Source organism: Solanum dulcamara, chromosome 12 (genome assembly GCF_947179165.1).
Source record: "Solanum dulcamara chromosome 12, daSolDulc1.2, whole genome shotgun sequence".
In the NCBI taxonomy this organism is placed as follows: domain Eukaryota; kingdom Viridiplantae; phylum Streptophyta; class Magnoliopsida; order Solanales; family Solanaceae; genus Solanum; species Solanum dulcamara.
This window is the reverse complement of record NC_077248.1, coordinates 16,183,741-16,255,829: the sequence shown is the minus strand read 5'-3', so window position 1 is coordinate 16,255,829 and position 72,089 is coordinate 16,183,741. Positions and strand designations below refer to the sequence as shown.

General features: G+C 35.6%; 4 protein-coding genes and 1 non-coding gene across 5 annotated transcripts in view; 2 read left to right on the top strand and 3 right to left on the bottom strand.

Annotated features, from left to right (window-relative positions):
* Positions 1 to 2,888: 2,888 nt before the first annotated feature.
* On the top strand, positions 2,889 to 4,055 carry LOC129877868 (uncharacterized). The gene has a single exon (XM_055953401.1). The coding sequence runs from the start codon at positions 3,454 to 3,456 to the stop codon at positions 3,901 to 3,903; it is 450 nt and encodes a 149-aa protein (XP_055809376.1). The 5' UTR covers positions 2,889 to 3,453; the 3' UTR covers positions 3,904 to 4,055.
* A 22,251-nt stretch (positions 4,056 to 26,306) lies between these two features.
* Positions 26,307 to 27,098, bottom strand: LOC129876841 (protein SMALL AUXIN UP-REGULATED RNA 51-like). The gene has a single exon (XM_055952324.1). The coding sequence runs from the start codon at positions 26,952 to 26,954 to the stop codon at positions 26,628 to 26,630; it is 327 nt and encodes a 108-aa protein (XP_055808299.1). The 5' UTR covers positions 26,955 to 27,098; the 3' UTR covers positions 26,307 to 26,627.
* A 31,632-nt stretch (positions 27,099 to 58,730) lies between these two features.
* On the bottom strand, positions 58,731 to 58,837 carry LOC129877984 (small nucleolar RNA R71). Its single transcript, XR_008763689.1, has one exon. It is a non-coding gene; the product is annotated as a small nucleolar RNA R71 (small nucleolar RNA).
* Positions 58,838 to 65,302: 6,465 nt separating this feature from the next.
* LOC129875639 (uncharacterized) lies at positions 65,303 to 65,755 on the top strand. Its single transcript, XM_055950926.1, has one exon. It carries the CDS (start codon positions 65,303 to 65,305, stop codon positions 65,753 to 65,755), a length of 453 nt encoding a protein of 150 aa, XP_055806901.1.
* Positions 65,756 to 71,061: 5,306 nt separating this feature from the next.
* Positions 71,062 to 72,089, bottom strand: part of LOC129876571 (putative pentatricopeptide repeat-containing protein At3g23330) — a 2,435-nt gene continuing 1,407 nt past the window's right edge. Inside the window, exon 1 of the mRNA XM_055952036.1 lies at positions 71,062 to 72,089. This exon is cut by the window's right edge and continues 1,407 nt beyond it. Coding sequence (XP_055808011.1) covers positions 72,056 to 72,089 — 34 coding nt within the window. The 3' untranslated portion in view covers positions 71,062 to 72,055.

Genomic DNA, 72,089 nt, shown 5'->3' with positions numbered 1-72,089 from the left:
TCTAAAAGCCCTAGAAACCTATCTCTCTCTCTCTCTTTTTCTTCTTCTTCTTCTTCTTCTCCATTTCCAACAAGAAGAGTTCCAAGAGCTTCAAGGTTTGAGTTCTCCATTGAAGACCCAACTACAAGGTTCTCTTCAAGTCTTCACTAAGGTATGTAAGGCTATCTAAAACATGGGTTGAGTCCACCCATGTGCCCTACTCTTGCTTTGAGGTTAGATGTTCATGAAAATAGAGTTTCTTGGTATGGTTTATGCTTGTATGAACTTTGTCCCCTATGTATTTGATTCTATATGTGTTGATGTTGTTGAGACAAGGAGTTCCTAAATTGAGCCTTTATGTGAGTATGAGTCGATGAAGATGAAGTTGTTAAATATGTTTTTTTATTAATCTCCTTGACTATGTGGATTATGATAAAAGAGGTTATTTTCCTAAGAAATGTTGCTTATTATAAAAATGTAAATTTAAAGTCTTGAAATTGTAATGAGTATCAAAGATTTCTCATATGGATGGAGGAAATGATTGATTATATCTAGATGTTGCTATATATGTGCATTTAAATTTCTTTTGAAGATATGATTGAGATTGATCGGATAGTATGGCTAGAAGAGGTTTGATTGTAATAGAGTTGATGAGTTGACAAGATTGTAATGAGACTTGTCGATGTGATTTGATTGAGTTGATTGGATGGAGTTTTATGAGCATTGAGTCTTGGGAGGAGTATTGAGCACCGAATTGGGCAAGATTATAGTCCATACTCGAACCCAATAACTGCGTCGCCAAACGTAGGGGGTTGGAACCATTAAAGTCGGATGCTTCCCTGAGAGATTTGTCCTGACATTATAGGACCTGGTTGGATTGGATCCATGATTTGTTGATTCGTTCATACCCTGGCAAAGTATGAACGGACGCGGCAACAACATCAGTTTGTTGTACTTTCACTGGCTCATAAGTGATGGTTGTCGGTTAAGAGAAACTCCCAAATAGGTCTTGATAGTACTCTAAGTCAGATTGAGTTGAATTGTATGTGAGTGGTCCCGTCTAAATCATATTCTTGTTTAGACTTAGGACATTTGATTGAGTTGTTATCCCTCTTGAGTTGAGCTTCCGAGATGATTAATTCTTCCTTGATATTCATTGTATTCGGCCATTTTACATACTCGTACATTCCATGTACTGACGCCATTTGGTCTGCATCGTTTCATGATGCAGAGGAAGGTACTAGAGATCATCAACCGGACTCCGTTGAAGATCCACATACACTTCCAGATAGTTGGTGAGTCCTCTTAGTTCCCGGAGGATATTGAGTCTTCTTGTACAGTTTTGTTGTTATTTCTTTTATTTTGATTGTTGGTAGCCATGAACTTGTCATTGGCACCTTTTAGACTTGGATAAAGGCTTCATAGACTGGAGTGTGGGGAGGTTGAACGGTTATTTTTTAGGAGTCTTATTTTATGTGTTTGTCGAGTTTATAAATGTTTGGCCTTCGACCCTCATATTGCGAATAGTATTTTATTAATTAAGTTTCCGCTAAGAGAATGTGATTGAATGAATGTGTGACTGGACCAGGTGGTTCGCTCGGAGGTCAGAAATGGCCTTCGGGTGCCGGTTACGTCTAGGGTACCCTCCCGGAGCGTGACATTGATGAACTGGGATAATGTTAAGTACTAGTTAGGATGTCATATTGGTTAAGGTTGTTTTGTATATCTATGTTTATGGTATTGTATTTACTTGTTCATGTCTCACTTATTGGCTAGCTGCATGATTCTACCAGTACATTGCTGACTTTATATACTGATAATACACTTGCTCTGTCTTTGTTGAGTACATGACATATTCAGATGGCTTCTGAGAGATTTAGAATAGAGGACCGCAACTGCTTGAGTTCAAGGGGTGAGACATTTCTTTCGGGCTGCCGTGGACTCTCCTTATTCTAGTCCTTCTTCTAGAGCTTAGATTCTTAAACACTGTTTTTACTTTATGACTTTTTGGGGTTGCACCCCCTTTTTTCTAGACTTGATATTTTGATAGAGTTTTGGTACATTCGACTTTCAGTTCTTTGGAGTTAATTTCCGTATATATTGGGGTTTATAACTAGACATTTCTGAGTTTCTAGGAACTCAACTATTGCTTTATGATCAAACTTGCTTCCGCATCTTTAAACGTCTTATATCTTACGATAATTGTTAATTTGGGCTGTAATAATGGTTCTTCCACGGGAGGGTTAGTGTGGGTGTCAATCACGGCGAATCAGGGTCGTGACATGTTGCCATACGAAAATCTCTTTTGTCATCATTAGATAAAATGACAAATAAAAATATTTCATTAATGTAACATTATTTGTCATCTTATATAACTTGCCAAGTTTGTCCACATGTAATTAACAAGCAGGCTGAAAAAATATAGTTTTAAAATTGTGATAAATGAAGATATCAAGCGAAAAGAGTTTTTTTAATAGAATGTTTTCAAGAAGGTGAAGTTTAAATTGGCCGTTGGCAATTGGCCATAATTTTCACAAGGAAAAGTAAGTAAAAATGAAAAAAGTGACTAATAAACGGAGATAAAAACTGAAAAGAAAAAAGAAAATGCATTTTTCATCAAGGATAGTACTATTGAATTTTAAAGAAATTCGTGTCTGGGTTGATATATTACTTACTTTTCTTTTGGCTGAAAATATTACTTACTGCAAAAGTGCAATCACTGATTCAGATGAATTCACAAAGTATTATTATTTCCTTGACCTGTTAGACCATAATTTTCTAGGATATGTAAAAGGGCTATTCTGTCTTTTCTGTGGTGTCATTGTTCATAAAATTTTCAATCATACAAATCTAATACTTATCCTAAAGATGAATTCTCCAATACATTTTATTGCAATTTACAGGCACATTTATTTATACAAGTTTGCAGGTAAACACTGCCTAAAATAATGCAAAAAAGGTAGCAGTGGTTTTGCTACTGATATCAATAAATGCATTGTCAAGAACATTAGATATATAATTTTGTGAACTTAGTTGATATATCTGCTAATTTGGATGACAGAGAGGATGCGATGGATTTTTGCATCAACAAACCGTGTCAGAGTACTAGAAGTGTAATTCCACCTAAAAGGTTGAACAGTTACTTTTGTGATGGAAGAAAGTCATGTGATCAAGGAAAATGTTAGTTATGAAATTGGTATAGAAGTGTGAGAACGTGGGTAGGAAAGGATAAGGAAGTTATTTGCGATTTTGAATAATCCATCTCTTTCTTCTGTCTTCTCAACCCCTTCGAGACTTCTAGATTCAGATTCTAAGTCTATTTCATGTATCGTAGTTTGCTGCAATTTCCTTTGTTGTGTCTTATCATATTATAATAGTATTTAGTAGAACATCTCTCTCTTTATATATCTAAATCATTGTTTGTATTATGAAATTGTGAGTTGTTTCATTGGTACTTTCATCTAGAGTTCTCTAATGGAAGAAGACCCAAAGCTCAAGTTCATCGCAAACTCCATACAGGTGGTGAAAGAGTCATTCTCGAGTGACATCTCTGAGATGCGATATATGTTAAAAGAAGTTGTAGGTCACGTGATGGCACTAGGTTCTCAGAATGGTACTCCTGTAGCGGCAACACCTCAACCACATCAAACTACTGAAGTTTATGGAGGTCATGCCATGGAACCTCCTACTTTATGCCACAAACCTGCTTCGGTTGAATTAGGACGATTCCATGGAGTGAATCCTGAATCATGGGTTTTTCAAGCAGATTACTTTGAATTATATGGAATCACAGAAGATCACAAGTTAATACTAGCCTCGTTCTACTTGGATGGCGATGCTTTGGAATGGTATCGATGGCTTTTTCGCAACAAACAGTTATTTAATTGGGAGCATTTTACTGAGAAACTGTTGGTTAGATTTTAAAAACGAGATCTTAGCAGACCACTACGGTGGCTGAATACCAAAGTCATTTCGAAGCAGTGTATAATGAGACGATGCATTTTCCAGATTAAGTATTAACCCACTTTTTTACTTCTAGACTGAGGCCTGATATTAAAACAGATGTTTTAATTGGTGAACCCACGAAATTAAACAGAGTTATACGTTTAGCCCATTTATATGAGCAAAAGATTCAAATTGAGCGGGGCTCTTTTAAATCTGCTTTCAGTAAAACTCTACCACTTTTGCCAACTATCACTCATTCATATGCAGTCTCAAAACACTCAACTATGAACCAGATAACTCCAGTTGTCCAAACTGCATCAAATCGCCCCCTTAATAAAACGCCTTAGCCCTGCATAGTTACAAAGTCGTAGGGAACATGGTCTCTGCTATTCTTGTGATGAAAAATACTCTCCAGGTCACAAGTGTAAATCTTTTCCCCAACTTTTACTATTATCTGAAGAATCAGAGGCAGAGGTGACTTTATCAGATCAAGTTGTATTAGATGAAGTCTTAGCCGAGGAATTACAATGCTTAGAGGTTCAAGAACATTGAGCTATTTCATATCATGCTCTATCTGGAGGAAATTCTTCCACTACTCTCTGATTTACTGGTCATGTTAATGGGTCTCCAATAGAGGTGCTTGTGGACAATGCTAGTACACATATTTTTATTCAGGCGAGGATGGCTAAGTTTTTCTTCAGTTGAAAACTGAGCCAAAACCAAGATTTTCGGTGGTGGTAAGAAGTGGACAACGACTACAATGCGAAGGTGTGGCTAGAAAAATTCCAATAACCATTCAAGGCAGCAATATAGTGGAAGATCTATATATTTTATCCCTTCATGGTTCTGATATAGTACCCGGGTTTCGTGGCTCACAACTTTGGACCTGTCCTTACTGATTATGCAAAGAGGATATTAGAATTCACTCCGAATGGTGCCAAGGTCTCGTGGCAAGGGGATGTACCAACTGATGTGCAATCGGTGCAATAATAGTCTGAGAAAAATGGGCTGCTACTGATGTAATTTCCTCTTACTTTTATCTAGAATTGGTATCTGCTATGGAACCATCATGTACTACTTCCTCTGAGTTAGAAGTGATACTCAAAACATATGAAGATGTATCTCAGAAACCTCTAGGTTTGCATCCTCCACGAAGTCAGGACCATGCAATTCATCTAGTTTCAGGGGGAGGATCAGTTAATGTGAAGTCGTATCGATGCCCTTTTTTCTAAAATCATGTTATGGCGCAAATAGTGGCTGAAATGCTTAAAGAAGGGATAATCAGAGCTAGTACTAGTCTATTTTCCTCACCAGTATTGCTAGTTCAAAAAAAAAGATGGCACCTAGCAATTTTGTATCGACTATCATGCATTAAATGCAATCACAATTCGTGATAGATTTCCAATTCCTAGCATTGATGAGCTTTTTGATAAATTGAATGGTGCCTGCTATTTCTCAAAGTTGGATTTATTATCAGATTATCATCAAATTAGGGTCCGTCCAGAGGATGTTCCTAAAACAACATTCCGCACTCATGATGGACATTATGAATTTCTCATCATGCCATTTAGCCTTCCTTACTAACACACCCTCTACATTTCAATAAATATGAATGAGATATTCAGACCTTACTTGCATCGATATATCTTGGTTCTCTTTAATGACATTTTGATATGTAGTCCTACTTGGATTGATCACTTGGAACATTTGGTCTAGGTTCTTCAATTATTGCATCAATATCAATTGGTGGCCAAGCAATCCAAATGCTTATTTAGACAGGAATCAGTTGACTACCAAGGACATATTATCTCGTCCCAAGGCCTATCTGTTGACCCGAGAAAAGTAGAATCTATTCAGCGAAAGGCACCACCTCGTACATTGAAGGAAATGTGAAATTTTATCGGCCTTGCAGGCTACTACCGACAGTTTATCCACCATTAGACTTTCATAGAAACTTCACTCACTGATTTTCTAAAGAAGGAGGTTTTTTGATGGACGCTAGAAGCTCAAATAACTTTTGGAACTTTAAAGGCTAAATTGGGTTCCACCCCTATTTTGGCCTTGCCAGATTTCAATAAGGAATTTTAAGTGGGAATCGACGCTTCTGAGAAAGGAAGTGGTGCCATTTTTGTCTCAAAAAAGGCACCCCATTGCTTATTTTAGTAAGAAATTGAGTTAAAGGATGCAGCGGACTTTGACATATCATCGTGAGATGTTTTCTATTACACAAGCTATGAGTAAATAGATGCAATACCTTCTTGGTAGAGGATTTACTATACCAACAGATCAGCAGTCCTTGAAGATACTCACTAATCAAACCATCCAAACTCTTGAGCAATAAAATTGGCTTACTAAACTAGTAGGTTGCGATTTTCATATCATATACAGACCTGGGAAATAAAATTCAGCTGATGACCCCTCTCTCGCAATTCAAATGCCTCTCTTATGGCCATTTCTGTCAGGACCTTTAAACTCGAACAAGAGTTAAAGTCCATTAATCAATCCCATCCAAAACTATTGGCTATTCAGCAAGCTTTAAGAACAGGTGTCGAGACTCACATGGATTTCCAATTCAAGGATGGGTTGTTATTTTTTAAAGGTTGGTTGGTGATTCCATCATATGCACAATTCTGACAAAAGTTATTGTTTGAGTTCCACACCACAAATATCGGAGGGCATGCTGGTGTGGCACGAACATATCATAGAATGGACTCTAATTTTTATTAGTGCTAAATTCGCAAGGATGTGAAACCATTTGTTACGACCTGTCAGATATGTCAATAGATGAAAGACACAAACTTGCATCCAACAGGTTTATTGCAGCCTCTCCCAATACCAAATCAAATCTTTGAAGATATTGCAATGGATTTTATCACTTGCCTTCCCAGTTTTAAAGGGAAGACTACTATCCTTACCGTTATGGATCGTTTAACCAAATATGATCACTTTATTCTCTTACCTTCCACTTTCTCTACCCATCTGATAGCAGAATCATTCATAGTGGGTATATTTCACCTTCACTGCCATCTTCGTACTTTTTTCACCGATCGTGATCCACGATTCCTTCATTCTTTTTGGTAGAAAATTAATTTTGTTGGGTTCGACATTAGCTATGAGTACTACAAATCATCACCAAACCAATGGACAATCTGAGATCCTAAATTAGTGTCTTGATTAATCTATTTATTGCTATGTTGTGGATGCTCCAAGCCAGTGGGTCAACATGCTACCTTGGGCTGAATTTGGTATAATACTTCGTACCAAACATCTGCTGGAATGACAACATTTCAAGCACTGTATGGAAGAGAACCCCTCATTGCAGCTCGATATATATTACGCAGCACTACTAGTGCTTTGATGGAGGCTTACTTAATTAAGTGTGATGCGGTTCTGGAGTTTTTAAAGGGAATTTGATCAAGACACAAAAAGGATGAAGAAGTTTGCAGATAAACATCGTACTGAGCTCGTGTTTGTAGTGGGTGACTGGTTTTTTGTGAAGTTGAAACCATATCGATAACTTTTTGTGCGGCTGCAAAAGGGTCATAAGCTTGGACAAAGATATTTTGGTCCTTTCAAGGTCATCGAGCGCATTGGAGAGGTGGCATATAAATTGGAGTTGACAGTCGATGTAAAGATACATCATGTATTTCACGTTTTAGTTCCTAAGCATTGCTTGGGCGAGCCTATCCAACAAGTAACACTATTGCAGCTCCAAGATTGTCCTGACCAGACCGAGATAGATGGCTTCAACCTTGAGGACAAGGTTAATTTTCAAGAGGGGGGGTAATTCTGTGAAATTAGTTGATACATCTGCTAATTTGGATAATAGAGAGGATTCGACGGATTTCCATATCAACAAACCACGTCGGAGTACTAAAAGTGTAATTCCACCTAAAAAGTTGGACAATGAGCCCGTTTGGATGGACTTTAAGTTGGTCAAAACCAACTTAAAATCCCTTTTTAGCTTTTGGACGTGTTTGCCTAATGCTAACTTTAAGCCATAAAGTTCTTAAAGTCAGTCAAAAATAAAAAGTTAGGATTTCTAACTTTTTTTTCTAAGTGCTTATAGTCATTTTCTTTGACCATGAAAATTACTTTTATATCCCTTATATTTTAACTAAATTCTCAAACTACCCTTTTTATTCTTTTAACCTTAAAATTCACATCATTTCCCTCATTTAAGCACTTTTATCCAAACACTCAACTGCTTATTTATAAAAATAACTTTCAGCACTTCAAAGTTCTAAAAACACTTCATACATAAAAGTTACTTTTTTTAAGTCCATCCAAACGGGGCTCAATTACTTTTGGGCTGAAAGATAGTCACATGAGCAAGGCAAAAGTTAGTTATGAAATGGTATAAAAGTGTGAGAACGTGGGTAGGAAGGGATAAGGAAGTTATTTGTGATTTTGAATAATCCCATCTCCTTCTTCTGTCTTCTCAACCCCTTCTAGACTTCTAGATTCAGATTTCAAGTTTATTTCCTATATTGTAGTTTCCTACAATTTCCTTTGTTGTGTCTTGTCATATTGTAATAGTATTTAGTAGAACATTTCTCTCTCGATATTATATATATATATCAGTGTTTGTATTGTGAAATTGTGAGTTGTTTAATGTAAAGTAAGATAAAAGGCGAGTGATGTTATTTCAAGAATAAGTTAAATCAATCTATTAAATGCAGTGGATTTACTTGGTAAGGTAACGACATTCTTAATATTTAATCCCTATATAGTTAGATAACGTATGGACTCTCTGCAAGATAGAAGCACTTTTTAGTTTTTTGATAGAGTAAGGGTCTCAATGAAATAGAGTAATGTAAATGAAATTAGGGATGGCTTTTACTTTAATCAAGTAAAATAAAGATGAAAATTTACCTTATGAACGCTGATAATATAAAATTTATATTATTAAGGTAATTCAAATCATTGTACTGGTGTCACACCCTGGATGTGTCCGACACTTGAAAACCATTTCTGGTCCCAAGAGAATCACTTAGCCTGGCTAACTCACTAAGAAGAAGACTTTAACTCATAAATAAACTCTATTTTTTTATTTTTTTTTACGGGAATAGACCCTACACGAGGCTCCCACCTCTCGTGCACAGCCAGGGGTTGAGCCGCACACCCCCAAGCCTTATTATACATAAAACAGAAAAATACACGGAGGGGGACATAAACCTAACCTCCAATCCTATGGTGGTTCATAAGTCGTCCATCCTACTAAGGTCAGCCAACTCATCCCCGATACAAGCACACGAAAAGAAAACCTAGAAACTATGCACCTAAAGAAGAGGACTCCTCTCGATACAAAGAAACTAGGAAAGCATAAATAAGGGAGACTCGCCCTTTACATAAAATAAAAGAAAAATCTAAATAAAACTTGGGATGAATCCTCATAAAAGCTATATACAACAAAATTTTAGCGTCAACGAGGATCATCAAATAACATGGCTAAAAATATAACATGGAGACAAACACTGCAATCGGGCGCTCAATCCAATGCTGCAACACAAGTAGTAGATCATGGAGGTTTCTTAATCCTTTTGGTCTTTCTCCGTCTAAAGCTAGGTAGGCCGGCTCTATCTAGCATGTATTATCCTCGTGTACCCCGAGGTAGCTGCTGGAGGGTGGTGTAGTGGCCTGGAGTGGTAAGAGTGTGACTGTGCTTGGAGAGAGCATCTGTAGTGAAGTTTGCCTCCCTGTATACATGCCTGCAAGAAAAGAAAACAAATAATTCGGAAATAACAACAAGGTCATGAGTTACCCGGTGAAGGCTCCACGGAGGTTTCGTCTGATGATTGATCCATTTAGTGATCAACTCCGAGTCGACTTTTAGGATAACGTGCTGAAAGCCCTGTTGAATGCACCATTTAAGCCCATAAATTGCCGCCTCTAGTTCGGCTTGATTGTTGGTTCCCTCCCCTAACGGTATGGCGTAGGCGAAGATGAATCTACCCATATGATCTCTTAAGATGCCACCCCCCCCAATTGCCCCCGGATTACCCAACGCGCTTCCGTCAGTGTTCAGCTTAACGAAACCGAGTTGTGGCTTAGTCCACGAGACTTGGGTGATCTTCATTTCATGAGCACACTTATCTATGCAGGAAATAGTGTGGATCCAGTTCGAAGGCCAATGGATATAGGGGTACGCGACTCTAAGTAGATTAGAGATGTCTTTGAAAATGGCAAATTTCACTCTCGCCAGGCTAGAAATCTTTCCCCCGTATTTGCTCGCGCACCTATTCTTCCACAAATTCCAACATATAAATATTGGGGTGGAGTGAAGGATAAGTTTGTGAGCTTCTGTGCGGTACTTGTGAAGCCACCAGCTCATAACAAGAGGTTTGAGGGGTGTGGCTTCATGCTTTATGCCTAGGGAGTCAGAGAAGTAGCGCCAAATATTCATAGCGAAGTGGCCCGTGTTGAAAATGTGCTCTATGGTGTCCGGACCTGGGCTGTGGCAGCAATAGCATGGAGTGGAAACATGACCGAATGCAATGATATTTTCCTCCGTTGGCAGCTTGCCTCTAAAAGCCCTCCACAGCAAAAAAGAGCATTTAAAGGGGATGTTTTTGTGCCAAGTGTAATGGTCGGAAAGTGTCTTGGTCCTATGTTCCCTCACAAGCTGCCATGCCGAGGAGCATGTGAAGTTCCCATTGGTATTCAGCTTCCAAATGGCCTGGTCCGATGTGTTTCCTTGCAGCTGAAGTGTGGAAGAAGTGATGAGAGGAACGAGTTGCGCTGGTGCCAACTGATTTAGCATATCGATGTTCCATTGCCCATCTATAAGAAAATCAGCCACCCTAGCATTGCTTTCTCTTCCCAACTCCTGCCTATAGTTGGCTAAGGGTCCGATACCTAGCCAATCGTCCCACCAAAAACAACATGAACCCAAGTGAATCCTCCATTGAATGTGAGGTTCGGCAATGTGTTTGTTGTGCATCATGTGTTTCCACACAAGCGACTGGCCAGAATGGAATTTTTTGATGATGGGGTTGGCTCTCTGACAGTATTTGGCTCTAAGGAACTCACCCCACAACGTTGGTTTAGCTCTAAAGATCCACCATTGTTTTAACTGGAGAGATTTGCACACATCTATAGTTCTCCTTAACCCAATACCTCCTTCGTCATAAGGGTAACAAAGTTTTTTCCATGAAGCCCAATGGTATTTTTTCTTGTTATCTTTCCACCCCCAGAAAAAATCAGCGGTGACTCTCTCAATTTGTTTGAGAGTGGTACGGGGGGGAGTAATGGCCGAAAGAAGGTGAATGGGGAGCGACTGAAGTACTTATCTCACGAGTGTAGCTCTACCGCCGTAGCTGAGGATTTTGGAGTGCCACCCTCTAATTCTGTTGACAACCTTAGAGACCATGTCCATGTAGTACATGACTCTCTGCCTGCCAATGTACAGAGGGCATCCTAAGTAGGTAATGGGACTATGCTTCTGAGTGAAACCCGTAACCTGTTTCACCGTTTCCACATTGTCTTGGAGCGCACTGGGATGCATCATGAAGTGGCTCTTATTCTTGTTTATAAGTTGCCCCGATGTCTTTTCATACAGAGTCAAGGTCTTCATGATAATCTGAAGAATTTTCCTCCTTCTGGAGGAAAAGATGATAATGTCATCCGCAAAACTCAAATGATTAATCTGTGGGCCTCTTTTCTCCATATGAAAACCACGGTAGAAGTGGTAACTATGAAGACTATTCAACATTCTTGACAGCACCTCCGCTCCCAAAATAAATAAGGCGGGAGAAAGAGGATCACCCTGTTTGAGCCCTCTGGTGGAGTGGAAAAAAACATATCTAGACCCATTAACGATAACAGAGTACCAGTTGTTAGACATGATTCGCCAAATCATATCAATAAAGGTCTCACCGAAGCCCATCCTTCTCAATACCAGACAAGTATAGGACCAGGAGACTCTATCATATGCTTTGGCCATGTCTAACTTGATAACCACGTTGTCGCCAATAACAGGCTTTCGAATATCGTGGATAATCTCCTGTGCTAGCATGATATTTTCAGAGATGCTTCTTCCTTTTACAAACTCGGACTGATTGGGAGAAATAAGATCAGGGAGAATCGGAGCAAGCCTAAGGCAAATGAGTTTTGATATGATCTTATTGGTGAAGTTACTGAGACTAATGGGTCTATAGTCAGAGAGTGTGTTGGGGTGATATACCTTTGGGAGCAGGATCAAATAGGCATGAGAAAAGAACTTAGGCATAGCATACCCCCCAAACAAAGAAGTAACCACTGCTAGTAGGTCTTCCGAAATAATCTCCCAACAAGCTTGGAAGAATTTTCCATTCATACCATCCGGACCAGCTGCAGAATTAGGATTCATGGAGAAGACCACCTGTTTCAACTCCTCTATGGTAGGCGTGGCTTGAAGGTTTTCATTCTGAGCATCTGTGATCATTCTAGGAACGTAATTCAAGATGTTCTTCGGAATCGGAGACTCATCGCCTGTAAATATTTTCTGAAAATGATCGCATGCTGCTCTAGCAATGTGTTCGTCGCCTTGAATCCAGTCCCCCTCTTTGTTGGTAACCTTGTGAATGAACAGTCTCCTTCTCCTACCACGGATTAGAGCATAGAAATACTTGATGTTAGCATCTCCATCCTTGAACCAATGTAGCTGACTTTTTTGTTTGAGAATGTTCTCTTCAATTTTAAGAAACCTGATGTATTCGGCGTTGAGTGCATGCAATTGCATCCTGTTCTCTTCATTATTGGACACTATCAGATTTTCTTCAGCACTTTTCACCAATTCTTCATATTCCTTAACCTTGGCAAAAATGTCGCTGAATTCCACTCGCGACCATTTGCTAAGGATGGAGGAAAGTCTTTTCATTTTTTGGTGGAAGGACAACATTGGATTCCCTGTCATGGGTCTGCCCCAGTAGGACTCTACAGTTTCGAGAAAAGTAGGGTTATCCACCCAACAATTCAAGAATTTAAAATATTTAATCGCGGAATCCTGCCTAGCATTCATCTCTATTAGTAAAGGGTTATGGTCAGAACCAGTAGAGGAAAGATGGGTAATTGAAGTGTGAGGCATAACGGCTAACCAATTATCGGACACCATAGCTCTATCGAGTCGCTTCCAAATTCTTTTATGCATATCTCGTTGATTACACCAAGTGTAGTCTGAGCCATGATACCCTAAATCTGTAAGGGCACAAGCTTCAATAACGCTGATAAACTCGAAGCTTTTTCGCATGTTATAAGGGATTCCACCTAGTTTCTCATTAGTGGAGGTAATGACATTGAAGTCTCCAACTGTGCACCAAGGAAGGTTAGTGGGAGCGTGGTGAAGGAGCATATCCCAGAGCGGCCTTCTAAGAGTATCTTTGCATTTTCCATAAACAAATGTCATAAGAAATGCATTTTGATGCTCTACGTGTTTCACCTCGCAAGTGATCTGTTGGTCATCAACATCAATAACTTTACAATCGACATCTTGAGTCCAGAAGATCCAAATCTTGCCATTAGGATTGCAAGCGGACCCATCCATACCCAGGTTGATTCTAAAGCTTTGGAGATGAGCATTGTTAGAAAAAGGTTCTAGGATGGAAATTATGGACGTTTGATGGATAAGTTTGAGCGACTTTAGTCTATCTATGACTCCTTTGGTATTGATATCTCTTGCATTCCATACAATTGTGTTAATCATTGATGGGATCTAAGGTTGTGGATCCTAGTGTTTGGTCTGCTAATAGAAGCACGAATAGTTATAAATTTTAGATTGTGATGAATGCCTCTAGGTGATAAGTCATGCTCACTAGCTAGTTGGTTCATCTCGTCAGTCGTGACCTTAGTAGTGGTCTTGGATGGAGCAACTGTTTTAATGGACTGTTCAGTAGTCTCTTCTTCATCCTCAAATTTAACCTCATCTTGAAAGTCTTGGTCATATTCATCCTCCGAATGAATAACACCATATTCATCATCACTAGCAGGAGTTGAAGTTTGAGCCTCATTGTTAGTGCATAGGATATTGGTGGCATTTTCAGGTTGCATAAAAGGAGCTGGCTGAATATTCAAAGGGGTAAAATTAAGGAGATCTTCACAACCAAAATCTGGACTTCTTATTAGAGTGGTCTGATCTAGGAGAACATACTGTGAGCAAGAGTTTGAAACCACCTCACCATTGTTATCTTTTTCACCTGTATGAACAGTGGTTGTAGGGGTGGAGGCTGCAACTTCTTGTTGCTTTTCTAGTTTCTTCTTTCTAGCTCTCTTTCTCCTTAGAGTTTTAGAGGTAGCAGGCTGATTAGAGTTGCTAGGGGTAGCTGAGAATTTCATATCATTAATGCTGTAAGTGTCTTGTTGTTTGGAGTTTGAATCTTGCACTTGGTGGGAGCAAGGACTAGACACTTGGTCACTTAAGATTGTGCTGAAACTGCAGCCAGTAGCTTGGTCATTTTCAACCCTCTCAATGTGACCTAAACTTTGCCTTTGGTGCTGAAATGATGTAAGTGTAGGAGCCATAGCTTGCACATTTTTTTCTTTCAACCTAGGAGCTGAACTAGCACCCAAAACCTGCAAATTTTCCTCCAAATATGCAGTTGAGGCATGTCCCAAAACCTGCCGTTTTTTAGACTGCATATGGGCTGAACAACCTCCCAAACCTTGATGAAGTGAACTTAGTTTAGGGGTCACAGTATGCACTCTATTTTCATTCAAACTAGAAGCTGAATTTGCACCCAAACCATGCATATTTTCCTTTAAACCAGTAGCTGAACTTCCATCGAGTAGATGCATGTTTTGATCCTGAACTGAAGCTGCAATTTGACCAAATTCAATAGTAGTACCAGCAGTTCTGAAATCATGCACCTGAACTACCTGTTGAGGTTGTTTTTGGGGCTGATTTTCTCCCACATCTGCACTCACAGTAGGGGTCAGTTTGGAAGCCATTATTTGAGCATTAATAAGGTCCATTTTGTCACTTTGTTGGGAAGAAGGATGCTGAAACATATTTGTAGTGGTAGCAGGGGCTCTAAAGTCATTCCTAGGGTCAACCAGAAGATTCTCATGCAAAACATGAGACAAAACCCCCCCTCTGGACACCCCATCCTGCAGGTTAGTTGGCTTCTCCTGAATACCATCCTCACCTCCATCAGCTTCAGAATCAGACAATACAGTTAAAATATTGTTCGGGGAGCCATGGGGGATTGGGAGCATTGAGTCAATACCTGGTTGTCGACCGCTTTGTCCTGTTTGCATTTTAGTAACAATATCATAATTAAGATGGGGACTGGGGTCTGGGAGTACTGAGTCAATACCTGTAGTCTTGGCTTGAGTGGGTTTATAGACCTGTTGAGTGTTACTTTGTATCTTTTGGGTGTTTTGCACACCTTGAGTCTTACCTTTGAATTTTCTTCGCTTTTGGGTTTCCCATTGGTCGTTTGAAACTTCATTCCTGTTTTGATTGGTTGAGTGCTCCTTAGCCTTGCGGCTTCCTTCTTGAGTTGAGGTGGTGGTTTCTTCTAGTGGTACCTGTTGCCTGAAACTTATAGCATTAGTTAAGACAATAGGAGTAGAGATCATACCTGTGTTTTTTGGCGACGCATCTTTCTTTGGCTCTTCTTCCTTGCCTTTGGCCTTGTTTCGTTCTGTATCTCTTCTGCTGACGGGGCAGGCAAGATGAGTATGACCTTGGTGTTTGTATTAAGTACAGTAAAGGGGCACATCTTCATATTCGATGTCCTGCCATCTTCCTTCTCCATTTGGATCATCGTTTTCGTCGAATCCAATCCATACACTTTGGATTCTAGGCTTGGTGATGTCCATTTGGACTTTTGCTTTTGCTACACTCCCCCTTGTCTTTTGCATGAAGGCCATGTCCAAGTACAACACTTGTCCCACGTCCGCAAGTAGGAGCGTAACAAATTCTTTATGGAAACAATGCCAAGGGAGTTTCGGGAGTATGACCCAAACAGGGAGAATGGGGGTTTCATAATTTGGATCGAAAGTAGGGGTCCAAACTTGAAATCTCATGAATACACCATCTATGTACATTCTCTTACTGTCTAAAACAGTAGCTCTATCATGTTCATTGTCAAGATCAATATATATATGTCTAGAATTAAAATGGGTGATCTTAACCTTGCCCCTAAGTTCAGTTTGAGTAATGAACTTTTTTCGTATTACCTCCATCTTTGGCATTGGACTGTAAAACTTGCCTACGAGAGTATACTTACATGATTCAGCCATCTTAATCATGTAGTCTTCTCTCTTAAACATGATAGCCGGACAACCTTGTTTTGTCACCCTTTTTGGGGGTGTTAGGTCAATTCTGGTTGTAGGCTCAGCTTGTTTGGCTCTTAGTCTTGTAGCCATGGATTGCTTTGCTATAGGGGGTGGAGGGTGGTTTGTGGTGGTGGGTTGGTTGGTAGGGGGCTTAGTCTTAGTAGGTAGCGCGGTGGGGGTTAAGGACACTATCGGATTTTTAGAGTTTTTCGAGTTGAATTTTTGGAAATTGGATGAGATGGGAGGGAATTCTGAAATGGGAGGATGGTTGGTACGTTTGGGATTAGTGGAAGTGCTAAGATTGCTTAGGGTGGTGATACAATCAACCAAAACAGATTCGGGCACGAGAAGACTATTTTCGGCCCTATTTGTGCAAGTTGGAATTTTAGAATTTGAGTTCGGGGTGCCTAAAAATTGGGATTTTTGATTTTTGTCATTCGTAATGGTATGTGGGTCGTTTTGGGATTGTGAATTATTTTGGGCTTAAAACATGCACTTAACACTCTTTAACATATCATGAAACTTACATACGTAAAATATAAGGGACTTAACTCAATGTTTAAAAACATACTTGAGAAAGTAAATTGGATACCATCTACAAGTCTATGAAGCCTCTAGAACTGACTTTGAAATAGGTACTGGAACAGGCCCATGGCTACCTCAAACTGATAGTAAATAACTGAAAGGATAAAGACTCAAAGTGCCTCTGAATGCAAAGAGATATCATAAAAAGCTGGGTAGAACTAATCTTCAACGATGGGCTGGTTGAGGATCTCTATCATCTATATCTGCATCATAAAATGATGCAGGTCGAATGACATCAGTACATGAAATTTACGACTGTATAAAATGGCAAAAGAAAACTTACTCAGAATACTCAACCCAAGAACTTAACTCTGAAAACAACTCAACTCAAATAATAATGAAATATACTAAGAAACAATTATTTAAAGGATAGCAATGCAACTTAGTGTATAAAATATAATAATTTACTTCTTGGGGAGTTTCTCTAACCGACAACTACCACTTATGAGTTAGTGATGATACAAAGAACGGTTGACGTCGTTGCCACAACCTCTCATTACTTTGTCAAGATAAGGGACGCAAGCTCATCTCTGGATCCAATAAAAGTCTTCTTTTGGGACAATGAGAAGTCGCCCGAATGAACGGTACGATCCTATCCTACACTGGCTACGTAATTTATGAGGTTCGAGTTGTTCTATACTCTTACCCAAATTGGTGCTAATACTACTCTCAAAAATATAGTTTATTATGCTCATAACTCAATTAGCTCAATTAGTCTCTTTTAGACTTAGCTCAACTCTACTCTTCTCAACTCATCTCTTCTCTTAAAAATTAATATAATCTCAATTCAAAAGATGCATTTAAAATCATAGTTTAACCCCTTAACTTAATCTCAAAATAGACATTAAATGTAATAGTGTTCAACTCATATACATACTCGAGGTTTCTCATACTCAAAATAATAATTTAGAGACTTCTCAAACTCATACTCATGTCAAACTCTTTCTCATGTCAAACTCTTTCTCGATCAGCTGATGAAAATATCATTCTTTAAACTCAAAATTTATGCATAAAATGACTAGGGTAAAACTCAATTAGGATTCATGTGAATGTAAACATGAAGCCATAATCTCAAGAACTCAACCTATCAATGTAAAATCAAACATATACTATAACTCAATAGCAAATTATATAATTAACTTCATGAATTCAATTTGTAGGGATGAAAACTCAAACTCAAACTAAACTTGACTGTAGAACGATGTAGGGCACGATAAAGAACTTAGACTAACGTTATGATAGCCTTACATACCTGGGATGAAGATTTCTTAAGCGAAAATTGAAGTATGGGCTTGAAATTCTTGAACCCTAGCTTCTCCTCTTCTCCTTAGTTCTTGCTCTCAATTGTTTTCAGCGTTTAATGGGATAAATCCCCCTTTGGAAACTGATAAGGGAAGAATTTTAGTCCCAAAACGGGTTGGGTTAAGTTTGAGAGAAATGGGGAAAAGTCTTAAATGCCCTCATTAAAATTGAAAACGGACTAAAAATTTGGCCTTGTTCCCTCATAGTTAATTTTTTTTCGAAAAATTTCAACGGTGATTTTTGAACCAATATTGGCAAACTCTGCGTCGCTTACTTGGCGCGCACTTTACTGGTTAAGCAGTTTTGCCCCTAAAAAATTATTTTTTGATCCGGCTGACCTAAAATTCAACCGAGATCACTTTTCCACATGATTTTTCCCCTGATCGATATTCCGACCTCGAATTGACCAAAAAAGTTAGAAATGCTACGTTATGCGAGCGCACTATCCTCTAAGAGTATTTTGATAATTTTCGGGGTAAAGTGGCCATTTATCAATTGCAATAGTAGTAAAATTACGAAGTTATGCAACACAACTTTGCGTATAACCAAAGCCATAGAGGATTTGAAAATAAATAACCTGAACTCTCTCCTATTGGTTTACATCAACATAACAATTGGTTTAAAGGCGAAGACATTGTCAGTCTACAGCTCGGCAAATCTTTAATCTTTAACAACACATATTTGTACATTGTGAATTGAATATACATGCGGCAGCTCTATTTTTTTATTTTGATGTCTCCTAAACTAATTACACATATGTTCTATTGTAGCTTAATCCAAATTGCGATGGTATTTTTTTGTTCCTGAATGGGTCCTTTTGTAAATTAATTGTTTTTTTTTTCATTCTTTTTTATCAAGTTATATATGTTATTTTTTTGTTTTCATCATAATATAATTCATACTCAATTTTAATTTTTTATTTCTTTTATTTCTCTTTTTATTCATTTACTTTGTATTTCTCTACTTTTTCTTCTTCTATTTTTGTTTCTTTTTCGATTTTATCTATGGATTGTGATGTTCAATTTAGGTGATATCAATTTGTATATTAATTTCGTACACTATGTTCTTATTTATTTGAATCAAGATTGCATCCCATTTATCTTCATGTTGAATCAAGAATAAACGAACGTTATCGTCTTTTATATTGGAAAAAGGTTGTCTTTTCAAGATTTATAAAACAAATTGAAAAAATCATGGATAAAGGCATGAAAATTTTATTGGAGACAAATAGAAAAGAGAAAAATATCCATGTATGAAAAAGTTAAGGAGAAAAATTATATGGGTACATTAAGGGAGAAAATGGGCAGATAGCGGGAATCATACCCGCATCTTCTCCTTGGCAAAGAGAATTTTTACCGTTCGATCATATCCAAAAAAAAAAATTGTTCTTGATACACAATATGTACCCACATATATGATATATAATCGGATCTTATTTATACAGTGCTAGGACACATATTCTCTTCGGGATGATTCCAATTATTTTGTTAATTGTATTGTGAAAATATTAAAGGAAGATATTTTAGAAAGAAGATGATTAATGAGAGACTTTTTGGGAAGAAGATTAGGAAAACTTTATTTTTTTGGAGTCAATTATGTAAGAAGATCGGGAAGGAGAGAATATTGTGGAGATACATTTTAGGAATGAGAGAATTTTTTAACCCCCTTTGTTAGTTTTTGATAAAATTCTTCTATTGTGTATTGAAAGTAGAATCTTTTGCTAAAACTTGTAATACTTAATCTTATATTATATATTTATGTTTTGCTCATAGAGAGAGGAGGGGGGCGGGACCGGGGGGGGGGGGTGTATTTGTGTCACAAAATAGTGATGTATAAATCTATATATAATATAAAGGAGAAACATAAACAGATAATGTGACACCTCTCTATGACTTCCATTCCTATTTTTTTTCCTCTTTTTTGGATTTTTTTTTAATTTTTAAATTCACAATTCATTAACTAAATGGCTTAAAAGATCCTCACATAACAAATGTATCAGCCCACCTAGCTTGACCTTATTGCTAATTTAATTAATATTATCACTATTTATCACGGTTGTTATCTATTTTCTTAAGCTCACGTAGCGTATCAATCAATGCCATTGATATGCTATATTGGCCTCCTCTTTATTTGTCTTTTTTCATCATATTTATTTTAATATTTTACCTTCATAACTCATTTATTTAATTTCTACTTTTAATAATATTTATAGCTCTCATAACTTTCAACTTTGCATATTCATAACTCTTAAATATTAAATATGAAAGTTAAGGTACCTTATGGTATTTCTTCATCTTTTCTATATAAATTTACTTTTTTTGTTCATGAGATTCTATTCAAAGTTACCCTTTATTTCACTATGGTATTATTTCCATGTTTTTGTTTGATTTGAAAAAAAAAAAAAAAAAAAATTTGAGATGTGCTACATCACCTTCTCTATATATAGATTACTCCCTATTTAATTGTAATCACTACTTATTTATATTATAAGTATATTAATTGTAATTAACAAACCTAAAATAACTCATCTATTCTTAACTTTGAAAAATAGTGTATTTATATAATTTATTTTAAAATCATTATAAATTACAAGAATGTTCTTTCACTTCTAAAAAAAGATAGATCACACATGTAATTTTCTTATATTTTTTCTCTATGAAATCAAATTGTATGTCTGCACATTTATAGAAAGGTGTAATCATTTTATTTTATATTCTTTTTATGTAAGAACAAACTCACGAAAAATATTTAAAACTTTCAACTTAAATTCACATATATATTAAATATATATTAGATAAAAATATTATTATTATATATAATACCTTTTCTATTTAAGTAGTATTTAATAAATTATTTGTGTTTTTCATAATCGCGCGAAGTGCGGATGAATTTACTAAGTAGAGTAATGCGTTTAGAATTTTTTAGGCATGTATCCACATGAAACAATACATGAAGACGGGTTGTTTTGTGTGTGTATTCGAAGGACAAGGTGGGGTTCAAAACCCATTGGGTTTGCGTTTGTATGTTTGCCCTCCTAATGGCAAATAGGCCCAAAATACTGTCATTTTATATTCAATTATAATGGGACAATTTCAAATATACATAAAAAAAATAAGTAAAATTATAGGAAATATATACTGACTATATAATATAGCTTGCTAATAGTCATAGAAAGTTACACTGACTACACAATATAGATTACTTATATATGAGTTATACACTGAATATACATCATAATACACTCTATACGTAAAATATACACCAAATATACATTGAATGGCCATTTTTTTGGTAATTAAAATGACCGAATAGCCAACTACTATAATTATCCCTTCTATTTCTATTTAATTTTCTTTTCTTTTTTTATGTACTCTGATATTTTTAAACAACAAATCATTTTCTCTAAATAATAACATTTCATTATAATAACCATATTTTCTGTAAAATCCATCTATCATATTATGTTATATTATATATTTTATATAGTAGCATTTCGCTATACCAATCGAAAAAATATCGGAACGAACGACACTCCCTTTGGATTTTATTTCGAGTATAGGTTTTGGAACATTGAATTTGATTTTTAGTCTAGTCAAGTGTTCTATTTGTGTTTGGGTGTATTTGGTAAAAAAAACTACTTATTTATAAGGGCCAAAAACATGGCTTTCATTGCCTTGGGTTTGGTTGCAAGTATTTTGCATCAAAAACTTTCATGATATTGTTTCTATTTCCATCATTCTGTCTCAATTTCTTCTGAATTTTCCTTTTCAAATTAATGAATAGAGCCATTTATTTTTTGCTTACATTTGTGGCTCCAGTTGTTCATTTCTTTTGTGATCTTTTATTATTATTATTGTTATTTGTGTTTTTTTATTACGAGTAGTTCTAGTTTATCTTATACTCCTTTTTAATTTGTTTGTCCTGCTTTTTTAAAAAAAAATCATTTTAAAAAGAATGTTTATTTACTTTATTTGCAAATTACAACTCTTAAATTTCAATTTTTCACATGACATATTTAAAATCACAAGATTAAATGATGTTTTGGTACATTCTATATAAGACCACAAATTTATAAGTGTTCCATACTTTCTTAAATTTCGTATTAAGTCACCACAAGATTAAATGAGGTTTCGGTACATTCTATATAAGATCACAAATTTATAAGTGTTCCTTATTTTCTTAAATTTTGTGTCAAGTCAAAATATGACAAATAAATTGAAATATTTTCACCTTTGATAGGTAAATCATAAATTCAAAATCACATATATATTCTGGGACAAAATGAACAAGACAAAGTAACTTCTCTCATAGGAGGTAACCAACACTTCTTGCAATGAAATATTTACAAGTTGTTCTTCTTACAAATTTGACCTATCAAAACAAACAATTTTTTGTGCTTCTTCGTCGAGGTAAACTATGTTGATAATATAATTAAGTAAATAAAAATGTGTTCTTATTTTTAATATTTTAAATTTTTAGATAAAATAGTTACACGTTTTAACATGATATCAGAGCTAGTAGAAAACTTGGATTCAATTTTCATTGTCACTCATAATCAAGAAAAATAGTCTACGTGCTTGGCTAACCAAAAAAAATAATTAAGCGCACAGGTAAAGAGGCATGTTGTATTCTCTCTAAATTTAGAATTTACTAAAGTACTATAAAGGCATTTCCCAGTCCTTTTCCTTATGTTTCTAACTAGGGGTGTACATGGACCGGGTTGATTCGATTTTTTTACAAATCAAACCAAATCATTTGTGTCGGGTTATTAAATCTATAAATCAAACCAAACCAATAAAAGTCGGGTTTTTCGATATCAATTTTTCTCGGATTTTTCGGGTTTTTTTCGGGGTTTTCTGTTTTTTCAGTTTTTTTTGGGTTTCTCGGTTTTTTCATAGTATCTAATAAAAAGCATAGAGCAGTACTTCTTAAAAAAGTTCTAGTACAAAATATCAACATATAAGATGGAGACAGAACAATGTTTGAAGTTTTAACTTTATAATATAACTTTATAAGATGAGCTTTTTTTGTATATTATTTAGATGAGCTTCTCAAATCCAAATCTAAATGTAAGAAAGAAAACAAAAATTATGAAAAATTTTTAAAAAATATTTATAAATTACATTTTAATAATTTTTTTTATGTATAACATAATTTAAAAGTAGTATATCTATAATCGGGTTGGTTTGGGTTCGGTTTGACTTTTTTTAGTTAAAACCAAACCAACCCTATAATGGTCGGGTTTTTTTTCCAAACACCAAACCAAGTCAAACCAAACCACTAGTCGGGTTTTTTTTCCGATTTGGTTCGATTTGTCGGTTTGGTGCGGTTTATCGATTTGCCCTGTACAGCCCTATTTCTAACAAATCTGTCTTTTAGATTTATGAAGGAAACCACTATTTAGTAGAAAAAAAGTACTTCGTACATATGAGAATGACTGACATCATCCGAATCTCCTTTGGTGAAAATTTATATTGTTTATATATAATTAAAATAATTTTTTTATGTATATATAATAAATGTCAAACTCCTTTATCTAGTTCACATATCTATTTTTTTAGATTTTGAACCCCTTGTAAGGAAGATGAGTGATTGATTTCTTATATCAACGTTTATCTCAATCGAGCTTTTAACATCAGATTTGCCTAAAGCGATTACATGCCTCTTTACGTGTAAGCTAATAATAGAAATTTTCAACCACTAATAATCAAATCACACTAATTAAACTAAGACGTGTGTCTTTAAAATCATCCAAACATTGAATATACACGAGGAAAGATGGCTAATGGAGAGAAATAGTCAACTTTTTTAAGCATTAAATTGATGGATACCCCATATTGTCTAATTAATGTAGCTCTTATCTCTTATTTGTAGTTACGTTGATGAATCATAGTTTTTTGTACCCTTCTTAATTTATTTATTTTTTAAAGAAAAAGTCGTAGTTACATGCTATATATTAAAATCTTTTAACTAATTACATTTACTCTACATAGTATGCGAAAAATTGTTTACACAGTAAATTGAAGTTGTAATATAGAAGTATATATGTGTGTAATTTTTTATTCTTTCAGATTACGTCAAAAAGTTTAAAATTTAAATTATATAAATAATCAGTATAAGGAATCTATCTATATATAATAATAAAGGAGGAACATAAACATGACCTTCATTTTTATTTATCTATTTTCTACTTTTTTGACTTTTTTTTTCATTTCTTCAATTATTTTATTTTGTAAAATCATCTCCTTAACTCATAGTTCTTTAATAAATAATTTTTACTCTTAATTAATATTAAAAATAACTTTTAAGCTTTTCATATTCATAACTTTCAATTATTTAATGTACAAATTTGTAACACCTTTAAATCATATTAGTAGAAATTTATTTTGAGGTATATTCACCTCTCACTATAATTGCATTCTTTATTAGAGTTTTAATATATATTCATGTATTCTTCCACCTTCAATTTTTATAATTCTTAATTAACTTTATTAATGTGGAAATAATGTGCTAAAAATGGAAGACAAATTTATTTGTTTATTTTATTTTTTATAATTAAAAAAAATATTTATTCAATTCATCAATTTTTCACCTCTCACTATAATTGTCCTCTTTATTAGAGATTTTAATAGATATTTATGTATTCTTCCACCTTTAATCTTTACAATTCTTAATTAATTTTATTTATGTGGAGTAATAATGTGTTAAAAGATGGGAGACAAAAAGTAACCTATATATATCTTTCACTACCAAACTATTGCATACATGAATAACTATTTTAGTTTTAGTTATGCTTAGGAAATGCTCCAACATAATTTTTAATGTATTTTCTTTACTAGTAGCAATTTATCTAATGAGATCATGTATTGATGAATATTTATCTTGATTACACTTACTAATATGTGTTCTATTCTTAGTAAAAAAAATTATACGCATAAATTTCTCTTCTTATTGGTTGAAAATTTTATATTTTTGCATTACATTATTATTTATTGCTCAACATTTGCTAAATTTTAGTGATTCATGCTATGCCATTTATATCGAGAAGCTTGATACATACAACAGATTTCTTCTACGATGATTTTATGCACTTAATTTTTAAATTCATAAAAACAAATCCTGCTCCTATTTTATTTCAATTTCTTTTACAATGTATAATTTTCTTAGATTAAATTTGTTCAAGAATATAATTAGTGATTGATACCGTGTAACTTTGAAAATTATTTTGAAGTTTATGAGTAAAAAATATAGGCGAAAGTTAATTTCATAACAAGGAATTAAAAAGAAAATAAAAAATAAAAACTCTACTATTACCCAAAAAAATCTTTTGTATTGGTTCATAAAACTAATAACATACATTATACATTATATATGTTAGTGCATTTGAAATAGTTGTTATGAGTAGTGCATTGTCAAATTATTCACTAAGTGTAATCTTTCGATTTTTTATTAGTAAAGATATCATTCAACTAAATTAGCAACTTCTTTCTATATTAATGGTAGTTAGAAGTTGGATAATTTATTTCGTTTTTATAAGTTGCTTATAAATGTAGATAATATCTTTTGTTCGAAAAAAAGGAGAAGAAGAAAGTGCATTATCCATAAAAGTAAAAGTGTTCCATTTTATATTGATTTTATATAATAGATGATTCAATATTATTAATTAATGATCCATCAATTGTTTTTATTTTCGAAAATATAGGCGAAAGTTAATTTTAACTTCACATAGAGTTTGAAATTTAATTAAAAAAGAAGAAGAAACTTTTGAATATTAAACTAAAAATTGAAATGATCAGTATAATTTTATTTTATTTTTAAAAATATTAATAATAATTTTATTATTAATGAGACCCCTCAATTTTAGGGGCTAAGGCAAGTGCCTTATTTTCTAAGGCATATAGCATCCCCGGAGAATATTTATATATAATTTTTTTAAAATATGAAATTTATAATACTAAAAAGATAAGACAGATTACCTACTATATGATAGATAATAATTTACATTGATAATACATATAACTTATCTATATGAGAAAATAACAAACTTTTGACTCACATAATACATATACAACTAAATGTATTGATGTGGAACATCTGAACAATAGTTTGTTTTTATCAAGTCAGGTGCACTTAAATGAAATTTCGTGAAGTATAAAACTCGGAATGATAAATCGTAATATGTAAAAGAGTCTTTCAGAATATAAATTAACCTTAACAAATGAAAGAAAGGAGGAACATTATATTAACTTCTCTCACAGGGTGATTGCACTTCTGCAAGGAAAAATTACAAAGCTTTTCATTTTTACAAATCTGACCCATAAAAAAACAAACAATTTATGTGCTTCTTGGGTTCAACGTTAGAGAATGTCAACTAAACCTCAAGAGAAAAAAAAAGAAAGAATAACACTCCAATAACAATATAGTGAAGAAAGATAGTTGAAAAAAGAGAAGCAAATTAAATATAGTAATAGTACCATATTAATTGCTTCATCTTAAGCCCATCTCTCTTCACTAAAAACCATAATTAATTAATTAATTACCAACTAATACTACACTAATTATCGCAGCATGGAGGATGTTAATGATTGGAAAACGACTTCTTCACAAGGAATAGTAATGCCCATGTCATGTTCAAATCCAAATTCTTCTTCAGCACGATGGAGAAGACACTGAAATTGTGGATAACTCAAGAAAGAAATAGGTACGATGTATCGTGTTCGATTTTCTCCCACGTAAACTGCAAAATGACCTTTGGGCACGTCAACTGGAAGGCTATTTTCGTCGTCCTCGTAGCTATTATTCCTCTTTCCTAAACTTGAACATCTTTTCAAGATTTGCTTCAACACTGCAGATTGTGACAACTTGTTTGATTTTCTGATTGCCATTATATTTAGTTTTTTTGTGTTGTTGGAAAAATTGAAGGATGTAAATGAAATTGAAAGTTTGAGAGGTTTGGTAAGGAGAAGACCAATAACACTTCTTTCCTTTGAGAGAAAAGAGATGCTAAAAAGTGAGTTGTGTTATAATAGAGGGATATTGTGTAAGTATTTATGAAGAGAAGAACTCAACCACGTGATGTTTTATTAGCTCTAATTATATAACAACATGTGGAATATAATTCCATTACTATTATTGGATAGAAGTCCCATAAACTGATAATTTAGATAATTCTTATATTATTAATAATGTAATTTAGCATGTTGTTAGTTTATGTGGCATTTTTCAAACTTCGAGAGTCAAATGAAATTTTCTTTAAACGCAATTTTTTATATGTTTTTTTTAAATATTTCTGAATTATTGATTGTTGTGGCTTATAAAATTATTCTCTTTAAATAGTTTCTAAATATGTAAATTTTATTTCAAAAAATTAAAAATTCTACCTTTAAATTTATGATCAAAACAAAATAATCTGGCTTTCGAATTTTGAACACCGTCACATAAATTAGGAAACAAATATTGTACTCCCATGGTATATTATAGGTCCAACTCAAGAAATCTATACATTTTTGATGCATAAAACTTAAACTCGTTATATTTTAAAATTTGTAATTATGGTCAAAGATGAGTTATAAGTACCATACAATAATACTACTATGTACAAGACAGAAGACATAGGTTGTGTTTTTTTTTTTGGATTTTCATTTGGTGTTCGAAGCCCGTGGAGTCCCGATTAAATTCGAATCGCACACTGTAGGATCTATTTGGGGGTGACACTCCCAACATAATTTTTTTTCATAATCAGAACTCGAATCCAAAACCTTTGGCAAAGGATAAAAGAGTTTTGCCACTGCACCACCTATGTTGTTGACATAGGATATGTTGGTGTATGTGTACTTGAAGGAGGACAAAACCCATTGGGCATTGGGTATGCTGCCCCTCCTTATGACAAAGCGGTCCATTCTCATTCTAAGTTTTTTTTTTCTTTCTTTCTAAAATTAATGTAGTCCATTGGATTATAGTTTCAAGTAGGTGTTGGAACATTGTATTTGATTTCTGTTTGGTTGTATTTGGCAAACACTATTTTATGATGGCCAAAAACATGGCTTTCACTAATGAATTTTGGTCCCAAGTTTCAACATCCAACCTTTTAAATGAACAGAGGTTCACGTTTTTGCTTCATATCTACTTTTGTGGTTCTTGTTCTTCATCTTTCATTTCTATTCTCTCTTTTTTTTTTGGTTATTATGTATACATGATTTATTGACTCGAATAATTAGATTCTTAGCTTCGTAGGGTTCATTTAAGAGCAAAGTACTTCTTATCAAAAAAAAATAATTCATTTATAATAAGTTTTGAATTCAAAAATGTTGATTAAAAATCACTTGAAAAAAGGCCTAATTACCAAGGAAAATATTTTTTGGTCAAATTGGTAGGTAAATCAAGTTACTAATCAATTACCAACGAAAATTAAATTGGTTGGCAAACACAAAAAGACTTTGTTGGTAATTTATGATGCAAGTGAATCTAAAGGAGAATATGTTTTCCTTAGCTTAATGGAGGTTGAGCACTCCCCTATGTATGAGTGGGAGATGTTCGAAATAACTATTGGGTCGAGTCCACAGAGTGCTAATTAACTTGTTAGACCGCTAGTTTGTCCTTCTTAATCCTAACGCTTATGAATAAATACACCATTAAGGGTGTATGCGGTTTTCCAAATAAAATGATGAATAGGGTTAGTGAAACGCTCTGCATCTCTAAAGGATATCTAAGTTGTGGGCAAAGGGGGTTCATCTGCTTTGTGAGGATTTCCAACGATCGGTGACACAAAAAATAGTTAGGAGTAGGAGTGTTCACGGTTTGGGTAAAACCCGATCCAAATCGAAAAATCAAACCAAACCAATCAAATAAATTGATTTTTTATTTGGTTTGATTTGGTTTTACATTTTTAAAAATTGATAATATTTAGTTTGATTTTGGTTATATTCAAAAAAATTGAAGAAATAACCGAATCGAACCAAAAAATTATATGCATATTTTTTTTATAATTATATAGACAAACTATATTATTTTTGATGAACACTTTTTTATGCAAAAAATACAGCACACTAATTTAAATTAGTAAGGTATGATACGCCTTTTATTTGTACAACCATATTATTAGCTTATGTATTATTCAGTAAGTTTATGTTATTTAATACATTGGATTAGATAATAATATAAGCAAGAAGTTAAACATAATTAAAGTTCTGATATAAAAATTATAAGATCCAAAATGGCACGAAGACAATTTATCTTTTTTGAATGATTTATTATTATTTTTTTCTCTTTTGAATGAATCGTCTCTTTTATTTTTGTGTATGGTTAATAGCTGAATAATCAAACCAAGCCAAACCGAAATCAATAACAAACAAACCGATGAATGTATATTTTAATTGGCTTGGTTCGATTTGATTTTAATTATTTTAAAACCGATTAAATTGGTTTGATTTTGATTTTGACCAATTACCGATCCAAAACGACCCGTGACTACCCCTAGTTAGGAGATTTCAAATATACGGAACAAGTATCTATTGGTACTAAATTTTAGAGTATATTCGGACATTAAACTATTCTCCAGCAAGATTTGCTTATACAGAAACTATTATTAAAAAAATCATAAACCACAATTATTTACGAATTACAACTGTCTAAAATTGTTCGAAAATTTGTGGGCCAAAAAAAAAAGAATTATTCTTTCATCTAAAACGGATGATCTTTACAACTAATTTTAAAAAGTTAAACCTATGCTCAGCAATGTTCTTTTGAACAAAAAATGATCTACCTAGGTTAGAAACAATGTTTAAAACTATAGACTATAATTTCTTATAACCACTTTAACTTTCTGAAGTTAAGATATTTTTGGGATTGTGGGTCGCCCATGTGAACCGACCCAATCCAATCTTATCCGACCCATAAATAAATGATATATTTGGTTTTAAAAATAAAGAGAGAACAATTAAATTATAATTGTCCAACCTTATCCTTTTAGGAGAGAAAACAATTATTATTCAAATCCTTTTTGAAAAAAGAGATGGAAGAGTTACATAACAGCTCAACCTCTCCTAATATAAAGGGAGAAAAGGATTATCTGTTTGAGATAGTTGTGAAAAACAAAACAAAAAAAGGGTTATGTGAAAAAGCAGAAGAACAGAAAGACAAAAAATTAGAAAAGAAATTTATCTTAACTTCCTAGATTCCATCAACACACTAAATGACATTTAGTTTGTGATCATTAACCTTGATTTTCTAGTGAAATTCAAAGTAAACTTGAGGCAGATTATCTTGGTAGTAACAACAACAATCCGCTGCAAGAATAAGGTACATATACCATTGGTTTTGCTCCATTTTTTCCTTCATTGGTGTCAGAGCATGTTTTAATGATCCGAGTTTTCGTTACTTCCATGTAAATCTAAGCTTTGAGATCGTTGTTTTATAAGTTTAAGTTGAAACTTTTTAGTTGGCTAATTTTTTTTTGACAAGTTTCATAAAAAATAATTTCTGTTTCTTTGTGTTTTGGCCATCATTTGTTAAAATATTGGCCTGAAACTTATAAAATTGTGATCTACTCATTATGGGCTTTCCAAAAATATATTATAATGGTAAAATGGATTAAAAATGAGCAGTTTTTTGATATTTTTTTTAATGAAAAACTGCTTCTGTTTTCAGCATTTTAAAAATAATTTGTTCAAAATTTTGGCCTAAAACTTACATAATCATGTTCTACTCATATTGGAATTTTCGAAAATATATTATATGTGAAAATCGGATTTAAAACGACTAAGATATGGATTTTTGAAATTGGGCTAAAAAAGTTTTTCAAAAGAATAATCCTAAAAGGATACAAATTTCTTATCCAAAAGAAATAATAATTCTTCTTGTTATAAAGTAAATACTAAATACTAAAATTAAATTAGTATCACAAGAGAAAATCAAGAAAGAGGAGAACTAGTAGAGAGAAAAATGAGAGAGGAAACTTTATATTCCTTAGTTTTGTGTACCATCTTCTTGAAGGTTGCAGTTGGTAGAGACTTGGTGAATAAATCAGCCACATTTTCACTCGAACGAATCTGTTGCATGTTGATATCACCATTTTTATGGAGCTCATGTGTGTAAAAAAGTTTTGGCGAAATGTGTTTTGTTCTATCTCCTTTTATGAATCCTCCATTTAGTTGTGCTATACATGCTGCAGTATCTTCATATATAATTGTGGATTCTTTGTTACATTTCAAACCACATTTTTCTCAAATGATATGTATCATGGACCTTAACCACATACATTCTCAGTTTACTTCATGAATAGCTATTATCTCAGCATAAATTGATGAAGTGGCCACGATAAACTGCTTTGTAGATCTCCAAGTTATAGCAGCACCCCCACATATGAACACATAGCTTGTTTGAGATCGAGCTTTGTGTGGGTCAGATAAATACCTTGCATCAGCATAACCAACAAGATTGGGATTGCAATTGTTAGAATAAAATAAACCCATATCGGTAGTCCCTTTCAGATACCGCAATATGTGTTTGATCCCACTACAATGCCTCCTAGTAGGAGCAGAACTATATCTTGTTAATAAATTAACCGAAAAGGATATATCGGGCCTTGTAATGCTAGCAAGATACATTAGTGCACCAATTAAAGTAAGATATGGTACTTCAGGACCAAGAATTTCCTCATTCTTTTCTTGAGGTCGGAATGGATTCTTATTCACATCAAGTGATCGAACAACCCTCAAGGTGCTTAATGGATGCTCTATTTATATAAAATCTTTTCAACATTTTTTCTATGTAGGCAGATTGATGTACAATTGTAAGACCCCGAAAATGTGAAAGATCCTAAACCAAGGAACCAAGGATGAATTCTCAGAAAGTTGCAGAAAACTGACACCAAAAGCTGACCATGGAAGCCTTCATAGACCGTGGTTAACACCACGGATCGTGTTGTGCCACTGTGGTAGATATTTGGAGACTCAGTCTACAGAGGACGAACCACGATGGAGGACCATGGGCCGAGAAGCCTTCTGTGGTGAGCCCTCCCCAAAGCCATTAGAAATTTTCTCAAGGCAGGGTCCATGGAAGACCACCACGGGCCGTGGAGATCACGGACCGTGTAGTGGTCGTGGTGGCCAGCTCTACAGGCCTCCTGCAGGACCTGCACCATGGTCATACTTCACGGGCCATGATAAATTTCACGGACCGTCAAGTTATCCGTGAAAAAACTTCAGAGACTATCCTGCAAGTCTCTTTTTCTGAATTTCTCTAAGTCTCTTATCACAGAACCCCACCACGGACCGTGGTGATTACCACGGACAGTGAAGGTTCCCCGTAAAGTCTCGTTCGACCAGATTTTTAAAGGGGCATTCTAGTCTTTTTCTATATTTTAAATTAAAATTGTGTCATTTTGAAGACTGAATTCTCTTACATAAAGACCCTAAACCCTTCCAAGACCTCATTTTTCACACTTAGACTTAATACCCTCAAATTCTCTCTTCCTAAACTCTCTCAAGAACCTCAAAGCAAGGCTAGGGTTTCCAAATTTAAGGCATTCAAGTCTCCCTTCTTCCTCAAGTATTCTTGGGGATTTTTTTCCCTCAAGGTATGTGGGTTTTCATCCATGGTTCCTTCCACCCATGGAGGCCAAATATTTTCTCAAACTAGTTTTTCAATTTTAAATGATGAAATCTCATGGGCTTTTACATGACGACTTCAAATGTATAGATTATGATATATTTGAAGTTTCTTTACATATATTGATGTATATTGGCTTGATTTAATGAAGTTATGATGTTATTAAAATGCCTATATGAAGGCTTGAAATGAGTTTTAAGACTTATATGGTAGGTTGCTTTAAGAATGTGTATTTTATGCATTTCCATTACTCTCATCCATGCAAGAATTCTTTAAAGGCATTGAAAGGTTTTATGAAATGAACCCACCTAGTTTCTTATGATAAAGCAAGGTTGAAATGAATATTGACCCCAAATGAATGTTATAAACTAATTGCTTATGAAGGGGAGTCTTTATGAAATGATTGATTGATGAAAGGGCTTCTTAGCCAAAGTAAAGTTTCAATGTGAATAGACAATTCTCACATCGAATCAAATGAAAGGTTTAAGATTATGATATGACATGTGTGACATCCCTATATGTCATCAATGCTTTTGAACATTTTTCCAAAAGGCAGATCCGATTAGCATGGTACCCGGAATACCATCACTGATTGTAAACCTAATTTTCTTATAAATTAAGGTTCATTAGTAGTATGGTAAATAAGGTATTGCAGCTATGATGATATTATAAACCAAAGGTTTTAATGAGCTATTCCACTGTTTGATGTTTTAATGTTAAAGTTATATAATGCTTATGCTTTATTGATGTTTAAACATTATTCCGTGGGATTTGACCTAGCACCTAATGTAGCATGTAGATGGGGACTCGATCGAAGGGGTTCTTAAGTAAAATCTCATGTTGCATTAACTATGTGCTACCATAAGAGCCCTTGTCGGCTAGGCCTTTGTAGCCATCAAATGTTAAAGTTAAAGTTAAAGAATGTTTAAAGTTGATCGGAGTTCTACCTCGGTAAGGTAGTCTCCACAGGAGTTATTGACCTGCCTCGATGCAGGAGTCATCGGATTTCATGTAATAGCTCGCATGGTTTTAAATAACGATTATGGTCACTTTCCCATAAAATAAATATTTTAAGGTTTCACATGATGAATTCTCATGCATGTATTAACTTATGCATATTGGTTATATATATCTCTATTATGTTCTTCATTTCATAGCATACTCACATACTTAGTACATTCAAAGTAATAACGCATACTTTTTCCTACATAATATCACCATATAGGGATTGGCGTCGCTCAACACTCTCCTTCCCATGTCTAAGTTGATCGTTGAAGGCTACCACTTTGGTGAGTTCCCATATTCCGGGAACGACTCTCCTATCTTATCTATATTGTGTTATGTGTAGACATTTAAATTAAGTTTGGTATTTTTGACTTAATCTTAAGGGTGAGCTAGGGACATGTCTTAGCCCTCGCCAAGTCTTAATATAGAAAGTATTGTTGGACATGGTAAATGGCGTTATATTGTCTTTGACTCTTATTAATGTGAAGCCCCTTAGTCCCTATATCCCTTATGTTTCCGCTTGATTTGTATATCATTACCAATGAAATGCTTAATGAATTCTTAGAGGCTTGGGTGAGATACCTATGGGTGTCTCATTCGCCATGTCACATCTAAGCCCTAGGCTTGAGTTGTGACAAACTTGGTATTATAGCACGAGGTTTTATAATAGTCCTCAGAGTCCAACATACGCGTCAAATAGGGTATTGTTCATGGTTGTGAAGGCGCCACAACTATGAATAGGAGACTAGGACGTTTAGGAAAGTTTTTACTTCTTTCAAATTCGTGTCGTGCCTTAGAGTTTCCTAAACCTTCCTCTAACTAATGACCCATTTTATGTTCTTTAGATAATGACTCGTGGAAGAACACCTCTAAGAGCAAGGTTTGATTAAGAGGACCAAGCTCCTCCGATTCTCGATGCCCCCATTATGAGGAAGGGGTAACTCATGCCAAGTTCCACAACATCATTGCATTACTGGTTCACGCGGTAGCCCATCAAGGGGATCAAGGTGTCCCTCCTCCTCAAGGGAAAAATTTAACCTCTCGTATTTGGGATTTCCAAAGGATGAACCCACCCAAATTCAATGGTTTTAAGCTAGATGAGGACCCTATGGAGTTTATAGATGAGTTATACCGAATTGTGGCCATCATGGGTATGCCGCCAAATGAGAAGGCTGAGATAGTGGCATATCAATTCAAAGGTGTACCTCGAGTATGGTATGAGCAATGGGTTATGGAGAGGGATGAAGGAATGGGGCCGATAGGATAGAAAGATTTTAAAGGTGCTTTCCTAGACCGCTTCTTTCCATTGGAGTTAAGGAAGGCCAAAATGCAAGAGTTCATCAACCTCCGTCAAAGAAGTATGAGTATGAGGGAGTATGCCCTCAAGTTCACAAAACTGTCCAAGTATGCTCCCTTTATGGTCTCAGATCCCCGGGTAAGGATGAGTAAGTTTATTTTTGGCATCTCAAGCTTGGTGTCGAAGGAGTGCAAAATGTCCATATTGGTCAAGGAGATGGACATGTCCCGATTAATGACTTATGCCAAACAAATTGAAGATGAAAAGTTGCGGGACAGGTCTAGAGGGTTCAAGAAAGCTAGAGTAGATGATGGAGGGTCCAACCCTTAAAGGTCTGGTTATGGTAGCAATAGAAAAGGTCAAGGTAGGCAACGGTTTATGGGTAAAGGTTCTACTAATACTTCTCCTCCCAAGTTCAACAAGAATAAGGGTCCTAATTAAATGGTCCCAAGAGATAATGTTGGCGCCCAAGATTTTCCCTCATGTAAGAAGTGTGGGAGGACCCACAAGAGGGAGTGCTTGGCCGACTCAAATGCGTGCTTTAAATGCGGCAAATTGGGTCACCATGCTAAGGATTGTAGAGGTGGTGGTGGTGGTAATAAGCCTTAGTTCCAAATTGCTCATGGCCAATAATCTCAAGGAGGTGGCCAATGCACCAACCGTTTCTATGCCTTGCACTGAAGGCAAGAGGTTAAGGAAGCACCAAATATTTTTACTGGTATGTTAAGGATCTTTACTTTTGATGTATATGCATTATTGGACCCGGGTGTAAACTTGTCATTTTTTACTCCATTCTTAGCTAATAGGTTTGATGTATTAGCCGAAGTGTTAGTAGAGCCTTATTTGGTGTCTACCCCTGTGGGTGAGTCGGTTGTGGCTAGAAAGGTTTATAAGGGTTGTCCTATGTCCATCTTACATAAAGTCATTCCTTGTGATCTTATACAACTTGACATGGTAGATTTTGATGTCATCCTTGGGATGGATTAGTTACATGCATCTTATGCTTCCATAGATTATAGGACGCATCGAGTCAAGTATCAATTCCCAAATAAGTCCGTTCTTGAATGGGAGGGTCGTGATTTAGTAGTGAAGGGTAGATTTATTTCTTGTCTTAAGGATCGAAAATTGATTGCTAAGGGTTGTATTTACCACATAGTGAGAGTTAGGGATGTCAACTCTAAAAGTCCTCCTCTTGAGTCGGTTCCCGTAATGAATGAGTTTTCTGATGTCTTTCTTGAGGACCTTCCCGGTGTCCCTCCCAAAAGAGAAGTTGATTTTGGTATCGATATCCTCCCTAATACCCAACCTATCTCTATTCTTCATTACCGAATGGTCTTGACAGAATTGAAAGAGTTGAAGGAATAATTAAAGGACTTTCTAGAAAATGGAATCATAAGGCCAAATATTTTGTCATGGGGTGCCCCTGTGTTATTTGTAAGAAAGAAGAATGAATCGCTTCGAATGTGCATAGACTACCGGCAATTGAATAAGGTAACTATTAACAACAAGTATCCACTTTCTAGGATAGACGACTTGTTTAATCAACTGTAAGGGGAAAGTCACTTCTCCAAGATCGACCTTCGGTCCGGCTATCACCAACTAAGGGTGAGGGAGTGTGACATTCCCAAAACGATATTCCAAACAAGGTATGGTCACTTCAAGTTTGTGGTAATGAGTTTTGGATTGATGAATGCGCCGACGGTGTTCATGGACCTAATTAATAGGGTGTTCAAACCCCACCTTAATACTTTTGTTGTGGTCTTCATTGATGATGTTTTGATCTACTCTCGGAGTGAGGAGGAACATAAAGATCATTTGAGGGTTGTGCTCCAAACATTGAGGGATAGGCAATTATTTGCAAAATTTAGTAAATGTGAGTTTTGGTTGAAGGAGGTGGCATTTATTGGTCACATAATGTCCAGCGAGGGAGTTAAGTTTGATCCTAAGAAAATGGAGTCGGTCAAGAATTGTCCTAGACCATTGTCTTCTTTGGACATTAGGAGCTTCTTGGGTCTATCCTGTTATTATAGAAGATTCGTCGAACGGTTTTCTTCCATCTCATCTCCTATGACGAATTGACTTAAAAGAAGGCAAGGTTCATATGGACGGATGAGTGTGAAAGGAGTTTCCAAACTTTTAAAGATTGACTTACCTCTGCTCTTATTTTGACTCATACGAAAGGATTAGAAGGGTTTATGGTTTATTGTGATGCTTCGAAGATTAGATTGGGTTGTGTCTTAATGTAAAATGGTAAGATCATAGCCTATGCTTTTAGGCAATTGAAAGTGCACAAGCGTAACTACCCTACCCATGATCTTGAGTTGGCGACCGTTATTTTTTCTTTGAAAGTTTGGCGACACTACCTCTATGGGGTACGTGTAGATATGTATACCGATCATAAAAGCCTTCAATATGTGTTCACCTAAAAGGACCTCAATCTAAGACAAAAGAGGTGGCTATAACTCCTCAAGTACTATGACATAAGTGTGCATTATCATCAGGGTAAAGCCAATGTAGTTGCCGATGCACTTAGTAGAGTGTCTATGAGGACTGTGGCCCATGTTGATGAAGGAAAGAGAGAATTGGTGAAAGATGTTCACCGGTTGGAGAGACTACGGGTGAAGTTGTACGGTACCAATGATAAGGGTATGGTTTTCCAAAATGGGTTCGAATCCTCCATGGTGGTGGATGTCAAGTTGAAGCAAGACCTTGACCCGACACTTGTAGAGTTAAAGAAGTTGGTGAAGGAAAAGAAAGTAGAGGTCTTTTCACAAGGTGGAGATGAGGTGTTATATTATCAAGGTCGGTTCTGTGTTCTGGATGTGGATGGCCTAAGGAGTTTGATCTTGATGGAGGCACATAATTTTGCGTACTCCATTCACCTCAGTTCGACGAAAATTTATCGAGACTTGAAAGAGTTGTATTGGTGGGGTGGCATGAAGAAAGACATAGCGAAGTTTGTGTTCGAATTTCCAATAAGTGAAGGCCGGACATCAAAGGACGGGCGGCCTAACCCAAGATATTGAAATCCCTACTTGGAAGTGGAAAGAGGTGAATATGGATTTTGCAGTGGGTTTGCCTCACACTCGGAAGCGTCACAAATTAGATTTGGATAATTGTTGATAGAATGACTAAGTTGACTCACTTCCTACCGATTAAGACTTCCCATAGGGCCAAAGATTATGCAAACTTGTATATTTGGGAGTTGGTGAGGTTGTATGGTGTGCCATTTTCAATTATTTCGAATCGTAGAACTCAATTCACTTCTTACTTTTGGAGATCATTTCAAAAGGGCTCAGTACTAAAATAAATTTAAGCACCACATTCCATCCTCAAACCGATGGGCAAGCCTAAAGGACAATTCAAACCCTAGAGGATATGTTAAGTGCTTGTGTGTTGGAGTTCAAAGGGAATTGGGGTGATTACCCTCCGCTCATTGAATTTGCTTACAATAATAGTTATCATTCGAGTATTGAGATGGCGCCGTTTGAGGCTTTGTACGGGAGGCGATGCAGATCCCTGGTTGGTTGGTTTGAAGTTGGTGAGATGACCTTATTAGGTCCCAATTTGGTACTTGATGCTTTAGAGAAGGTGAAGATCATTAGACAAAGGTTGAAGATGGCTCAAATTCGTCAAAAGTCATATTCCGACTCTATAAGAAGGGATCTTGAGTTTAATGTGGATGATTGGGTGTATTTGAAGGTTTCACCCATAAAGGGTGTGGTTCAATTTGGTAGGAAAGGAAAATTGAGCCCTAGCTATGTAGGGCCTTATAGGATCCTAAAGCGGGCTGGCAAGGTTACCTATGAATTGGAACTACCTTCGGAAATGATCATGATGCATCCGGTGTTCCATGTGTCGATGTTGGAGAAATGTGTGGGAGACCCTAACTCCATCCTGCCTATGGAGGTAGTGAATGTTGAAATTTTAGACCGGCAGGTCAAAAGGTTGAGGAATAAAGAAGTTGCCTCCGTTAAAGTCCTTTGGAGGAATCAACAAGTCGAAAGCGCTACATGGGAAGCGGAAGCGGATATGATGAAACATTATTCTCATCTCTTTCATTGTACTCAAGACCAAGGTAATAAGTCATTCATGTTCAAATATTTAAGACTCTTATGTTTCAGTCTTTCCAAGTCATCATGTGCATGTATATTCATGAAGTTGAATTTTAAAGTTATGTTTAAGCTCAAGTTTACAGATTTCATGTTTTATGCATCTTAAGTGTCATTGTATATATGTTGGGTTGCTAGTCCTCGTTCCATGTCCTTTTCTATGTCAATGATTCTCATTCGAGGACGAATGTTCCTAAGGGGGAGATATTGTAAGACCCCAAAAATGTGAAAGGTCCTAAACTAAGGAACCAAGAACGAATTCTCAAAAAGTTGCAGAAAACTGGCACCAAAAGCTGACCACGGAAGCCTTCACGGACCGTGGTTAGCACCATGGATTGTGGCGCACCATCGTGGTAGAGATTCGGAGGCTCAGTCTGCATAGGATGAACCACGACGGAGGACCATGGAGTGTGGTGAGAACCACGGGTCGGAAGCCCTCCCCAAAGCCCTCAGGAATTTTCTCAAGGCAGGGTCTATGGACGACCACCACGGTGTGTGGAGACTTTCATGGACCATGTAGTGGTCCGTGGTGGCCATATTTATAGGCCTCCTGCAGGACCTGCACCACGGTCACACTTCACGGGCCATGATGAGTTTTATAGACCGTCAAGGTGTCCATGAAGAAACTTCAGAAACTACCCTGCAAGTCCCTTTTTTTGAATTTCTCCAAGTCTCTTATCATGGTATCCCACTACGGACCGTGGTGAGCACCACGGACTGTGAAGGGTCCCCGTGAAGTCTCTTTCGGCCAGATTTTTAAAGGGGAATTCTAGTCTTTTTCTATGTTTTAAGTTGAAATAGTGTCATTTTGAGGATTGAATTCTCTTACCTAAAGACACTAAACCCTTCCAAGACCTCATTCTTCACACTTAGACTTAATACCCTCAAATTCTCTCTTCCTAAACTCTCTCAAGAACCTCAGGGCAAGGCTAGGGTTTTCAAATTCAAGGCATTCAAGTCTCCCTTCTTCCTCAAGTATTCTTAGGGATTTTGTTTCCCTTAAGGTATGCGCATTTTCATTCATGGGTCCTTCCACCCATGGAGCCCAAATGTTTTCTCAAACTAGTTTTTCAATTTTAAATGATGAAATTTCATGGGCTTTTACATGACGACTTCAAATGCATAGATTATGATATATTTAAAGTTTCTTTACATATATTGTTGTATATTGACTCTTGATTTCATTAAGTTATGATGTTATTAAAATGCCTATATGAAGGCTTGAAAGGAGTTTTAAGACTTATATGGTGGGTTTCTTTAAGAATGTGTATTTTATGCATTTCCATTACTCTCATAAATGCAAGAATTCATTAAAGGCATTGAAAGGTTTTTACAAAATGAACCCACCTAGTTTCTTATGATAAAGCAAGGTTGAAATGAAAATTGACTCCAAATGAATGTTATAAACTAATTGCTTATGAAGGGGAGTCTTTATGAAATGATTGATTGATGAAAGGGCTTCTTAGCCAATGTAAGGTTTCAATGTGAATGGACAATTTTCACATAGAATCAAATGAAAGGTTTAAGATTATGATATGAAATGTGTGACATCCCTATATGTCATCAATGCTTTGAACATTTTTCCAAAAGGAAGATTCGATTAGCATGGTACCCGGAATACCACTAATTGATATTTTAATGTTAAAGTTATATAATGCTTATGCTTTATTGATGTTTTAACATTATTCTGTGGGATTTGACCTAGCACCGAATGTAGCATATAGGTGGGGACTCAACCAAAGGGGTTCTTAAGTAAAATCTCATGTTGCATTAACTATGTACTACCATAGGAGCCTTTGTCGACTAGGACTTTGTAGCCATCAAATGTTAAAGTTAAAGTTAAATAATGTTTAAAGTTTTTTAGAGTTCTACCTCTGCGAGGTAGTCTCTACGGGAGTCATCGGCCTTCCTCGATGTAGGAGTCATCAGATTTCATGTAATTGCTCACATGATTTTAAATAACGATTATGGTCACTTCCCCCTAAAATAAATGTTTTAAGATTTCACATGATGAATTCTCATGCATGTATTCACTTATGCATATTGCTTATATATGTCTCTGTTATGTTCTTCATTTCATAGCATACTCATATACTTAGTATATTCAAAGTATTAATGCATACATGATATCGCCATGTAGGGATCGATGCCCCTCAATACTCTCCTCCTCTTGGATAAGTTGTTCTTTGAACGCTACCACTTTGGTTAGTTTTCATGTTGCGGGAATGACACTCCTATATTATCTAGCTTATGTTATGTGTAGACATTTAAATTAAGTTTGGTAGTTTTGACTTAATCTTGAGGGTGAGCTAGGGACATGTCTTAGCCCCCGCCAAGTCTTAATGTATAAGGTATTGTTGGACATGGTAAAGGGTGTTATGTTGTCTTTGACTCTTATAAATGTGAAGCCCCTTAGTCCCTATATCCCTTATGTTTCCGCTTGATTTGTATATCATTACCAATGAAATGCTTAATGCATGCTAAGAGGCTTTGGTGAGGTACTCCGGGTATCTTATTTGCCGTGTTACGTCTAGGCCTTAGGCTTGGATCGTGATAACAAAAATACCATTTGTCAAATGATCAATTTGCAAACCAAGAAATAATTTTGTCCTTCCAAGATCTTTCATCTCAAATTTATTTTTTAAATAATCAATTTCCTTTTAAAGCTCTATTGAAGTTCTAATGAGATGTATGTCATTAACATAAATAGCAAGTATAACAAACTTTGATGTTGTTTTATTAATAAAAACACATGGGCAAATTGCATCATTTATATAACCTTCCTTAGATAAATACTCAGTCGGATGGTTATAACACATACATCCAGATTGCTTCAAACCATACAATTATCTTTGCAATCTAATTGAATACATTTTCCGGACTTTGAACTATATGCTTTAGGCATCTTAAATCCTTTGAAAATTTTTATGTATATCTCATTATCAAGTGATCCATAAAGATAGACTGTAATCATATCTATTAGATGCATATTAAGTCTCTCGTGGAACGTGAAACTAATGGGATAATGCAATGTTATTACATCCATAAGGGGTGAGTATATCCCGTCATAATCTACACCAGGCCTTTGTAAAAATCCTTATCCAACAAGACGTGTTTTGTACCTTTGTATTTTATTTTTCTCATTTTTTCATACAAAGACCCATTTATAACCAACAGGTTTAACACTATCATGTATTTGAACTATAGGTCCATAAACTTCAAGCTTTACAAGTTAATTCAATTCTGATTGAACTGCTTCTTGCCATTTTGGCCAATCATTTCTTTGTCAACATTCTACAACAGATTGAGGTTCAAGATCCTTACTATCTTGCATGATTCTTGTCGCAACATTGTATGCAAAAATATAATCGACTACTATTTCTGATTGATTCAGATTTGTTTTATTATCGCTTGAATTTATGGATAGTCCCTCATTTCTTTGAGTCTCAAGTTCATTGATCCCTTCAAGGATATCAGAATTACTCATATCTTGAATTTTCATATGAGATTCTTTCATAGTGTCATCTTGATCTTTTTTTTTTTTTTTAGGATTTTGATCCTTAAAACCTAATGATCTACCACGCTTCAGACGTGTTTTTGACTCATTAGCTATGACACTAGTAGATGGTCTTGCAGGAACATCAATCCGAATTGGGACATTCTTTGCGGGAATATGTGATTTAGTAATTATTTTCAAATCTGTAAATGCGTCTAGCATTTGATTTGTAATTTTCTGCAAGTGAATAATATTTTGCACTTGTTTCTCACAAATAGAAGTACGTGGATCAAGATGAGACAATGATGGATTTTTCAACAAAATTTCTCTTTTGCTTTCACTATTTTCTCCCCTAATTTTGGAAAAAGTTTCTCATCAAATCGACAATCTACAAATCGAGCAGTAAACATATCTCCATTTAATGGTTCAAGGTAGAAAATAATGAAGGGTGATTCAAACCTAACATATATTTCTAGCCTTCTTTAGAGCCCCATTTTAGTGTGATGTGGTGGTGCTATAGGCACATATACAATGCAACCAAAAATTCTTAAATGGGATATATTAGGTTCTTGATCCAAAACCAATTGTAATGGAGAAAACTTATGATAATTAGTCGGCTTTAGACAAATAAGTGTTGTAGCATGCAAAATTGCATGACCCTACACAAAAGTGGGCAACTTAGTTTTCATAAGCAATGGTCTTGCTATCAACTGCAGCCGTTTAATTAATGACTCAGCAAGATCATTTTGAATGTGAACATGAGCTACAGGATGTTCTACCTTTATCCTAATCGATCGGCAATAATCATTAAATAATTGAGATAAAAACTTTGCAGCATTATCAAGGCGAATTATTCTAATCCGGTTATCGAGAAAATGTGCCCGTAATTGTATAATTTCTTCTAATAATTTTGTAAATGCCAAGTTACAAGATGGCAACAGTCATACATAAGACTATTTAGAAGAATCATCTATTAGGACCATAAAGTATATAAACGACCCACTAGGTGGGTGAATAGGTCCACAAATATCCTCATGTATACGTTCCAAGAATGTAGGGGACTCAATCCCAACTTTTGTTGGTGATGGTCTGATAATTAACTTGCCTTGATAACAAGAAGTACAAGAAAATTCACTATTTGAAAGAATCTTCAAGTTCTTTAATGGGTGTTGTTATACCCTAAAAAATTTTAAACTAAGACCCGAGCTATTTTTCTTGTGCATATAGTTCCGAGCAGGATGAATTCAAATTATATATATATATATTAGAATCAATTTCTAAGTATTTTAGGTGTATTAGTGGTGAATTAGGGTCATAAGGAACCTCTAGTACTAAGTCGAGTTCAAAGATTCTTTACCGATTGAGTTTTCGTATAAGATCATATGAGGGTCAACTTCAAATAACTATATATCTCATAATATTATACATTATTTGTTTCATGATCTATAAAATTAAATATATACTTTTCCTCTTTCCAACGCCACCAATTTTGTTTCATTTGGAGTTCGTAGTAGAAAGTTATGGTCATTTTACTAAAGAGTGTCCAGACATGACAATTAGGCGAGCTGACTAGCCATTTTGGCGACACGCCGAATGGTTATGCGAGACCAGACTTAGCTCGCCGAATGGTCCTGAAATCCTCCAGAAACTGTTATTTTAGGAGCTAAATCCCCATTTTGGCTACTCGCTGAATGGTTCTGCGAGAAGAGCTCCAGCTCGCCGATATGGTCATCGAGACTCATTAAAAGGACATTTTTTAAATTTTTATGGTTTTTTTACGTTCTCAGTAGTGTATTCTTGACCTTTTACCCTCAATTAACTTCCCTAATTCTACCTTATAGTCTTATAACCTCCCTATTTATTCCAAACCCTTAGACAAATCAAAATTCACACTTTCTAAGTTATTTCAAGAGGGGAAAAAGCTAGGGTTCCAAGAGCATTCGTCGATTTCTTCAAATTCCTTCAAGAATATAATTCTTTCAGGTATGTAAGTCTAACAAAATGTTGGACTGGGTTTGTCCACATTCTCCTTCATCTTTATTGATTCGAGTTGAGTTGAGTTGGAGTTTTTGAGTTCCCTGAATTGAATTCTTGAGTTATCTATTGTCTTTTGGGTTCCTTGTACTTATTTAAATATGTATTGATGTTGTTCATGGGTTGAGTATTTGATTTGGATGCATGTCCATGTGTTTATTCACATAAATCCTAATTGAGGATTATATTTGATTTTGAGCAATGATTTTATAAGAGTTTGAGTTTTCACATGAGTTGAGCCTAAGGATTCTTTGAAAGTTTTTCATTATTTTGAATATATATATATATATATATATATATATATTTATTTATTTATTTATTTATTTTACTGAAAGAACTTGATGATTTGAGCATGAGCCGAGCCCGAGTTGAATTGGAAAGAGTCTTTAAGATTATAATTGTGTTGTGATCCTGATTTCTCTATGCATTATTTTGAGTCGAGATTGCATATTTTTAAAGAGATTTAAAAGAGTTGAGTATTTAATTTAAATGAGTGGATTTGATTGAATTGATTTGAAAGAGCATCATAATTAAGGACTTAGTATAGAACCTTGAATGTGAATGCTTGATTGTGATTGGAATGTGAGCATGATAATAGTATTGATAATGTTGATGAATTGATAGTCTTGGATGTTGTCATAAATGATTGCATAAAACCACTCATAACTAAATGATTTGAGAATGATTAGGAAATTGATTGGTTGAAAGGATTGATTTGATAGAACGAATGAGTTGAAAAAGGGTCCAATGAGACCAGTTGAGATGAATAGAATATCTTACCTAATAAATATGAGCATATTGAGTCTTAGGAGGAGTATTGAGCACCGAATTGGGTAAGAGTATAGTCCCTATTCGAATTCCATGAACTACGTAGCCAGCGTAGGATGTAGGGTTAAACATCTTAAGTCCTAAAATGATGGACTTTGATAGATTGTGGATCTAATGATAGTGATTCGTCCCTTACCCTGGCAAAGTATTAGGCGGATGTGGTAAAGACACCGCTTCGTTGTGCATCACTGGCTCATATGTGATGGTTGTTAGTTAGAGAAACTACCAAATTGAGTGGATTGTGCATGATGTGATTGATTTGATTGCGATTGTAGATGATTGAGTCGATTTGAAAGGCATCGCTAAATTCTAATTCGCATATCTATAGAGTTGAGTCCTCTGAGTTGACATGAGTATTTTCAGATTTGATCCAAATTGGTCTTGATAGTACTCTAATGATTGAATTGGATTAAATTGTATATGATTGGTCTCTGTCTAAACCTTACTCTTTCTTTAGACTTATGATATCCTGATTGAGTTCCTTACACGTGATTGAGTTACTTGAGCTGATGTTATTCTACCTTATGCATGTTTTAGTCTACCATATTACATACTCGTACATTCCACGTACTGATGTCCATTTGGACCTGTATCATTTCATGAAGCAAAGACAGATTTAATAGATCATCAACAGGCGCACCGTTGAGGATCTATTCACAATCAGCTTATTGGTGAGTCATCCTCTACATTCGGAGGATACCACTTATGTTATTCCTGCATTGAGTTTAGTCTTTTCATTCTGATTTGAGGTAGACATGAACCTATCATTGGCACCAATTAGATAATAGTGATAGAGACTTCATAGACTAGATAGTGATGGGTTGATTGAGTATTTTATTTTCTTGAATTGTTCTAGTCAGACTATTTTAATGACATAGATTGAAGTTAGATTTGTTGGCCCATGGCCTTTCTTCCTTGAGTTAGATTGTTGATTGGAATTTCTCACCTAATTATCTCTTTATTTTAAGTCTTTCACTGATTTAATGAATGAACGGATGTGTGATCAGGCCAAGTGGTTCGCTTGGGAGCCATGGTTTCATAGTGTCGGCCATTAGAAATTGTAGTAACATTTATACTGCCCATATTTAAATGAGAAAAATATTTCTTATTTTTAAATATCATATCCGTTGTACCAGAATCAATCAATCAAATGTCTTCATAATTGCTTTGAAATTATCGATATCTTCAAAAAGAATGAAATAAATCTTTATTAATACTTTATTTATTTCTTTATTTCAAAGTAAAAGCTAGATAATATAATAATAGATAAAAATTTAGATAATATAATAATATATAAAAATGATGATGATTATTTATGTTGATATAAAAACTTTTATTTAGTCGTTATAACAAACTTAAAGTCTTGATTAATTTTTATCACAATAATATATATAAAATCATGACTCTCTTTTATTGTAATAAAGAGAATTAAATAAATCAAATAATAAAGAAAATAGTAGTAACAAATGAATGTCACATTTTCTAAATATTGTATAAACAAAAGTGGAGGGGGCAAAAATTCTCAAGAAAGTAGTAAAAATTTCCATTATCAAAAAAAAAATTCCATTATTATATAAAATTTTCATTATCATAAAAAAAAATCCATTATCATAAATAAATTTACATTATCATAAAAAAAATATTCCTATTATCATAAAAAAAAAATTCCATTATCATAAAAAATAACAATTCCATTATCATAAAAAAATATCTATTATTATTAGTCAAAATTTGTAGATTGCTATCTTTGACATTATTTTATGTTCATTACTAAAAGGTAAGTTTGTAGTAACAATCTATCTTTCCTTCAAGGTGGGCAAAGAAATCTGCCACAACCAAGAATGTGAAGCATCATGATTTTCGGCTTCAAGATTTTTATCCTTCTTTCTTGGTGATGTCTGATAAAGTTCAACCAAATGTTTGGGAGTACGACAATCACGTTCATAGTGACTCCTTCCGCTACATCGAAAACAGTTTGTTCTAACTACTTCATAATTCTCATCTTTTTCTTTTTTCTTTTTATATTGATTTTTCTTTGGTGAATGATTAACACCAGAAAAAGAATTTCGTTCTTGGTCATAATTACGGTCACGACCACGTCCACGACTAGGACCAGACCTCTTCCATGTCTAGCGTGGTGGGCGTACACCTCATTTACTTCAGGAAATGGTGTAGATCCAGTAGGTCGATTCTCGTAATTTTTCATTAATAAATTATTATTTTGTTCAACCACGAGAAGATGAGAAATTAGTTCAGAATACTTTTTGAAACCTTTCTCTCGATATTGTTGTTGTAGGAGCACATTCGAGGCATAAAATGCGGAGAATATTTTTTCTATCATATTAATATCACTAACCGTATCTGCACATAGTTTCAATTGAGAAGTAATTTTGAACATGGAAGAATTATATTCATGAATAGACTTAAAGTCTTGTAGCCTTAAATGCATCCAATCATATCGTGTCTTTGGATGTATGACCATTTTCAAGTGGTCATATCTTTCTTTCAAATTATTCTACAGAATGAGTTGATCCTTGACTGTGAGATATTTAATTTTTAAAATTTCATCAATATGATGACGCAAGAATATTATTGCTTTAGCACGGTCTTGTTTTGATGCTTAATTTTCAATTTTAATGGTGTCTCAAAAACTCATTGCATCCAAATGGATTTTAGCATCTAGTATCCATGAAACATAGTTCTTGCACAAACTTTGAAGGGCAACGAACTCAAGTTTATTAACATTAGCCATAATAAATAGAATAAAAATTATAATACCTTAGCCTTCAAATTTGGCCTTCAAACTTTGAGATGGTAGAATCTCGTGCTGATAATGTGTTATAAAGTAAAGACTAAATACTAAAATCGAATTAGTATCACAAGAAAAAATCAAGAAAGAGGAGTAATAGTAGAGAGGAAACTTTGTATTCTTTAGTTTTGTGTATTTATTCCATCTAAATTACAATTTCTTTTATAGGCATGAAAAGGATATAATGGACATTCATAAAATTATTTACAACACTTCTTTTGTTTTTTTAGCCCAACTTTAAAAATCCATATCTCACTCATTTAAATAAGTTTCAGACCAACATTTTAACAAATGATGGCTAAAATGCAAAGAAAAGAAACATAAACTGATTTCTATGAAATTTCTCAAAAAAATTAGTCAACTAAAAAATTTCAACTTAAACTTATAAAACAACGATCTCAAGGCTTAGATTTACATGGAAGTAACGAAAAATTGGATCATCAAACCATACTCTGATACCAATGAAGGATAAAATGGAGCAAACATAACGATATGTGTACCTTATTCTTGCAGCAGATTGCTGTTGTTGCTATCAAGAGAATCTGCCCAAGTCTCCTTTGAATCTCACTAGGAAATCAAGATTAATGATCACAAATTAAATGTCCTTTAGTGTGTTGATGAAATCGAGGAAGTTAGGATAAATTCTTTGTCTGATTTTTCATCTTTTTATTCTTTTGCTTTTTCACGTAACCCTTTTTTGTTTTGTTTCTCATAGCCGTGTCAAACAGAAGACCTTTTTCTCCCTTTATAGTAGGAGAGGTTGAGCAATTATATAACTGTTCCCTCTCCTTTTTCAAAAAGGATTTGAACAGTAATTGTTCCCTCTCTTAAAAGGATAAGGTTGAACATTTATAACTTAACTATTCTACCTTTATTTTTAGAACCAGATATATCCTTTATTTATAGGTTGGGTAAGATTGAATCCGGTCGGTTCACATGGGTGACCCACGATCCCAAAAATATCTTATATCTCTCATTTTGCACATAGTGGACAAGACCCTAGCCAATATTAAATAAACTAAACACACAATTCATATGATAAATAGTTCTTGCGATCTATGAGCATCAATAATTGTCTTCAAGGTCTTATAAGCCCTATATAGGAATTCAATCACATATGAAAAGAATTCTCTTCTAATATGAGGATACCATTACTCCCAATACCCAGAACTTTACTACTTCAGTAGTTACTTATTCGATCCCTCATCCTCTTTAAGAGGTGAACTCGCGTACAAGTTTAACTTTATATACACAATTACACTCGACATCTATATGGTCAGTGTAATAGTCGACTTGTGTACACAAGTCATATGATTTTAATTTAATCGTCTTTCTTTTTTACTCGAATCTATCTGTTCCAAATCAATTGTTTTCCAAGACATGCACTGCACTTCCAAATCATTCATGGATATTAGTGACATGTTAAAGTACCAACATTGATAGAAATTTCAAAAAACAATAAAATGTCAAAGGGTATTCCAATGAAAAGTTAATTTTAACTTTTTAGGGTCTCACATGATGAAGAAGCAGGGAATCATTCTTTCATTAACTCATTGATCGCTTAACACAGGTGGTATAAAACACGTGTTAATAATGTTCTCATCTTATCCTGGTGCATGTGTCTCATTTCTTTTAATTATCCAACATCGTATAGATCTTGGTCTTAGACACCTCTTGATGTCTAAGCCGAGTTTTTCTCTTTTGTGATCCTTAAACTCATTTTCTTAGAAAGACTCTTGTCTGACTTATAAAATAAGTCATAGCATGACAGTGAAAATTATCTCTTTCATGTTCTCTAACATAAGAGGCAATTGCTCGTGCGAGTGAGCCAATCTCGCGACTTATCCGACATAGTTTACTTCTAAACAATATTACATGCATATGAGATATATTCAATAGTCTTATAATGATGAGAATATTATAAAAACAACGTTATTTTACAATACATAAATATCATCATTTCCTACGCAAATCTAGAGCCTTACAATGTTTTTCAAACATGTCTATAGATTTGGCCTTTGTAAAAGGATCAACTATCATTTTACCAGTAGGAATGTATTGTAAATCTACTTCTCCACTTGCTACTATGTCTCTCACAAAGTTATATTTGATGTCAATGTGTTTGATTTTTCTGTGATACTTAGAATCTTTCGTATATACAATAGTCGCCTAACTGTGGCAATATAAAATTATGGGACCCTTAGAATTCTTTGCAACATTCAAATGCTCAAAGAATCTCTTTAACCAAACAAGTTCTTGTACTCCAGATGCACAAGCTACGAATTCAGATTCCATGATTGAAAGAGCTGTGCAAGTTTATTTCTTACTTTTTCATGAAATAGCACCACAATTTAGTAAGAAAGCATAATCGAGAGGTTGACTTTCTATCATTCTGGTCACCAGCCCAATCAACATCTGTATAACCTCTCAAGAGTAAATCATATCCATTATAGCATAGTGAATAATCTGCAGTTCCCTTCAACTATTGTAATATTCTCTTCACTGGCTTTCAATGATTTATTCCGGAATTAGATTGATACATGCTAACCAGAACTACGACATAACAAATGTCTGGATGAATACACATCATACTCCCGACAAAATTAGAATATGGAACTCGAGACATGTCTTCTTTTTCTTTTTCAGTCTTTGGACATATTTCAAAGCTTAAAGTATCACCTCTTGCTATTGGAGTATCCATAGGCTTGCAACTATTCATTCGAAAGTATTCCAATATTTTCTTTATGTATGTTTCTTGAGATAAACTCAAGAATTTCTTGAAACTATCTCTTTGGATCTTAACATCCAATATATAGTCTGCTTTACCCATATCTTTCATGTCAAATGACTTTGAAAGTCATGATTTAACAGGTTTTACATACTCCAAATTATTTTTAGGTAATAAAATATCATCCACGTAAATAGAAAGAATTATAAATTTTTCATTGGACTTTTTTACATAGATGTAATGATCTTCATAGATCACGGTAAAATTAAATGAAATCACCTCCTTATGAAATCTTAATTAAGTACTAGAGCGTTGAAGATTGCTTTAGGACATAAATTGATCTTTCAATTTACAAACTTTTCTTTCTTGGCCCTTAAAAACAAAACCTGCAGGTTGTTCCATGTAAATTTCCTCGTTTAGTTCTCTATTGAGAAAAACAATCTTTACATTTATTGGGTGTAATTCTAAATCTAAGCGTGCAACAATAGCCAAAAGCAATTGTATAAATGTAAACTTTACAACTGATGAAAAAATTTCATCATAATCTATTCTAGCATCTTGACTAAAATCTTTTGCCACCAATCGTGTTTTTCTTCTTTCTATTGACCCATCTGATATGCGTTTAAATTTGAGAACCCATTCATTTCCAATATCTCTACAACCCTTAGGAAGGTCAACTAGATCCCAGACTTTGTTGATTTTCATGGAGTCTAATTCTTCTTTCATCACTTTTAACCATTCATCCTTTTTAGAACTCAATAAAGCCTCAGCCACATAATTAGGTTCATCCAATTCTGTGGAAAATACCAAGAAAACATAATCTTCAATTTCATAAGATCGTTTAGGTACACCTTTTTTTGTACTCTTACGTAATTGAAGTTCAAATTCCACTATAGGACTTTGGGGTTCAAAACTCCCACTTAGACCAGGAATCATTTCTTGATCAATTGTCCTATCAAATATGTATGATGACATTATCTGATCTTCTGAATTCAACATTTCGTAGAGAGGCTCACCTTTATTTATATCCCCCTTTTTGGGAAAATCGTTCTCCAAAAATCTGACATCTCGTGATTCAATTTCAGTAATACTTCCATCTTTCAATTCATCAATGAACACATATCCTTTGGAGTGTTCTGAGTATCTTATAAAGATACATTTCTTTTCTTTTGGACTTAGTTTACCAAACTATCCAGACGATCTTTAATATATGCTGCACAACCCCACGGTCATAGATCATTCAGGTTTGTTTTTATTTTTATTTTTTTTAAAAAAATCATGTATGGGGTATATTTTTTTTTGAGAAAGTAAAAAATAATAAAAAATATATATACCCATACATGTGATTTTTTTAGCAAAGTTTAGGAGTATATATAATTTTTTTCATGCATGAATTATTTTTTGACTTCTTTGACTATCATTATTTGAGTTTCTAATTCTTATTTTATTTTTATTTTTTTCATTCTTTGGTGTAAATATAAGAGATAAAAAAAGTGTGAATGAAAAAAAAATAAGAAAAAAAATTTAAACTATTTTTTTGTAGCTATATTATAATTTAAAACTAATTTTTTTGTTGCTATATTGTAATTTAGTTTTTGTAGCTATAAAAAATAATTGGGACATGAATAATAAATTTTATAATAAGAGTAGTGAGAAAAATAAAATTGACCATCAAAATAATAAATTCAAATTAGCGGTTGAATGAAAAAAGTCAAAAAAATAAATTATATGTGAGAAGGATCAAATATACCCCTATATGTATTATTTTTTAATAAAAATACTTTAAAAATAAATTTAAAATTATTTTTTTCACTTCCGTTAGAAGAAAAGAGTATATGTGAGTCATTTATGTAACAGTAGGGGTATATATGAGCCACTTTCATAACAAGAAATATATTAATGCTAAATGACAAAATTGAAGAGTATATGAGACCCTTTTTCCTCATATATATATATATACCTTTATTTTTCAGCAATTTTTTTCTTCTTGTTAATTACCCATCTTGAGATTGTCACACACATTAAAGTGTCCAATATTGTTAATTTTTCTAATTAAAAATGGTTAACGAAAATAGAGGAAAAGGGAAAACTACTTAAAAGTAAGACAAAGGCAGGACATGGATGTCGTCAGTTAAGGCACCCACCGTCACCAGTGATCAGGAGATGTATTACGAGTCAGTTTTAGGCAAGGACAGGCGCGGATGCAGTCTTTTAGTTATACATTCATCCCAACACAATAATTTTGGCTTGAATCATATATGGTTAGACATTTTTACATTTTATGATTGCTATAATGAGGTGTTATACAGTATATTTGACATTTAGATCTTATTTAATTGTTATAGATAAAAACAAAAATACAAAATTATTTTTTTTATATTTTTTATGTTATAAACGGAAAAAAAATACTGATTAAATTTAAAATCTCAATTGATTTTCATACTTCATGAATTAAAAATTTGAAAAGACTAATACATTACTAATAAATTCATAACTAAATGTAGCGTGAATACATCGGTGACCCCTTAAAGTTAACACTAATTTTCACTTAGACACCTCAACTAGAATTTGTTCATTTTAAACACTAGAGCTCTACTGTGTCATTTTGACACTTTTTACTGAGATGGCATAATGAGTGTGATACACACACTAGCCGTGCGTGAGAGACTTATTTCACTATTTTTTTTTCTTCTTCTTCCTCATTTTCTAGCTACCATTTCCCAATTTTAACTTTTTTCATGGTGAAATAGATTTGATGATGCCATAGATAAAGAAGTGAATTCCAACACCATGAAATTTTCTCAAAATTAAACACCTTTTCTTATTTTGTTTTCCTTCCTCCTCCTCAAAATAATTTGAGAAAATCGACCTCATCATCTCCAGAAACTCATCATTCGCCGGAAATTTGCCGTGAGCCATGCAAAAAAAGTCTCACATTTCCCTTTCTTCTGCCAGCATTCTCAAGAAAATTTTGAAATAACCATCATATTTCTTCTTCGCGTATTCTGAATCCTCTGCACATACGAGAACTGAATATTTTTCCTTTCATTGTTAATTAATGAATTTTTTAAAAAGTAATAGAGGAAAATTTAACAGAAAAAGTCGATTATAAAGAAAATTAGGTGGTTATAATGAGTGGTCTTTACAGAGTGATCCGACGGTATATGTTTAGTTAAAAGAGAAAACAATATACATATATAGACCCCCACCCCACCCCATCCTTACAGTGCATAAAGAAAACACAGCATCCAGCCCTGGAAAGACCAAAGAAAGATTTATACTTAGCTATGCCCTTTAAAGTCCTCAACACAATATTCCTCCCTCAAAAAGCCAAAAGAAGGAATAAACTCCCAATCATACATATGCCCATCAATAAAGAAATTGGAATCCCCTCCAAAAACTAATTCTCCCATAACTAGGGAGTAGAGACAGGAAGCGCAATGGTATGCCGATGGACAACATAAAAAAAGTCTAATTATGTCGAATCCTTTAAGATAAGCATAGCTATTTTGAGATTGCACTGTTAGTTGATTGACTGAACTTGAGAGTAGAACAAACATGAATACTAATATTCACAATGTAGTAGCAGGAATGTTTTCATCAGCAAGGCAAAATATTTATAAAAATGACTCATCTCATTAGTTTGTCATCTTTCTATACACCGAACTACAAATCAACTAAAAGCTCACTCACATGCAAGAAAGAGAGAGGACTAGCTCCGGGTAGCTGAAAATCAAATGTACTAAAAATGAAATTAGTCAAGAGTGTCCCTGTAAGTATAACGAAAATAATAAAAGAATGAATTGAGGAGAGGGGGATAGGGGAGAGGAGAGTATTTCCTAGTACACACCATAATGAAGTGATGCCTAAAGCTAGTTATGAACCACCATTTTCTTCTATTTGCAGTTTGATGGTGACTCAGGCTTCTCAATTCCCTTCAAAGATGTTTTACTCCAATAGTAAAGACTATTGTAAGGAATTGTTATATCAGGCTATCAGCCCCAACTACTTGAAATACCTTTAAATGGTACCTCATTCATATGCTCTAATTGCCTCATTCAAATTGTAGATGGTCCTATAACTCATTAAGTCTGACAGTCTACCTGAGACACGTTCCTTGATATTTTATCTTAGTCCCACAAGTGGGGTCTGGGGAGGATGGTGCGCACACAAATCTTACCTCTGCCTTGTGGATACTCACAATTATGGGAGCGTCAACCATTTGGAGTTGGCTTTCTTTCCACTAGCACTTACTGACTATTCACTATTACAAGAATCCATGAATTAATGCAATGGCTTTAGAAATTGTTTTTTTTTATGACCTGATATGTCATCAAAGATTAAACTAAATAGACCATCCACCAACCCACATGCAAAAACTTTTTATTGTTCTGTTTTTAGTTTGGGGAGGGTGAGGAGTTTAATTTTGAAGTCCCAATTACTTCTATTTACAGCATTATCATATGTCACAATCTACAATATCAAACCCCAAATTCAAGAGGGATGCTGTCATGATAAACCTTCCAACATAGGTTGGTTTCGCGAGAGTTTAAGATACACATATGACCTGTCCTACATACAAGAAGCCTCAATTGAGAATGCCTCAAAAACATAGGCCAATGAAAAACTCTTGGGACCCGCAGCAAATTTTGTAAATGTTTAGATTTGGATTTCGTATCTGGTTTGGAACAAGAAAAGGCACAAGCTAGCAACAACTAAGTACGTCGAGATGAATACTAATAGCATATGCACAATCATCCCAAATTTAGAAAACCAAAGTGAAACAGCTATTGTCACAGCCTTGGACCTCTCTAAAGTAACCGAGCAGCAACCAAGCTGACTACCCTCTTCATTGGCTGGTCTCATATCCAAAACAAATTCTCTTCTTATAGATTGGCACAGTTGTAATTGTTTCTCGTGACTCTCTACTTTGCAGTAAATTACGAGCACATCATATACCAAGTAAAAATGAAAAAGAAATTTTACATCAAATCTCTTGGCAGAATAACGACAATTACTTTACATATAGTTCTAATAAATTCACAATCGGAAGCAGGTTTTAGATGTAGATGCTGTCCGTCTATGATGCTCAATTACCTTCTGAATCTAGCAATATGAAATTGCAACTCCAGCACTGGATAAACCATCAAACGCTATCATCTATTTATTAGATTAAATAGATAAAAGAAATTCACAGAGAAATACTGTTGAGGTACAATATTTATTTGGATAAATTATGCCTTAGTAGCTAAGGGTAGTACACTTGGTGGTATATGAAGATCTTTAAAAAGCATAGCTCATGTTCCATCTAGATATCTGAAGTTTCTTTGTTCTACTCTTCATAAGCTTTGTAATTCATTGTCAATTTACTGTGTAGTTAAAAAAGAGAAAAGAAAAAAAAATATTATTTGGTGAGGCATTGTCTTGAGAGGTTGTGTCATTGCTTGTTTCTTTGGTGAAGCGAGTGAAAACCAAAAAGTCATTGTTGGTGAGCAAGTGAAAACCAACCTTTGTAAACGTTGGTGGAGAACGTGAAAACCACAAAGGATTTACTCAACTCAAATAACAAAGAGCTTAAAGAGATAACCTCCTTGCAGCCCAAAGAAGCTGGAATAGGATACCACATTGGTTTCGAACAGTATAAAATATCGGTGTTATTTATTTTTGCTCTCATAATATAATCTGCTCTCTTGATCTTGGGCACATTTATGTGCCCATATGCCTTGTTTGCCCATACTTAGTAGTTGTTTTGAGAATATTTTGAAAACATAATTGCATATTTTAGATAGAATGAAGAACAAGTGTGCACTAAGGTGTGTGTAGTGAATGCAGGATTCTTGGAGACAAGTCAGTGCTCGGAAGACATCAATGGAAAGAAGTACAAGATGAACGGGAGAAGAAGCGAGCGAAAAATGGGACAAGCATCTTTGGCGCACTACTGGCGCGCCGCGCCAGGGCATAAACTACAGAAGAACATTTTTGACGCACTGCTGGCACGCCACGTCAGAGGGTAAACAATTGAGAGTCATTCCTAGCGCACTGTTGGCGCGCAGCGCCAGGGGTGAAACTACTTAAGGGATTTTCTGATGCTACCCTAATGCACCGCGCCAATGAAGCCCCGAAGTCCTAAATTTTTATTTCAAGTCCGAGTCAACTTAGGAAAAAAGGATTATTTTAAAAACACTATAAATAGAACCCTAGGGCTATAGAGGAGGGGTTTACGCAGCTTTTGAAAGAACACAGAGATGAGCTACTACACACTTTAGGTTTCCTTTTTCTTCTCTTTTCTTTTGTAGATTAAAGTATATGAACTATTATACTTTGTATTTTCATTGAACATGAGTAACTAAGTGCTCTTATTCTGGGGCTGTACCTACGAGGTTATAACATAATATGATCTGTTTTTTGTCGATGATGGGTTGTTAATTATAATTACTCCTGCATTTTCGTTTTAATTATTTTAATGTTTGGCCAGCATTAGAATACATGTGTTGTCCATCTTGAATTCGGAAGATGACAAGGAGATAAAACAAAGAATGTAGGGAATGTGTTCATGCTAGGGTAACTTAGGGTGATTTGTATACAGGATTCCAATGACACATACGTGTGTACCGCATTTGGTTAATAAATAGGAAGATAGCTTAATGCATTTTTATTGATTCATGTTTATCCCCGCTCAACGATGTAGTTAGGCTATCGATAAAGATAGGCAATTAGAGGTTGAAAGACCATGATTGTATTAGAAACTCTATAAATCAGTAGTTAAATAACCCATTGGAGACTAAAAGTGGAGAATATTATGGTTGACTTCATTTTATGTTACAGTCTTGGACTTTTTCATAATTTGATTTTCTACACAACTAGTGCATTCTTTTTAGTGGTAGTAAATTTTCTTATAGAAAAAGATTTAGTGATAGAATTATCTCAATATTCTTACAACTCACATAATTGGTGTAGTTCATTAAAAAGGAATGGGTGGTCTTCATAAAGTCCTTATGAGTTCGATATCCGATTCAAAAGAGCTACTATATTGATCGCATATACTTGCGTGTACATTTGGACGCAACAAGTTTTTGGTGCCATTGCCGAAAACTTTAAATTAGGCAATTTGTTCTTTTCGAAGTTTCTATATTGATTGTGCTAGTGTTGAGAACTTGATCTTAGTTGTGAATTTTTGCAGGTAACCAAAGCATTACACTAGGCAGAGACAAGAAGATTGTAGAGCCATTATCTGAGATTGAACAATTTTTCCATCGACAAAGGCGAAGAACGGCTTCTCAATACCTAATACAAAAACTCAATTTGGAGAATAATCATGGCTTGCCAGAGGACGGCTTGATAGAGGAGGTTTTGCCAGAGGAGATACCCGTAGAGATGGCAACAAGGACAATGCGTGATGTGGCAGTCCCACTCACAGCAAATGTTACCTCCAGTATTTGAAAACTGTCGGCTAGAGGTCGGTTTACGCTGAAACAGAATATGGTGCAACTTTTGCACACGAACGGGCAATTTACTGGGTTGCCTCATGAAGATCCCCAATTACATATCCAAAACTTTTTGAAAATCAGTGATATGTACACACCAACTGGGGTATCTCCTAATTATGTGAGGCTAATGGTGTTTCCCTTTTCGCTGTTGGGGGAGGCAAAGAGTGGTTGAAGTCGGAACCACCAAATTCCATTACTACTTGGAATGACTTAGCTCGTAAATTTCTAATTAGGTTCTTCCCTTTGGGAAAGACAGCTAAGTTGAGAAGCGAAATCCTAAGCTTTAAACAAAAGGCTGGAGAGAATATATATCAAGCTTGGGATAGGTTTAAATCTTTGCTTATCAGTTGTCCTCACCATCATCAAGCTAATGAGGTGTTGGTCCATACCTTTATTGAGGGGTTGGAACCCAATACCAATTTTTTTTTGACTCTACTGTAGGTGGACATGCACTAGAAAAAACCTATGATGAGCTATATAGACTACTGAATCGCATATCTCAGAGAAATCCTAAGTGGAATGGAGGGAATTCCAGATATGTGGGGCAGAAACAAGAAGGAGTGTTGGAAGTCGATGCAGTGACAGCCTTGACTGCACAGATTGCATCAATACAGAGTATGATGTCCATATATTTTAATAATTTATCTTTAGGACAGTAGCTAGCATCGATGAATAAGGTTCAAGAGCAATAAATATGGTGTGAGGTTTGTGGAAGTAATGAGCATTCGACAAATTATTGTGCAGCTAATCCAGAGTTTGTGAACTTTGTGAATGCACAAAGGGGTGGGGGTAACCAGAACTATGGAAATACTTATAACTCGAATTGGAGAAACCACCCGAACTTCTCATGGGGTGGAAACCAGCATCAAGGGAAGACCTAATTCAGACCACAAAGAGGTGGACAATAATACAAAATCAAGGCCAGGGTAACCAGAGCTCGGGGAAATCAGGAAACATGAGCATAGAGGACATATTAAAACAGATCATGACTGACCAGGCTAAGTTAGCTACAGATGTTCGTCAAAATCAGTTAGCTACTCAGAATCTAGAAAAACATCTTGGGCAATTGGCAAGTACAAAGAACTCTTGCCAAAAAGGTAGTTTACCAGGTAACATGATCCAAACCTAAAACAAGTGAATGCAGTAACCACTGATAGTGGTCGCCCACTAATTGAATTGACTCCCTAAACTAAATCGGATGAGGTGAAAAGGAAAGGACAAGTTGGGGAAGAAGGTGAATCCAGCAAGCCAAATGCGTATGAAGAATCAAAATCAATACCTCCCCCTCCGATCCCACAAAAGTTCAAGACAAAGAAGGAGGAGGAGTGTTTTGAGAAGTTCATCGACATGCTGAAATAGGTACAAATTAACTTAACTTTGATTGATGTTTTGCAGGGTATCCCTAAATATACCAAGTATGTCAAGGATATTGTGGACAAAAAGAGTAAGTTGGCGGAGTAACAGTAGCACTCACTAAGGAGTACAGCTCAAGAATTCTAAATAAAGTTAAGCTCCCAACCAAGCAAAAAAATTCGAGAAGTTTCACGGTACAGGTTACTATTGGTAGGTGTGTGAATGCAAGAGGGCTATGCGACTTGCGTGAAAATATCAACTTGATGCCCACCTCTATATTCAAGAAATTGGGCTTTGGGAATCCGAAGCCTACAACCATTTTATTGCAACTGGCAGACCGCTCAGTAGCCAAACCGAATGGAATCATTGAAGATGTATTAGTCTAGGTGGGATCACCTATTTTCTCTGTGGACTTTTTTATCCTAGAATTTGAGCTAGATCTAGAGGTCCCTTTTTATATTGGGACGCCCATTCTTGGCAACAAGAGGGGCATCGATAGATGTAGCAGTTGGGACTTACAATGAGAGCTCATGACAAGGTGGAAGTATTTGATATTTATAACGCATTGAAATTGCCTACTATATATGAAAAACTATCTTCAATAATAGTGATTGATGAAGCAGTGGCAGAAAAATACGTGGAATCAAAAGATCCTATGAAGAAAGTGTTGATGGGTCAAGACATAAAGGGTGATGTACTAGCACAAGAAATTTTTAGTGTGTTAGATGCTAACAATATGGGCATGTGGAAAAACAAGGTAGATCCATTGAATAGAGTATTGGGACCTTCACTCAAACCCTCAACTAAGCAAGCTCCTAAACTAGAATTGAAACCACTTCTATCTCATCTCAGGTATGCATTCCTTAGTCCAAACAATACTTTACCGGTAATTCTTTCATTTGCTTTGTCTAAAATACCGGTTACAACATTAGTGGTGCTTAGACGATGGAAGAGAGCCATGGGCTGGCAAATGGATGATCTACATGGGATTAGTCCAGCCTTGTGCATGCACATGATCTTCATGGAGGAAGGGCACAAACCAGTTACACAATCTCAGCGTAGACTGAATCCGGTGATAAAATATGTAGTGAGAAAAAAGGTCATTAAGTGGTTAGATTCAGGTATCATCTACCCCATTTCAGATAGTAAATGAGTGAGTCTAGTCCAATGTGTACCTAAAAAGGGGAGGATGACGGTAATCACAAATGAGAAGAATGAGCTAATCCCTACTAGAACATTCATTGGATGGAGAATTTGCATGGATTACCTCAGATTGGATGAGGCGACAGGAAGGATCATTACCTAGTTTCTTTCATTGATCAAATGCTAGACAGGTTTGCTAGACAAGAGTACTATTGCTTCTTGGATGGTTATTTAGGGTATAATCAAATCTCAATTGCTCTTGAGGATCAAGAAAATACGAGTTCACTTGTCCCTATGGAAATTATGTTTCAAGTATGCCATTCGAATTGTGTAATGCACCTGTAAATTTTCAAAGGTGTATAATGGCAATCTTCCAAGACATAGTAGAGGATTTTATGGAGATCTTTATGGATGACTTATCAGTCTTTGGGGAGTCCTTTGATTTATGCTTGCGAAATCTGGATAGAGTGTTAGCAAGGTGCGAAGAGACAAATCTTGTCCTAAACTAGGAAAAGTTCTATTTTCTAGTGAAGGAAGGGATTGTCCTAGGTCATAAAGTGTCAAAGAAGGGGATGGAAGTAGATAAAGCCAAGATTGAGGTGATAGAGAAGCTGTCTCCCCTTATTTTAGTAAAAGGAGTCCGCAACTTCCTAGGTCATGCTAGGTTCTATAGAAGGTTCATTCAGGATTTCTCAAAAATAGCCAGGCCCATGTGTAGCTTGTTGGAGAATGAACTAAAGTTCACATTCGATGAGAAGTGTGTACAGGCCTTTGAGTTGTTGAAAACGAGGCTCACAGAAGCTCCAATCTTAATTGCTCCTAATTGTGAGCTACCTTTTGAGCTGATGTGCGACGCTAGTGATGTAGCAGTGGGAGAAGTCTTGGTGCAGCGAAAAGAGAAGATTTTCCACTCTATTTATTATGCAAGCGAGACTCTTGACTCAACTTAGGCCAACTACACAGTCACAAAAAAGGAGAGGCTAGCACTGGTCTAGGCATTCGACAAGTTCAGATCCTATCTAGTAGGTACTAAAGTGATTGTTTACACTGATCATGTAGCTCTTAGGTACTTATTAAACAAGAAAGATGCAAATCCACGGCCAATAAGATAGATCCTGTTACTATAAGAGTTTGATAGCGAGATTAAAGATTGCAAGGGCTATGAGAATCAAGTTGCCGATCGTTTTTCCAAGTTAGAGAGTTCGACACATATTGGGGAACAAATGCAGATCAAAAGGGAATTTCTAGATGAGAAGCTATTAGACCTAGGGGTGATTGAATTGCCGTGGTACGTTGATGTTGTCAATTACCTAATTAGTGGAGTGTTTCCCTCCTGATGCGACCTCGCAACAGAAGAAAAGGTTGATGCATGATGCTAGGTTCTACATATAGGATGAGCCTTACTTATTTAAGTAGGGTGTTGACTAAATGATTAAGAGGTGTGTGCTAGAAACTGAGGTGCGCCAAGTGTTGAACAATTGCCATTCATCACCATATGGTGGCCATCATAGAGGAGAGCACACTACCCATAAAGTACTAAAATCAGGTTTTGTTTGGCCTACATTGTTTAAAGATGTTGATGGGTATGTGAAGAACTATGATCAGTGTCAACGAACGAATGAACAAAAATAATAACATACCCAGTGAAATACCACAAGTGGGGTTTGGAAGGGTAAGATGTACGCAGATCTTACCACTAACTCATGAAGATAGAGAGGCTATTTTCGAAAGACCCTCGACTCAAAAGCCACAGTCCCAAGTAAAAGAGAAAAACACTATATATATCATAATGGCACAAAAAATGAAAAGTGATGAAAAATTTTCAGAACAAGAGAAATAACAAGAACAATAATGATAGCAAAGTAATGTGATTGATGTGATAATCAAAGGTAGTAACAACATAACTAAAAAGGCACTCCTAGACCTATGACCACCCTAAATCAGCACACGACTAGACACCAATCTATCCCTACTAGACTTCTACCCTAATCCACGACCTTTACTCCTTTCTATCTAAGGTTATATCCTCGGTGATATGGAGTAGCGTCATATCATGTCTAATCACCTCTCTCTGATACTTTTTCGGTCTACCCCTACCTTTCTGTATAATCCCTAAATCCAACCGCTCGCATCTCCTAATTGGGGCATCGACACCCCTCTTCTACACATGCCCAAACCATCTCAATCTCATTTATCTCATATTATCTGCCACAGATGCCACTCTCACCTTCTCCCGAATAACCTCATTCCTAATCTTATCACTCCTACTATGTCCACACATCCATCTCAGCATCCTCATCTCTGACATATTTATCTTCTGAACATGAGAGTTCTTTACTGGCCAATACTCTACTCCATATAATAATACTGGTCTAACCACCATTTTGTAGAACTTACCTTTAAGTTTAGGTGGAACTTTCTGATCACACACGACTCTAGAGGCAAGCCTCAATTTCATCCATGCTGCCCTAATTTGGTATGTGACATCATCATTGATGTTCCCCCTACTCTGGATGATGGATCCAAGATATTTAAAGCTTTCTATCTTGGGGATAGGTTGAGTGGCAAGCCTCACTTCCATCCCCTCTTCCTCCATCGCAACATTGAATTTGCACTCCAAGTATTCTATTTTGGTCTTGCTCAATCTGAACCCTTTGGACTCCAGCATTTGTCTCCAAGCCTCCAACCTATCGTTAACTCTGTATTGAGTCTCATCAATCAGAACTATGTCATCCGCAAATAGCATATATCATAGAACTTCCTCTTGAATAAAATATGTAAGCTCATCTATCACCAAGGTAAAAACAAAAGGACTCAGCACAGATCCCTGATGTAGTCCCATCTCAACAGAAAAATGCTCTGAGTCACCTCCCACCATCCTAACCTAAGTCTTTGCTCCAGCATACATGTCCTTTATTGCCCTAATATACACCATCAAGACACCTTTAGCCTCAGACACCTCCAGAGAACATCCTTTGGAACTTTGTCATAAGCCTTTTCAAGGTCAATGAACACCATATGGAGATTCATTTCTCTTTCTCTAAATTTCTCCACCAGTCTCCACATAAGATGGATTGCTTCAGTAGTCGATCGTCCTGGCATAAATCCGAACTGGTTCTCTGAGATTGACACTCTTCTCCTAACCCTCATCTCCATCACTCTCTCCCAAATCTTCATAGTGTGGCTTAGCAATATGATATCCCTGTAATTATTACAGTTTTGGATATCACCCTTGTTCTTGTACAATGGAACCATAGTACTCTACCTCCATTCATCGGGCATCTTAGCAGTCTTCAAAGTAACATTAAACAACTTAGTCAACCACTCCAAACCTGCTTTGTTAATGCTCTTCCTAATGTTCACCGAAATCTCATCAGGTCCGGTCGTTCTCCTCCTCAGCATCATGCTAATAGCACGCCTAACCTGTTCAACCCTAAAACACCTGCAATACCCAAATTCTCGAAGACTATGAGAGTGTGCCAAATCACCCAGCATAATGTCTTTGTCTCCTTTATTCATTTAAGAGTCTGTGGAAGTAAACTTGCCACCTTTGCTTAATAGAGGTCTCATCCACTAACACTTTACTCTCCTCATCCTTAATACACTTTACTAGATCCAAGTCGCGGACTTTTCTCTCTCTCGTTTTGGCGAGCCTATACAATCTCTTATCACTACTTTTTCCCCCTAACTCGATATATAAGCGTTCAAAAGCTACCTCTTAGCATCGGTGACCACCGACTTCACTTCCGTTTTCACCTTCTTATAGATATCTTTAAGCCTACTTTTCTCTTCCTCATCCACGCACTCCAACCACTCCATATAGGCAACCTTCTTGTCACAATATCAAAGATACACGAAATACCTTTGAACAACATTTTGGAGGTTGAAATCTTTGATGTTTGGGGCATGGACTTCATGGGTCAGTTTCCCTCATCCTATGGTAATCAATATATATTAGTAGCAATAGATTATATGTCCAAATAGGTTAAAGTCGTGGTCCTTCCACGAATGATTCAAAAGTGGTGAGCAAGTTCCTAAAGAAGCACATCTTCACTCGATTTGACACTCCTAGAGCAATTATTAGTGATGGAGGAACACATTTCAAATATCAAACTGTGAAGAATATCTTGGCTAAGTATGTGGTGAGGCATAAGGTGGCTATGGCTTATCATCCACAAACCAGTGGGCAAGTTGAGGTCTCCAATAGGGAGATAAAGTAGATACCACAAAAGAATGTTAATGCATAAAGGAAAGATTGGTCAACAAAGTTGGATAAGGCACTATGGGCATACATAATTGCTTATATAACACCCATTGGGACATTCCTATATCAGATGGTATTTGGTAAAGCGTGTCATTTACCAGTAAAGTTAGAACATCAAGCCTATTGGGCAATAAAGAAGTTGAATCTCAACCCAGAGTTAGCAGGATGGAAGCGGTTGGATCAATTGCATAAGTTAGAAGAGTTTACACTACACGCCTATAAAAATGCTAAGCTTTATAAAGAGAAAATAAAGCGGTGGCATGACAAGCATATTGTCACCCGCAACTTCGAACCAGGGCAAAAGGTATTCCTCTTTAATTCTAGACTCAAACTCTTTCTAGGAAAGTTGTGGTCCAAATGGAGTGGCCCTTTTGAAGCAATATGTATGACACCGCATGGAGTTGTGGAATTATGGAATCCAATGAAGACATCCACGTTTTTGGTAAATAGACAGAGAGTCAAACACTACTTTGGTGATGATGTTGACCGTGATGAGGAAGCTATAGAACTGGAAGATGAGTGAAGAAGTAGCTGGGTTGTGCCGCGATGGTAAACCAGGCTCTACACGGGAGGTAACCCGTGAATTGTATTAGGACTTAAATTTTGTAATTTTGCTTTGTCTTTTATATATTAGGGTAGAATTTGATTTTATGTTGTTCTTCTTGGTAATATTAAGAATAGTACAAGTTCTAAAAAAAAAGAATGTCATGCCACGACCAAAACTAAGGCTCTAGGTGGGAAGCAACCCACGTGTTTAATTTTCTAATCTTGTGTGGTTAATGCGTAGATTGATAAGAGCCAATTTGGAGCAAGAGGGAGCAAATGCGCAAGAAAAAAAACCAAAATTCGAAGACCTGGTGCGGTGGTGCACTGCTGGTGTGCCGCGCCAGGACCCAAACTACTAAGGTCCTTGTCGGGCACTCTGCAGGCATGCCGCGCCAGGGTGAAAACAACAGAGGGCTTGAATGGGCGCTATAATGGCGCGCCGTTCCAAGCCCTTAATCAATATTTTTCCAGGTAGGATGAGACACTAGCGTACCAGTGTCGGGTTCGGGCATAAAACCAGAAAAAATTGTTTAAAAGACCCTAAAACCCTCCAACTACCCCATTATCTCAATCAAAGCCCTCCCACTACCCGGCCCTTAATTTTTCACAACCTTTCTCCTTCATCTTCCCACTCTAATTTCTTTTATATAAACCCTTACCCACTATCTACATTTTCCTACACAACTCCTAAATCTCCAAAACACCACTTTGTCTTCCTTGTCTAGCCACCCACCATTCTCAAAACACCACCATTGTAAAAATCAAATTTTCCCTCTCTATAAACTCTTTATTCCTCTTCTCTAATGGCATCTAAAGGAAAGAAAGTAGAAGGAGGAGTGGGTAACAAAAATGTCTCAAAAAAGTGGGGCTTCTTCATCTGCAGAACCAACAAGTTCAAGACAACCACCGCATCAGTTAGGTAAGTAGGCAGTAGAGCAATATGGGTTAGATTGGTTCGAGTCCCAAAAAAAGGCAAAGTACATGGGTGATGAGTATTTCAATGAGGGTAGGTTATAGGCGGAGTTTTCTCAAATTCATGAGATAGTGTACAATTTGGGTCTTCAATACTTCTTTGAGGACCAAGGTGAGTGAAATTTGACTCTTATATATGAATTTTATGCGAATTGGAATAATGAGTAGTCTAGTAGCAATAGGGTGGAAGTTAGGGGTAAGATTATATATTTTACCACTCGAGCTTTAAATGAATTCTTGAGGACTCCCCATTGTGATTGTATTTAGACATAAAAGAACAACCTCCGTATAAAGATATTCATCACACCTTGTGTGGTGTTAATTCTGCTGCATGGTGGGATAGGGCAAAAGACACCGGGAGTCACTCTACACTGCAATATACACATCTCAATAGTAAGGCTTGGGTGTGGTTGAAAATAGTCTGCAGTGTATTCTTTCCTGGTAAGTATATGTATGATGTGATGAGGGACAAAGTTGTTTTGGTTTATCGCTTGATGAAAGGCTTGCAGGTGAATGCTTGGTCTGTGCTACGCCATAACATGATGAAGTTTCGGAACAACAAGAGGTGGCGTTCTTGCTATGGTAGTATAATTACCCAACTTTTGCGATTTGAGAAGGTCGAGGAGGAGGTTCATGATTTGTGCACACCAAGAGTTCCATACTTGGTGTGTAATCTGGTGGATGTGACCAAGACCAAGGCCTAAGACACAACTCATGGGCCTGTATTATCGGTTGTCGACCGACAAGCACGTGATGATAGCTGGATGGGCCGTATGTTTGGTATGGCAGAGTTGCAATTGCGCATTGGTGGTCGTCCAGTGATAGATGAAGAGATGGATGAATTAGCGGGTCGCTATCCTCTTACGGATATTGCTATGTACATGTGCCGAATAGGGCCATCTTTTTAGGAGCCTTTGGATAATGATGAGCCCATGGTTGATGACATAGGCGGTGATGATGAAGATGAGGAGCCAGATGATACTGCTACCATTGCTCTTATGGCGGTGGATGACAATGCCGCCACTGATGGCGGAGATGATGACTGAGTTGTTCAGGGAGTTCTTTTTTTCACTCTTGGACTATGAATTGGAATTATGCACCGGGGACAATGCTTTATTTAAGTGTGGGGTGGGAGTTGGAATTCTAATTGTATTTTTGTATAGATTTTGTTTAGTGCATTTTTATTTTGGGTTCCTTGGTAGTTGTTTTCGGTTCTTTAGCCAAGGATAGTCCCTTTTGAACCGTATAAAAAAAGTGTCATATGTATAAGTTTGTCTTAGTTGAGTGACGTCGCTCTATGATAGATAGATTACGACCATCTTAAGGATACTCATCGTCAATGTGTCTGTTTGTAGATAAGGTGTCTGACTAGGCTGCGCACTTGAATGATGTAAAGCATGATATGAAATGACTAGTTTAAGACATCGAAGCTCTTGTATTCAACTCGAGTGATGTATGCTTAATATTGAATTCATATTCTTTTATAGATGGTAATCTTTAGTTGACATTCCTCAGTTGTGCATGTGCCATGTGTCTGTGCGTACATATTGATAGCTAGAACTTGCCCTGTGTGTATGCGAAACGAAATGAAGATTGTAGAGTTTAGGAAATGACGTAGGCATTTCTTTGATAGCCTTGTTTTTGTTCTTCCTTGTTTTGTGCCTAACCTGAATGCTTAATCCCTAGTTATCCCCTTTGAGACTTGAAATTTTCTTTAGCAACCTTATTATGTAGCCTATCCCCATTTTATTTTTATTTTTTATACAGAGCCAGTAGGTTAATTTGATCCAAAATTCTAAGTGCTTTGAAAAAAGATAAATGCATAACAAAGGAATAAGAGAGTATGAAGCTTATGAAATGGGGTATTGGTGCTTGAAATAGATTTACTCCTTGTAATAAAAAAAAGAAGAAGGAAAAAGTGATAAACAAAGGAAGAAAGAAGGGAAGAGAGACCATATCATAAAAAGGGTAAGAAGAGTGAGTTTAAAAATTGGTGTTTGAAGTTGAGCAAATGAGAAGTGTAATGTATTAAAGTGCTTGGGAAAGTTAATCACTATTTATAACAAAATAATAGTTCCTACCCTTCTCTCAGCCTACATTACAACCTATGAAGACCAGGTGATCCTAAACTATCACATTCTTGTATTAGCAAAGCAAGACACTAAGGGTAAGCTTATGAAAAATCTTGTGTGGCACATGAAATCGTTTGAGAGCGTGAGTGACTTTGTTGTTATACACCCATTGATGTTAAAATTGCATGTGAGTGCTTGTGGGTGATTCATTTGTGGTGAGAGGCATATGTTCAAGTGAAAGGATTGATAACTTATATTGTTGCTAACTGAATGATGTATATGAGTTTACTGTGTTACAGAATTAATCCTTGAGGTTAGGAAGTGTTGAACTAGTCAAGTGGGTGTATGAAATGTGAACATGCTTACTGAGATGCCCATTGTGTAGCCAAGTCGAATTCCCTTATATACATATTGTGTCAGTATCTATGCATAAGTCAGGTCTTTATTCGAGGACGAACAAAAATTTAAGTGTGGGGTGGTGAACTTGGGCACATTTATGTGCCCATATGCCTTGTTTGCCCATATTTAGTAATTTTTTTGAGAATATTTTGGAAATATAATTGCATGTTTTAGATAGAATGAAGAACAAGTGTTCACTAAGGTGTGAGTGTAGTGAATGCAAGATTCTTGGAGACAAGTCAGTGCTCAGAAGACATCAATGAAGAGAAGTACAAGCTGAACGGGAGAAGAAGCGAGCGAAAAATGGGAGAAGCATCCCTGGCGCAGTACTGGTGCGCCTCACCAGGGCATAAGCTATAGAGGATCATTTTGACGCACTGCTGGCACGCCGCGCCAGAGGGTTAACAACTGAAAGTCATTCCTGGCGCACTGCTGGCACGCCGTGCCAGGGGTGAAACTACCGAAGGGTTTTTTTGACGCTACCCTGGCGCGCCGCGTCAATGAAGCCCCGAAGTCCTAAATTTTTATTTCAAGTTCGAGTCAACCTAGAAAAAAAGGGTTATTTAAAAAACCCTATAAATAGAACCCTAGGGCTATAGAGGAGGGGTTCACGAAACTTTTGAAAGAACACAAAGACGAGCTACTACGCACTTTAGGTTTCCTTTTTCTTCTCTTTTCTTTTGAAGATTAAAGTGTATGAACTATTGTACTTTGTGTTTTTATTGAACATGAGTAGCTAAGCGCTCTTATTCTGGGGCTGTAGCTACGAATTTATGACGTAATATGATCTGCTTTTTTTTTTTGATGATGGGTTGTTAATTATAGTTACTCCTGCTCGTTCGTTTTAATTATTTTAATGTTTGGCCAGCATTAGAATACATTTGTTGTCTATCTTGAATTCGGAAGATGACAAGGAGGTAGAACAAAGAATGTAGGGAACGTGTTCATGCTAGGGTAACTCAGGGTAAATACAGGATGCCAGTGACACATACCTTTGTACTGCGTTTGGTTAATAAATAGGAAGATAGCTTAATGTGTTTTTATTGATTCATGCCTATCTCCTCTCAATGATGTAGTTAGGCTATCGATAAAGATAGGCAATTAGAGGTCGGGAGACCATAATCGTATTAGCAACCCTATAAATCAGTAGTCAAATAAACCTTGGAGGCTAAAAGTGGAGAATATTATGCTTGACTTCATTTTATGCTATAGCCCTGGACGTTTTCATAATCTGATTTTCTGCATAACTAGTGCATTCTTTTTAGTGGTAGTAAATTTTCTTATAGCAAAAGATTTAATGATAGAATTATCTCAATATTCTTACAACTCACATAATTGGTGTAGTTCATTAAAATGGAACGAGTGGTCTTCATAAAGTTCCTGTGGGTTCGATATCTGGCTCGAAAGAGCTACTATATTACTTGTGGAACCACGTACACTTGCGTGTGCGTTTGGACGCAACATCTCTTTAATATTTATTGTGATTTATACTTGTTTAAATCAAAGGACTAATAATTGTGTGCAGGCTATCTCGTTATTAGTCAACTAGATCTAGAGAGTTGTCAACTATCAGTTGACTGGATCTAGAAAGTAGCCGATTAGATTTAATAGGATTACAATGCCCCCCCCCCCCCCCCCCCCGATCTAGAGAGTTGTCAACTATCAGTTGACTGGATCTAGAAAGTAGCCGATTAAATTTAATAGGATTACAATCCCCCCCCCCCCCCCGTTACTTTCACCTACAACTATTAGTGATACTCCAGTCTTCCACAAATTAGCAAAATGATCTCAATGCACAATGACGACTAAACAAGTAACAAATTCATCCTTCACTGAGGAGGCAAAATATTTAGTATCACAATATGATTTGGTCTTCCTTTAAAATAGCTCATCTGTCCATTATATGTCAATGGAATTATAGTTAGGACCCATTTCATTTTGATTCCTGACAATTACAGAAGTTAAGAACTAAAAGTAAGTGATTTCCTGATATTTAGTTGTAATCTTTATACTTCAAATATGAGGAAACTTACAAAGCAGCCCTGATTACTGGCGTGTCCCACAGATTTTACATTGAATTGCCAGAGCTTGTTATTTATCTCCTCTAATTCCTCCCTTCTCTCTGCCTGCATGTAATTCCGTGATGTTTCATTGCTATAGAACTCTCCCTACGTTGCTCATTAAGCCCAAGCATTCTAAAGTCAAGGCGCAGCCCAAATCCTCTTTTTCCATTGTCACTTCACAAATAAGAATTCGATTCATCCCCTCACATCCAACAGAATTTTTAAGAGCTTCAATGAAAACTGAATTTTAAGAACGTCTCCTGTCCAATAGAATCAAGATTTCTTTCAGGTAGCTCTTTATTGAGATGGAAGATGCACTCTTCTACCATAGAAGTTCCTTATTTAGCTTAATGTCAAGTTGATCAATATATTTGGTTTCCTTGTCCTGGAATATTTGAATTTTAAAGGTTATTCCCAGCATTCTACTGCCTTAATTCCTCCGCAGTTGCACATTCAAGAAACTAGTCCACATTGAAGTATGGTCTTTCAACAATCTAACTTGAGCTACAGACTTGTAGCAGCACTCCCATGTGTGAGCCACCTTGAACATCATAACTCCGCTTACAGTATGCACCAAATCATAACGGAGCCGTCTTGAACATCATAACTGTGCTTACAGTATACTCTAATCACTTTTAGCTATGTATCTTACAAAACGGAAATCCACAAGGACCCTCAGAATTTGTGCCATACCTCATAAAACATTTCTTTTAACTACAGAAATTCATGAGAAGAAGAATGTGGCTTATTTTTTTTATCATTGTCTTTATCTCATCTAGTGATATCTACCAAACTATGTCCTATG

Bases quoted from the DNA above. Each gene is read 5' to 3' on its own strand.
- LOC129877868 (XM_055953401.1), top strand. From the start codon at position 3,454: ATGGAAGAAGACCCAAAGCTCAAGTTCATCGCAAACTCCATACAGGTG.
- LOC129876841 (XM_055952324.1), bottom strand. From the start codon at position 26,954: ATGGCAATCAGAAAATCAAACAAGTTGTCACAATCTGCAGTGTTGAAG.
- LOC129875639 (XM_055950926.1), top strand. From the start codon at position 65,303: ATGGTATTTGGTAAAGCGTGTCATTTACCAGTAAAGTTAGAACATCAA.